General features: G+C 50.0%; 1 protein-coding gene and 1 non-coding gene across 2 annotated transcripts; one reads left to right on the top strand and one right to left on the bottom strand.

The window, feature by feature from the left end:
* Nucleotides 1-17,403: 17,403 nt before the first annotated feature.
* On the bottom strand, nucleotides 17,404-17,475 carry TRNAR-UCU (transfer RNA arginine (anticodon UCU)). The gene has a single exon. It is a non-coding gene; the product is annotated as a tRNA-Arg (tRNA).
* Nucleotides 17,476-53,077: 35,602 nt separating this feature from the next.
* LOC143961219 (uncharacterized) lies at nucleotides 53,078-66,678 on the top strand. The gene is made up of 7 exons (XM_077470450.1): nucleotides 53,078-54,102; nucleotides 54,668-54,802; nucleotides 54,891-55,014; nucleotides 55,129-55,226; nucleotides 55,316-55,507; nucleotides 58,274-58,415; nucleotides 63,314-66,678. The coding sequence occupies exons 1-7, from the start codon at nucleotides 53,878-53,880 to the stop codon at nucleotides 66,562-66,564; spliced, it is 4,167 nt and encodes a 1,388-aa protein (XP_077326576.1). The 5' UTR covers nucleotides 53,078-53,877; the 3' UTR covers nucleotides 66,565-66,678.
* The last annotated feature ends 5,411 nt before the right edge of the window (nucleotides 66,679-72,089 follow it).

Genomic DNA, 72,089 nt, shown 5'->3' with positions numbered 1-72,089 from the left:
AAAAGCAAAGATGACATTTCTCTCTCTGCTCAGAGGAAAGACTCATCGATTGTACAGACCAAATCTGTACAATCGATATCTGCTAAAGATGTCTCAGACAGTTCAAAACACACAAATATCTCTTCTGCTGGGAGGAATATGGGGAGTTATGCATCTGTTGTGGGGAGTCGCACCAAGGAGGGTGGGGGGAATACTGTAAATATTGGTGGTCACAATATAGGGGGGTTTGGTGGTGGGATTGGTGGTGGGTATAGGAGGAGGAATGTGGTTCAGTTCAAGTGGGAGGGGGAGGGGACCCCACCAGTGAGGGGGAGGGTGGCAGAGTTGATTTTGGAAATGGGGTTTAAAGCTGTGGATATTTTTGCTTTGATTTGCCCAGTGGGGAGTTATGAATTTGATTTATCTTTTGTAAAACCTGAGGGGTTGGATTTATTTTGGGAGCGACATAGGAGGTGCCAGGGCCTTTCGCAGTGGAGTGGTTTGGTGCCAAAGGTTATTTCCAGGCAGCCTCTGATAAAATCGGTGACCATCCTGGTGCGTAACGAATCCATACCAGAGGCTGATTTGATAGTATGGCTACGCCGATATGGTGAGGTCCTCACTCCACTGCGGAAGGTCCTGGATGAGCATGGGATATGGACAGGGGCCTGGACGGTGTCACTAAAACTGGGGGTGCTGGGCAATGTAGTCCAACATCTGCCCTGCTCAGCTTTTCTGGGAAGAGATCGGCTGACTATTTTCTACCAGGGACAGCCCAAAGTCTGCAATAAATGTGGTGAAAAGGGCCATTTTGCCTCTACCTGCACGCGTAAAAAGTGTTCGCTATGCCAGGGTCTGGACCACTTGGCGAAAGATTGTACCCAAATTCGGTGCAATCTGTGCCAACAGCTTGGCCATCCTTACAGTAAGTGTCCAGAGGCTTTACATAACCTGCAAGGATTGGAGGCTGAGCTGCAGAGGCTGGATAAGGAGGATGAGGCCGCTGTAACTGTTGTTGTCCCTCCTGTGTCAGTTCCATCTGTTTCCCCTGGTAATGTTGTCCCTGAGTCTGTCCCTCCTGTGTCTGTTCCATCTGTTTCAGGTTCTGTTCCCCCTGGTAATGTTGTCCCTGAGTCTGTCCCTCCTGTGTCAGTTCCTTCTGTTTCAGATTCTGTTCCCTCTAGTGATGTGGTCCCTAAGTCTGTCCCCCATGTGGTTGTCCCTATTCCTGCTGTACGTAGGTCCTCCAGACTAGCGGAGGCTGCTGGGGGGGCAGGTTTAGCGGATCTTCCTTCTCAGCCTCCAGTCCCTGTCCCTCGGCAGCGCAAACGTGGTCAGGGGAATGTGGGGGTGCTGGATGGGGGTGGGGCGGATGGAAGGGTGTCCATATCCCATGTCTCACCCTCTGTTGAGGGGGATTCAGATGATGAGGGGTGGGAGACGTTTAGGAGGAAGAAAAAGAAGAAGAGGAAGACAAATAAAGTAGTTATTTCTTCCTCAGAGTCGGACCCAGGAGGGGTTCCTCCTGGTAACCCTTTTTCAGTTTTGTCAGGTGATGGGATGTCTGATTTATCTTTTTCTTTATCATCCATGGATGAGGGGGAGTCACATAGTTTGAAGAGAGCTGTTTCTGGTGATGAGAGTGTGGCAAAGGTTAAGAAACGACTACCCCAATCATCCTGATGGCAGTTCCCACTCCGATAAAGGTGGCGACCATTAATGTCGCCAGCATGAAATCTGCAAGAGCTCGTGATATTGCCTTATTTTTGCTCAGCGAGTTTGATGCCGAGATTTTATTTTTGCAAGAGACCTGGCTCAATACTTTGGCCGATGTCCATCTAGCAAAAAGGGAGTGGAGATGCGGTCCCTCCTTTTGGTCTCTTGCGGCAGAGCCCTGCAGCGGAGTTGCGGTCCTTTTTAAAACCGATATGGTAACGTGCCGGCGGGTAATTGAGGTAGAGATTGGGAGATGCATGGTCTTGGACGTCTCTGTTAGGGGGCAGGACTTGCGTCTGATTAATATCTATGGACCGCAGTCAAGATGGGGAAGGAAATGCCTCCTCACAGAGATCAAGCCCTTCCTTTTTACATCCCAGCAGGTTGTCTTTGGAGGTGATTTTAACACCATAATTAGGCCTGAAGACAGGAGAGGCTCCATAGACAGGCTGGCGTATGATAGCGTTTTTCTTAGAGATATGGTGAGACAAGCAGGCCTGGTAGATGTGCATATTAAGCACTGCCCTGGCAGCACGGGATTCACATTTCAGAGAGGGAATAGTCAGAGTAGGATAGATAGGTTTTTTTTAAAGGAGAACTCTGCTTTCTCGGCTCCTGAGTTGAGGGCGGTGGAGTTCTCTGACCACTGTATGCTGTCTGTGACTCTGAATGCCTCGGACACTCCACCCAGGGGAAGGGGTACCTGGAAACTGAATTCGGCTCTCCTGGAAGACGTAGAGGTAAGACAATCCTTTGAGGTTTTTTTTCAGGCACAGGTTTCTATTCTGGACTTTTGCAGCACTAAGTCAGAGTGGTGGGAACTTGTGAAACAAAGGGCGATTGGACTTTTCAAGGCCATAAGTAAGAAGAAGCAGTTTGGTATGTACATTGCCTACCAGCATTTGCGGAGGAAGCTTGATCGTCTTGTCTCGTATAGAGGAGATCCAGGGGAGATCTCTGAGGTCAAGTTTCTTCTTAGAAAGTGCCAATACGACCGGCATGCCTCCTTGGTTCTGGAGAGGGATTATGGAAAATATCACTCGCCTGATCCTTACCAGAACTGTAAGCAAGGCATAGCAGTTAAGACGGTCATAGGCCTGAGGGATAGTACGGGTTCCCTGGTGAAGTCCAGATCAGGGATCCTGGAGATCTTCAGATCATATTATGCAGACCTTCTAGGAAGAAAGGACCTTTGTCGGGACAAGATGGAAAGCTTTCTGGATTCTACTCCAGGATTGGGAAATGGTACATTGCCTTTGATGGATTTGACAGAACCAATTTCAGTGGATGAGGTAGTCCATGTTATAGAGAAGCTGGCTACCAAAAAATCGCCTGGGCCAGATGGGTTGACAGCTGAATTCTACAAGTGTTTTAAGTCCATTCTGGCTCCCTTTTTAGCGGAGGTTTATAGCAGCTGTCTAGAAGAGGGTTCGCTCCCTCCCTCCATGAGGCAATCCGCTGTGATTCTTCTGTCAAAAGGTAAAGACCCCTCAATGATTGAGAACTGGCGCCCCATCAGTCTTCTCAATGTTGATAGAAAGATCTTGGCGAAGATTCTTTTTTGGCGCTTGTCGTCAGTGGCAGGCGATTTGTTGTCCAGTCATCAGCACTGCTCGGTCCAAGGTAGAAGTACCTTTTCAGCGGTTTTAGCTGTCCGGGAGGCTTTGGAACGATGCAGGGCTGCTGGATGGAGAAAGTACTTGCTGGCATTGGATCAGGCGAAGGCTTTTGATAGAGTCAATCACGAGTACCTGTATTTGCTACTTGGTAGATACGGCCTGCAGGGGAGGTTTATAGATTGGCTGAAGACATTATATAAAGGGGCTGAGAGCTTCCCACTGGTTAATGGTTGGGTTGGACGGCCTTTTGAGGTTGGCTCTGGTGTGCGCCAGGGATGTCCTCTGAGCCCCCTGTTATATGTATTCGCAATCGACCCCTTCATAAGAAGGCTAGAGAGTGGATCTTTGTGCGGGGTGCCTTTGGGCATTGCTGGTGTGCCACCTTTGAAGGTCGTGGCCTATGCCGATGATGTGTCTGTTATTGTCTCTGGAACGGAGGAGGCGCAGGAGGTGGTCTCTATGATAGAGCAGTACACGGAGGCTTCTGGTTCTAAAGTCAACCATGAAAAGAGTGAAGTTTTCTGGATGGGTGAGGAAGGTGAAAGCTTCGAACTTCCGGATGCCTTCCCAGAGCCCCAGCAGGAAATTAAAGTGTTGGGCATCAAATTTGGTCCTGGTGACTATGGTCATCGAAATTGGGAAAGCAGGTTGGTGTGTGCCAATGCCAAAGTAGCAAGCTGGAAGAAATGGAAGCTTTCATTGAGGGAGAGGGTTGACTTGATCAAAACGTACCTGGTCCCAATTTTTTTATATGTCAGCTTCGTCTGTATCTTGCCAGTATCTCTCTATGCAAGGGTGTACAGCTGCTTTTTCCAACTGTTATGGGGAAGTAGGCTGAACCTGATCAAACGCAATGTAACTTACCTGTCTAGGCGGGAGGGTGGCCTAGGAATGGTCAACCCAATAGTTTTCTTTTCTCTGCTGTTTTTAAAGTACAATCTTGGTAACATGCTAGCAGAGAACCCGCCGGGATGGGTGGGTATTTTTCAATCTTGTTTTAGGCCTTTTCTGCGATGCTGGGAAGATGGCGGGCCAGTGAAAAGTCTGAGAGTCCGACATGGCAAGCTCCCGGCTTATGTTGCCCCGTGTCTGAAAATACTTCGGCAGTGGCAGGTGACAGTGGAGGATATCAAGTCCCTCCCCAGGAAGCTTCTGGAGAAGAGGATTTTGGGCTCTGCTTTCAGTGTGTCACTGGCCTTAAGGGATTGCCCAGGCTCTGTAATGAGGGAAGGGTTGCGTTTAATCAATTTAGAAAGAATCCCCTTGAAGTTTAGGGATCAAGCCTGGCTCGCCTTCCATGGAAGGCTCTATGTGAGAGGGAACTTGAAGCATCGCCCTGTGGATGATCGGGATTGTCCTAGAGCGGAGTGTGTTGGTAAAGTGGAGTCTATGGACCACTTTTTGCTCCAGTGTCCCTTTAACATAGAGGTGTATAAAAGGGTGGGGAGGGCTCTAGGCATCCCCTTTTTCTATCGCATGAGTTATGCGGAGTGGGTGTATGGGGCATTCCCGACTCAATGGGATTTTGATTTGGATACACTGTTTTTAGTTAGTATAGTTGTCCGTTACTTCACATGGAATGCACGGTGCCAGATTACCCTGCGGAAGAAAGTCCTCTCTGTTGAGGTGGTGGTGCACGATATTCTGGGTGAGGTTGGGAAAATTCGGGGTCTTGAGAAGGGCAGGGAGCCTCGGGCAGTCTGGATAAGGGCGTGGAGGAATATCAGACCTGCCTTTGGTGAACTGCCCATCTCTGGGTGAGGAGCTCTTTTCTTTTTCTGGTTCTTTCACTCCCTTAGCTTTTGTTGGTTAATATCTTCTTTTTGAAGAAGGGCTGCATGCATAATGGGTACAGGTTTGTTTCTTAACCTCACAAGTTTGATGTCTGGTGTAATGGTGTGAGTCGTAATAGGATTTATGTTATTGCTGTAAAGTATTTTCTTTTTTTGGTTTGAGAGCAGTTTTGCTATATTTATTTTAATTTATGTAAATATGTATATATTTATGTATATTTATATATTGTGATTTTATGCTTAATGATGGCAAGACTTTTAATAAAGAAAAATTGGGAAGATTGTTCCTTACATTGGTGATCAGTGAGAAGAATGTAACTTACATTGGTGATCAGTGAGAAGAATGTAACTTACATTGGTGATCAGTGAGAAGAATGTTCCTTACATTGGTGATCAGTGGGAAGAATGTCCCTTACATTGGTGATCAGTGAGAAGAATGTTCCTTACATTGGTGATCAGTGGGAAGAATGTTCCTTACATTGGTGATCAGTGAGAAGAATGTTCCTTACATTGGTGATCAGTGAGAAGAATGATCCTTACATTGGTGATCAGTGAGAAGAATGTTCCTTACATTGGTGATCAGTGGGAAGAATGTTCCTTACATTGGTGATCAGTGAGAAGAATGTTCCTTACATTGGTGATCAGTGAGAAGAATGTTCCTTACATTGGTGATCAGTGAGAAGAATGTTCCTTACATTGGTGATCAGTGGGAAGAATGTTCCTTACATTGGTGATCAGTGAGAAGAATGTTCCTTACATTGGTGATCAGAGAGAAGAATGTTCCTTACATTGGTGATCGGTGAGAAGAATGTTCCTTACATTGGTGATCAGTGGGAAGAATGTTCCTTACATTGGTGATCGGTGAGAAGAATGTTCCTTACATTGGTGATCAGTGAGAAGAATGTTCCTTACATTGGTGATCAGAGAGAAGAATGTTCCTTACATTGGTGATCAGAGAGAAGAATGTTCCTTACATTGGTGATCGGTGAGAAGAATGTCCCTTACATTGGTGATCAGTGAGAAGAATGTTCCTTACATTGGTGATCAGTGAGAAGAATGTTCCTTACATTGGTGATCAGTGAGAAGAATGTTCCTTACATTGGTGATCAGAGAGAAGAATGTTCCTTACATTGGTGATCGGTGAGAAGAATGTTCCTTACATTGGTGATCAGTGAGAAGAATGTTCCTTACATTGGTGATCAGAGAGAAGAATGTTCCTTACATTGGTGATCAGTGAGAAGAATGTTCCTTACATTGGTGATCAGTGAGAAGAATGTTCCTTACATTGGTGATCAGTGGGAAGAATGTTCCTTACATTGGTGATCAGTGAGAAGAATGTTCCTTACATTGGTGATCAGTGAGAAGAATGTTCCTTACATTGGTGATCAGTGGGAAGAATGTTCCTTACATTGGTGATCAGTGAGAAGAATGTTCCTTACATTGGTGATCAGTGGGAAGAATGTTCCTTACATTGGTGATCAGTGAGAAGAATGTTCCTTACATTGGTGATCAGTAGGAAGAATGTTCCTTACATTGGTGATCAGTGGGAAGAATGTTCCTTACATTGGTGATCAGTGGGAAGAATGTTCCTTACATTGGTGATCAGTGAGAAGAATGTTCCTTACATTGGTGATCAGTGGGAAGAATGTTCCTTACATTGGTGATCAGTGGGAAGAATGTTCCTTACATTGGTGATCAGTGGGAAGAACGTTCCTTACATTGGTGATCAGTGGGAAGAATGTTCCTTACATTGGTGATCAGTGGGAAGAATGTTCCTTACATTGGTGATCAGTGAGAAGAATGTTCCTTACATTGGTGATCAGTGGGAAGAATGTTCCTTACATTGGTGATCAGTGAGAAGAATGTTCCTTACATTGGTGATCAGTGGGAAGAATGTTCCTTACATTGGTAATCAGTGAGAAGAATGTTCCTTACATTGGTGATCAGTGAGAAGAATGTTCCTTACATTGGTGATCAGTGGGAAGAATGTTCCTTACATTGGTGATCAGTGGGAAGAATGTTCCTTACATTGGTGATCAGTGAGAAGAATGTTCCTTACATTGGTGATCAGTGAGAAGAATGTTCCTTACATCGGTGATCAGTGAGAAGAATGTTCCTTACATTGGTGATCAGTGAGAAGAATGTTCCTTACATTGGTGATCAGTGGGAAGAATGTTCCTTACATTGGTAATCAGTGAGAAGAATGTTCCTTACATTGGTGATCAGTGAGAAGAATGTTCCTTACATTGGTAATCAGTGAGAAGAATGTTCCTTACATTGGTGATCAGTGAGAAGAATGTTCCTTACATTGGTGATCAGTGGGAAGAATGTTCCTTACATTGGTGATCAGTGAGAAGAATGTTCCTTACATTGGTGATCAGTGGGAAGAATGTTCCTTACATTGGTAATCAGTGAGAAGAATGTTCCTTACATTGGTGATCAGTGAGAAGAATGTTCCTTACATTGGTGATCAGTGGGAAGAATGTTCCTTACATTGGTGATCAGTGAGAAGAATGTTCCTTACATTGGTGATCGGTGAGAAGAATGTTCCTTACATTGGTGATCGGTGAGAAGAATGTTCCTTACATTGGTGATCGGTGAGAAGAATGTTCCTTACATTGGTGATCAGTGAGAAGAATGTTCCTTACATTGGTGATCGGTGAGAAGAATGTTCCTTACATTGGTGGTCAGTGAGAAGAATGTTCCTTACATTGGTGATCGGTGAGAAGAATGTTCCTTACATTGGTGATCAGTGAGAAGAATGTTCCTTACATTGGTGATCAGTGAGAAGAATGTTCCTTACATTGGTGATCAGTGGGAAGAATGTTCCTTACATTGGTGATCAGTGAGAAGAATGTCCCTTACATTGGTGATCAGTGAGAAGAATGTTCCTTACATTGGTGATCAGTGAGAAGAATGTTCCTTACATTGGTGGTCAGTGAGAAGAATGTTCCTTACATTGGTGATCAGTGAGAAGAATGTTCCTTACATTGGTGATCAGTGAGAAGAATGTTCCTTACATCGGTGATCAGTGAGAAGAATGTTCCTTACATTGGTGATCAGTGAGAAGAATGTCCCTTACATTGGTGATCAGTGGGAAGAATGTCCCTTACATTGGTGATCAGTGAGAAGAATGTTCCTTACATTGGTGATCAGTGAGAAGAATGTTCCTTACATTGGTGATCAGTGGGAAGAATGTCCCTTACATTGGTGATCAGTGAGAAGAATGTTCCTTACATTGGTGATCAGTGAGAAGAATGTTCCTTACATTGGTGATCAGTGAGAAGAATGTTCCTTACATTGGTGATCAGTGGGAAGAACGTTCCTTACATTGGTGATTAGAATGCCACCCTTACACACAGCTAAGAAGATTTTCAGTGTCCTGTATCTGGCTTTGCCAAGTGGCATGGACTCCAGAACTATAGCACCATCAGATGGGAGGTCAATCAGCCACCCCTAAGAGCCCCTAGCAACCTCTGGAGGAACCCCCTAGGGTTGTAAGGAACACTGGTTGGGAATGGCTTGGCTAGAGCTACACAGGAGATTTTGGTGATTCCAGCTACTACTAAAATCAATGAATCCATTTTTCTAGTAATAAATGTCGTGTCCCGGAGCAGATATCAGAAGGCGCCTCCTGTTGCCTTTATTACCCAAAAACCTTTCTTCATGTTCATATCTGAAACTGTTTTCACTACTCAACTTCCCATTCTTCTTCTTGGCTACATTCAGTTCACTTTCCATCTCTCTGGCCAATAAGAAGGCTGAAATTTGTCAAGGAGGCACTGATATGGAAGATATGACTGATAATGCCGACAAACTGTCCTTTATTTAAGGATAGTGAAGATATGAAGACCTTTATTATCACATTTTGTTTGGCTTCTTTATAAATCATAATGATAACAGAAATCCCCCAAATGGCCCTGATGAGAGACCCCCTCAGAATGTTTGGCTTTGATACAGACACACACAGGTTATAATAGCAATGAAAGGTTCATTTTCCACATCTGTGGCTTTTGAAAATTGCAATAAGTATCCGTGTGTAATTAATCCATGAGTTTGTTAGCTCTCACGTGGATGCACTGAGTAGGCTCGATACTGAGCCATGGGGAGCAGAAAAGAATTTTCAAAAGACCTGCGTAACAAGGTAAAAGAACGTTATTAAGATGGAAAAGGCTATAAAAAGATGACCAAAGCCTTGAATATGCCGGTCAGTACTGTTCAATCACTTATTGAGAAGTGAAAAATTCGGGGATCTTTTAATACTAAGCCAAGGTCAGGTAGAACAAGAAAGATTTCAGCCACAACTGCCAGAATTGTTTGGGATGCAAAGAAGATCCCCCACAGGTAACCTGAGGAGAAATACAGGCTGCACTGGAAGAAGATGGTCTGGTTGTTTTAAGGAGGACAATACGACAATACTTGTACACAAATTAGCTGCATGGTCGAGTTGCCAGACTGAAGCCTTTACTGCGCCAATGCCACCAAAAAGCCCGGTTACAATATGGTTAACAACACCTTGACACACCTCACAGCTTCTGGCACACTGTAATCTGGAGTGACAAGACCAACATAGAGCTTTATGGCCACAAGCATAAGCGCTATGTTTGGAGAGGGGACTACAGTGACAAGAATACCATCCCCACTGTGAAGCATGGTGGTGGCTCATTGATGTTTTGGTTGTATGTGAGCTCTAAAGGAACGGGGGGAATTTTGTGAAAATTGATTACAAGATGAATGCAGAATGTTATTATAAAATACTGGCAGACGATTTGCATTCTTCTGCAGGAAAGCTATCGCAATTGGAAACGACAGTGAGAGAGGGAAACGTCATCATAATGGGGGACTTTAATTACCCCGATATTGACTGGGCATAGGGGACAGCTCACTCATTTAAAGGCCCGTCATTTCACCAGTGGTCATCAACCCTGCCCTCAGGGCCCACTAACAGGCCAGGTTTGCAAAATAACTGAAATACATGACAGGTGATATCATTTGTTACTCAGTGATTGCCGTATTCTAGTCTGCATCTCCCCCAAGGTAATACTTAAAACCTGGCCTGTTGGTGGGCCCTGAGGACCGGGTTGATGACCACTGCCTTACACGACAACTTCATGTCACAGTTGGCAGATTCCCCAACTAGGAAGAACGCCCTGCTAGATATATTAATTTACGAACGATCCAAGTCTGATCTCAGATGTGGAAATATGGGACAACTTGGGATCAGAAGGCGTGTCCCCAGAGGTTAGGGTTGGGGTTGGGGTTGGGGTTAGGGTTTTCCCTTGAAGAACAAGATTAGGACTCAGGGATTGGAATAGGGACCTGCTCCAAAGGTCAAATGTCAGCAGGCGTGTCCCCAAAGGGTAAAGGTTCAAGAGGCGTGGCTGACCCACCCCCACCAAAGTGTTCCGCCTACCCCAACTAACTCGCTGAATGAACAAGTCGGGGGGAAAGGACGATCGCATGTAATGTAAAATATAGTAAAAGGAGGGTAGCACAAGAACACTACATTTCAAACTAGCCAATCTCTGGGAACTACAGGCCAGTCAGCCTAACATCAATCGTTGGTAAATTATTGGAGGGGGTGATAAGGGACTATAGCCAAGAATTTACGGGGTGAAAAAAAAATATCTTAAGCAGTCATCAGCATGGGCTTACGAAAGGTTGAGGAAGTGAGCGGCCATCTAGACAGGAGAAGGCCCGTGGATTTAGTCTACCTGGATCTTGCAAAGGCATTTGATACAGTCCCCCCAATCCTAATCTACTAGCTGAGGTCTGCAGGCGCGGGCCAGAAGATTTCTTTTTCTTGGGTTAAAAACTGGTTACAGGGGCATGTCCAAAGGGTTGTGCTAACTAATGTGTCCTCAGACTGGTCCGGAATGGTAAGTGGGGGTGCCCCAGGATCCTGTCTTGGGATCAATATATTTATAAATGATATAGAGGACAACATCAAATTTAAGCAGGGCAATAACTTCACATCAAGATATAGAAATTTTACAGCAAGACCTGAGCAAAATAATGGACAGTAGCATTGATAGGTGGGGGCTGGGGGCGCGGGCCGCACCCGGGTGACACCCGTGGATTGCGGCACCGCTAACACCGCCCGCTGCCCTGATGATCTGCGCCTCGCTTTCAGTGGAGCACACTAAAGCCGGCGCCGCCTCCTCTCTGTTTACATCCAGTGAGGAGGAGGAGTCAGAGGGACACACCGCTGTGTGTATACGTCCGCGGCCGCGCTGTTCTGAGGTCTGTACTGTACACTTCATTATAAGTAGATGGACATGTGCAGGGGGCGCTATGGGAGGGAAGAGGGGTGCCTATGCTGATGGGGGGTCTGCACTAAGGGGGGTAGTCTATACTGCAGGGGTCTGCACTAAATGGGGGGGTGTCTATACTGCAGGGGTTTGCACTAAGGGGGTGACTATACTGATGGGTGGGTCTGTATTAAGGGGGGTGTTTATACTGATGGGGGGTCTGCACTAAGGGGGTGTTTATACTGATGGGGGTCTGCACTAAGGAGGGGGATTCTATACTGATGGGGGGGTCTGCACTATATGGGGGGTGTCTATACTGCGGAGTTTGCACTAAGGTGGGTGTCTTTACTGATTTGGGGGTCTGTATTAAGGAGGGTGTCTTAAGGAGGGTGTCTATACTGATGGGGAGTCTGTTTTGGGGGGTGTCTATACTGATGAGGGATCTGCACTAAGGGGGTATCTATACTGTGGGGGTCTGCACTAAGGGGGATTCTATTCTGATGGGGGTGTCTGTACTGAGGGAAGGGGTCAGTACTTAGTGAGGGGGGTCTATACTAACGGATGGTGGTCTGTACTGAGGGAGGGTGGTCTGTACTTAGTGGGGGGGTCTGTACTGAGGGAGGGTGGACTGTACTGAGGAAGGGGGGTCTGTTCTTAGTGAGGGGGATCTATACTATGGGAGGGGGATCTGTACTGAGGGAGGGGGTCTGTACTCAGTGGGGGGGTCTGTACTGACGGAGGGTTGTCTGTACTTAGTGGGGGGGTCTGTACTGAGGAAGGGGGTCTGTTCTTAGTGAGGGGGATCTATACTATGGGAGGGGGATCTGTACTGAGGGAGGTGGTCTGTACTCAGTGGGGGGGGGTCTGTACTGAGGAAGGGGGGTCTGTTCTTAGTGAGGGGAATTTAAACTATGGGAGGGGGATCTTTACTGAGGGAGGGGATCTGTACTCAGTGGGGGGGGGTCTGTACTGACTGAGGGTGGTCTGTACTTAGTAGGGGGGTCTGTACTGATGGAGGTGGTCTGTACTGAGGGAGGGGTGGTCTGTACTGAGGGAGGGGTGGTCTGTACTTAGTGGGGGGTCTATACTGAGGGAGGGTGGACTGTACTGAGGAAGGGGGTCTGTTCTTAGTGAGGGGGATCTATACTATGGGAGGGGGATCTGTACTGAGGGAGGGGGTCTGTACTCAGTGGGGGGGTCTGTACTGACGGAGGGTTGTCTGTACTTAGTGGGGGGGTCTGTGCTGAGGAAGGGGGTCTGTTCTTAGTGAGGGGGGTCTATACAATGGGAGGGGGATCTGTACTTAGTGGGGGGGTCTGTGCTGAGGAAGGGGGTCTGTTCTTAGTGAGGGGGATCTATACAATGGGAGGGGGATCTGTACTGAGGAAGGTGGTCTATATTCAGTGGGGGGGTCTGTACTGAGGAAGGGGGGTCTGTTCTTAGTGAGGGGGATCTAAACTATGGGAGGGGGATCTATACTGAGGGAGGGGATCTGTACTCAGTGGGGGGGTCTGTACTGACGGAGGGTGGTCTGTACTTAGTGGGGGGGGGGTCTGTTCTTAGTGAGGGGGATCTATATTATGGGAGGGGGATCTGTACTGATGGAGGGGGTCTGTACTCAGTGGGGGGGTCTGTACTGAGGAAGGGAGGTCTGTTCTTAGTGAGGGGATCTATACAATGGGAGGGGGATCTGTACTGAGGGAGGTGGTCTGTACTTAGGGGGGTCTGTACTGACGGAGGGTGGTCTGTACTGAGGGAGGGTGGTCTGTACTGAGGAAGGGGGGGTCTGTTCTTAGTGAGGGGGATCTATACTATGGGAGGGGGATCTGTACTGAGGGACGGGGTCTGTACTCAGTGGGGGGGTCTATACTGACGGAGGGTGGTCTGTACTTAGTGGGGGGGTGTTTACTGAGGGAGGGTGGTCTGTACTGAGGAATGGGGGTCTGTTCTTAGTGAGGGGGATCTATACTATGGGAGGGGGATCTGTACTGAGGGAGGGGTGGTCTGTACTTAGTGGGGGGTCTGTACTGAGGAAGGGGGGTCTGTTCTTAGTGAGGGAGATCTATACTATGGGAGGGGGATCTGTACCGAGGGAGGGGATCTGTACTCAGTGGGGGGGGGTCTGTACTGACTGAGGGTGGTCTGTACTTAGTAGGGGGGTCTGTACTGATGGAGGTGGTCTGTACTGAGGGAGGGGTGGTCTGTACTGAGGGAGGGGTGGTCTGTACTTAGTGGGGGGTCTATACTGAGGGAGGGTGGACTGTACCGAGGAAGGGGGTCTGTTCTTAGTGAGGGGGATCTATACTATGGGAGGGGGATCTGTACTGAGGGAGGGGGTCTGTACTCAGTGGGGGGGTCTGTACTGACGGAGGGTTTTCTGTACTTAGTGGGGGGGTCTGTGCTGAGGAAGGGGGTCTGTTCTTAGTGAGGGGGGTCTATACAATGGGAGGGGGATCTGTACTTAGTGGGGGGGTCTGTGCTGAGGAAGGGGGTCTGTTCTTAGTGAGGGGGATCTATACAATGGGAGGGGGATCTGTACTGAGGAAGGTGGTCTATATTCAGTGGGGGGGTCTGTACTGAGGAAGGGGGGTCTGTTCTTAGTGAGGGGGATCTAAACTATGGGAGGGGGATCTGTACTGAGGGAGGGGATCTGTACTCAGTGGGGGGGTCTGTACTGACGGAGGGTGGTCTGTACTTAGTGGGGGGGGGGGTCTGTTCTTAGTGAGGGGATCTATATTATGGGAGGGGGGATCTGTACTGATGGAGGGGGTCTGTACTCAGTGGGGGGGTCTGTACTGAGGAAGGGAGGTCTGTTCTTAGTGAGGGGATCTATACAATGGGAGGGGGATCTGTACTGAGGGAGGTGGTCTGTACTTAGGGGGGTCTGTACTGACGGAGGGTGGTCTGTACTGAGGGAGGGTGGTCTGTACTGAGGAAGGGGGGGTCTGTTCTTAGTGAGGGGGATCTATACTATGGGAGGGGGATCTGTACTGAGGGACGGGGTCTGTACTCAGTGGGGGGGTCTATACTGACGGAGGGTGGTCTGTACTTAGTGGGGGGGTGTTTACTGAGGGAGGGTGGTCTGTACTGAGGAATGGGGGTCTGTTCTTAGTGAGGGGGATCTATACTATGGGAGGGGGATCTGTACTGAGGGAGGGGTGGTCTGTACTTAGTGGGGGGTCTGTACTGAGGAAGGGGGGTCTGTTCTTAGTGAGGGAGATCTATACTATGGGAGGGGGATCTGTACCGAGGGAGGGGATCTGTACTCAGTGGGGGGGTCTGTACTGACGGAGAGTGTTCTGTACTTAGTAGGGGGGTCTGTACTGACGGAGAGTGGTCTGTACTTAGTAGGGGGGTCTGTACTGACGGAGGGTGGTCTGTACTTAGTAGGGGGGTCTGTACTGACGGAGGGTGGTCTGTACTTAGTGGGGGGGTCTGTACTGAGGAAGGGGGGGTCTGTTCTTAGTGAGGGGGATCTATACTATGGGAGGGGGATCTGTACTGAGGGAGGGAGTCTGTACTTAGTGGGGGGTCGGTACTGAGGGGGGACTATAGTTGGGGAAGGGGGTGACACCAATGTTTTCCGCACCAGGTGACACCAACCCTAGTGACGCCACTGATAATGGAGCGGGCAAATACATGGCAAATTGGGTTTAATGTAAAGTAATGCACTTGGGGGGCAAAAAAACAAATGCAAACTACTCACTAGGGGGGGAACGGAGGGGGAACCAAGGATGGAGAAGGATCTGGGGGTTCTAGTAGATGACAGATTGAGCAATGGCGTGCAGTGCCAGGCTGCAGCTACCAAAGCCGGCAGAATATTGGCATGCATAAAAAAAGGAATATATTCCAGGGATGGATCAATAATCCTCCCGTTTTATAAAACTCTGGTTAGACCACATCTGGAGTTTCCGGCAGACGGTGCGATGGTCTTCCCGACAGACTTTCAGCGGAAGGTCCGAAGGACTTTCTGAATGAACGGACTTGGCCACACATGACCAGACTAAGTCCGCTCGTTTTGAACGTGATGACGTAAACTGGACTAACCAAGGAAGTTCAATAGCCAGTAGCCAATATCTGCCCTTGCGTTGTATTTGGTCCGTCAGACCAGCACACAGACGAACGGTTTTCCCGATTTTTAGTCCGTCGGATAGATTTGTATGTAGTTTTATTTCTAGGCCTGTCTGACTTTTGGGGAAGAAAAGTCTGCTGGAGCCCACACACGATCAATTTGTCTGATGGATTCCGGTCTGTCGGAAAGTCCGGTCGTGTGCACGCGGCATTAGATGTGCATCTTAACCAACGGGCACTTACACCCCCTTCCTGCCCAGGCCATTTTTCAGCTTTCAGCACTGTTGCACTTTGAATGACAATTACTCGGTCATACAACACTGTACCCAATCGACATTTTTATCATTTTCTTCCCACAAATAGAGATTTCTTTTGGTGGGATTTGATCACCCCGGGGGGGGGGGGGGGGGGGGGGGTTATTTTTTACTAAACAAACTAAAAAAAAGACCAACATTTTTGATAAAATAAGTTTTTCTTTGTTTTTGTTATAAAATATAGTTTTCTCCTTCACTGAGGAGGCGGCACTGATGGGCACTGATGAGTAGGCAATTGATGGGCACTGATAGGCGACACTCACATGCAGCATTGATGGGCACTGATAGGTGGCACTGATATGCAGCACTGATGGCCACTGACAGGCTGCACTGATGGGCACTGACTGGCGGCATTGATGGGCACAGACCGGCGGCACTGATGGGCACTGACCGGCGGCACTGATGGGCACTGACCGGCGGCACTGATGGGCACTGACCGGGGGCACTGATGGGCACTGACCGGCGGCACTGATGGGCACTGACCGGCAGCACTGATGGGCACTGACCGGCAGCACTGATTGGCGGATTTAATGGACACTAATAGATGGCACTGATGGGCAGGTACTGACAGGTGTTAATGCTGTGCACTAATTGGCACTGTGATTGACACTGATTGGCACTATAGTGGGCACTGATTTGCACTGTGGTGGGCACTGATTGGCACTTTATTGGGCACTGAAAGAGGTTATGATGGGCACTGACTGACAGCTACTGGGCACCGATTGGCAGCTGATGGGTACATTTTATGGGGGCTGTGCTGATAATCAATGTGCTGATTATCAGCACAGACCCCCGCCAATTGGCTCTCCCTGTCAGAGCGAACTGAGGAATGCCGTTTACCAGCACTTCCTGGTTCACGCGATGATCAGCTGTGTGATTGGTCACAGCTGATCACGTGGTAAGAAGCCTCTGTCAGATTAAGTGTTGAGTGTTGAGTATATATGAAAAAGGAAAGAGATTGTGGGACTTTATATGAAGCACACTACTAAATGAAACGAACCAATGAGGACAATAATTGTTTAATTACAAAGGGCCTATATACATATAAATTGGTAGAGAAGGTATATATAATGTAATATAATAAAAAAGGTCTCGACAGATATCATCAAAACAATTGATAGTCCTCAATTATTCCAACATGATACACATAATAATGGACCTTGGGTGTGTGGGCCCAAATTGTACCGCTAACATTTATACATGGATAAGAATCAGCTTCTTTCTCTACGAAACGCGTAGAGATTTCCTACAATGCTACATCACAGTAACTACATGCAATATTTGTATTTTATTATAACGAATCATTCTTATCCATGTATAAATGTTAGCGGTACAATTTGGGCCCACATACCCAAGGTTCATTATTGTATATGTGTATCATGTTGGAATAATTGAGGACTATCAATTGTTTTGATGATATCTGTCAAGACCCTTTTATTATATTACATTATATATACCTTCTCTACCAATTTATATGTATATAGGCCCTTTGTAATTAAACAATTATGGTCCTCATTGGTTTGTTTCATTTAGTAGTGTGCTTCATATAAAGTCCCACAATCTCTTTCCTTTTTCATAGATACTCAACACTTAATTTGTACAGCACTTTCCCACCTGGGGACTCAATACACCGAGAAGGTGAGGCAGACATCTTGGAGAGGGCGTTGGCCGGGAATCGAACCCGGGTCATCTGCTTAGAAAGCAGCTATGCTCACCACTGCACCACCAACGCAAAAAAGTTGCATGTCTTTCATAGTGTGAGAGGAAACCGGAGAACCCGGAGGAAACCCACGCAAGCACAGGGAGAACATGCAAACTCCATGCAGATAGTGTCCTGGTCAGGATTTGAACCAAGGACCCCATTGCTGCAAGACTCACCCCTAAGCCTCTGTGTTGCCCATAGACACTATACTAACACTGCACTACAATCACACACTATAATAACACTGCACTACAATCACACACTATAATAACACTGCACTACTAATAATATAATAACTAAATAACTGCGCACGCACAGCTTAACACACAGCGCCAGCAATGTCGAGACACTTGAACCCCCACGCCTGCACGCCATGTTGGCCCGGCCTATTAAATCACCGGAGATTGGTACCTGCTACTGTTTTCCGTTACCGACTTTGGCGTGTCTTGACTATCCTTGTTTGCCTGTGATCCTGACCTTTTGGCGTGTACCCGACTATTCTTGTCTGCTTGTGGCCCCGACCTTGGCTTTGTCCCTCACCATCCCTATCCTCCTGTTGCCTACTGTGGGTGTGAGCTGGGGGACCCTGGGGGTCGCGACCTGGAGCCAGTTGCAGCCAAATCCATCCTCACCACCAGAGGCGCTGGTGAACACCTGCTGGCTCTTAAGACTCTGCGCCCCAGGGAATCTTCCGCTCTAACCCCAGTAGGATCTGTCCCCCATCTGCAGCAGTCAGCCGTAGGGTCCACAACCTTGCGGTGCACTCCTGATCCCTACGGTGTGCACCTGTCACCTCGCCTCAAGGTGACCTGACAATCACCATTCTGTGGGATGATGTTGCTGTGATCCCGAGGAGGTGTGACACCGGGAATGGGAATGTCAGTCTTGTCCATAACTCTGTTCAGTTTTTCTTACAACATGCGGCACTGGGAACAGGAAAGGAAGTCTCCGTATCGCTCGCTGCATTTTTGCTTGGTGAAAAGATAACATCACTCGGGGGGGTGATGACACTGTCCTGGGGTGATATTCCCGTGCCTGTCCACCATTTCTGCTTTCAGCTTCTCTCTAAGCTGGCTTAGCCTAGCACTAAGGGAAGCTTGAGGAGGTGGGACTATGCAAACAGGAACATCAGTGTCTTCCATACAGCTGTCCACATTTTCTCTTGGTGGAATGATGACATCACTCGGGGGGCTGATGACATTCTGTCGTGGGAAGATATTCCCGTGCCTGTCCACCATTTCTGCTTTCAGCTTCTCTATACGCTGGCTTAGCCTAGCACTGAGGGAAGCTTGAGGAGGTGGGACTATGCAAACGGGAACATGAGTCTCTTCCTTAGAGCTGTCCACATTTCCTCTTGTTGGAACAATGTCATCGCTCGTTGGGAATATGCCATCCTTAAACACTTTGGTTGGCCTTTGTTTCTTCACTGGCCGGCATAAATCCCGTATGTGAGCACGGATGTGATCCCTAGGAGGTGCGACTCAGGGAATAGGAACGTCGGTCTCCTCCATGGTGCTCTCCACATTTTCACTTGATGGTGGAATGATGTCATCAGTTGCTGGTAGAATGACGTCCCTTGTTGATGGAATGGTGTCATCACTTGGTAGAAAGACGTCACTTGGTGGAATGGTGTCATCACCTGCTGGTAGAAAGACGTCACTTGGTGGAAAGGTGTCATCACTTGATGGTGGAATGACAGCACTTGATGGTGGAATGATGTCATCACTTGCTGATGGAATGACATCACTTGGTGGTGGAATGACATCACTTGGTGGTGAGGTGATGTTGCTACTTCTTGGTCGGAACAGTCGGTAGAATGGCTTGAAACATGTTAGGAGTAGTACCACCAGCATGGCGATAAGCCCCAGAAAGCATTCTGACCGGTGTTCAGTAGCAATATTTATAAGCAGGGGTGGGATTATGTTCTCAAAGAATGCCCCCCCCCGCTGTTCCAGATATCAATCAGTAGATAAAGGAATCTACAAAGCTCCAGCATCATCAAATAGCGTTCTAATACACTGGCCAGGTAATTTTGGTGCAGGATATACTTCAGAATGAGAACACATATGAGGACTGCCAAGCTAAACCAGAACGGAGGGCGGTTCTGGAATAAAAACCAGCTCAAGGGTTCTAGCATTAGGTTCTCAAAGGACGTTCCCCTGCTGTTCCAGATATCCATCAGTGGATAAATGAATGCAGTCAGATCCAGAAATGTCAAATAGTGTCCTAATATGGTGACCAGGTAATTTTGGTGCAGGATGTACTTCAGAATCTGGAAAATGATCAGGACTGCCACGCTAAACCAGAGTGGAGGACGGATCAGGTATAAAAACCAGCTGATGGGTCCTGAAGGGTCATTTTCAATTCTTAATGTTTCCTCCACTGGCTGCTCCGTCCTCTTCATGTTCTCCTCAATGCTGGACCCTGTGGTGACATTTCTTGGCTCCTCCATGCGGGTCTGTGGGGGTTGGGCATCTCTGGGCACAGCCCATGGATACAAGATTCTAAATATCAGCGGAATCTTCGCTGGTTGTTGGGTTGTGGTCACAATCCCCTCCACTGGGGACCCTGTGGTGACATTTCTGGGCTCCTCCATGCGGGTCTGTGGGGGTTGGGCATCTCTGGGCACAGCCTGTGATGTGAATCTCCGCTGGCTGCTGCTGTCTTTCTACAATCCCCTCCTCCTGATCCATGTGGACCTCTGGGGATTGCTTGATGGTATTTCTGTTTAGTCCCCAAGGGACCAACAGAACAAGAATCACAGCGAGGACTTCGGTCCTCATTTTTTTATTTTTATAGAAAACGACAAGAAATGCCAATTGCTATAAAAAGAAGACTAGACAATGCCAATCAATAAACTGACTCTCACTTCCAATAACTGGAGATAATATCAGCAATACAAATCACTCTGTCAGGAGCTCCTGCAAGAGAGATCTCTCTGCTGCAAAATTAAACATTCCCCTTAGGTGAATATATAGGACATATTATGTTATATACGGTAATTGGATGCTTTCCAGATCTGCTGTATATATTCACCTAAGGGGAATGTTTAATTTTAGGTGAATTATATATTATAAGAGGCTTCAGGAACAGAATTATGGGGGGGGGGGGGGGGGGCAATAAAAACTGTTTACAGACCGAGAAAATTAAATTGCCACATCAGATAGAAAAATATATATTTGTATTATTAGATCAGATCATAATTCATTATTTGTTTTATTATATATTTTAATTAATTATTGTTGTTAAAACATTATACTTTATGTTTTATATGTATAATAATTATTTATTTATTTTAATATAATATTATTAATGATATTATTATTTGTAATAATATTTACAATGATAATAATAATTATTATTATCATTGTAAACATGAATACACTTAATAATAATAATATCAGTAGAATGAAATGTCTCTCTGTATTCAGTCATTTCAGGGACTGCACTGATCTCCGGGCCCACTAGAGGCCAGCACTTCCCACACTGTGCCATCACTAGACCGTCCTTCCGGGGATCAGCATAGAGCTCCGCCCGGTACCGGAAGTGACACGGGATGAGCGGCGTACCCTCTATACAGCAGTCCCGGTAGGCGGGGTGATGATAGGGAAGCTCTGCCCCCGGGTGGATGGCGGAGAGGAGACCCGGGGATGGGGGAGGGGCTCGCATTACATCCGTTACCATGGCAACGTTGTTTATTATGATTCTTTCTTACCGCACACACTGCTCAGCCATAGAGGAGAACACCGGAGGACCTCCCATAGACACACATATATACATACATAGACACACATATATACATATATACATACATAGATACACATATATACATACATAGACACACATATATACATATATACATACATAGATACACATATATACATACATAGACACACATATATACATACATAGACACACATATATACATACATACATAGACACACATAGACACACATATATACATACATAGACACATATATACATATATACATACATAGACACACATACATACATACATAGACACACATATATAGACACACATATATACATACATAGACACACATATATACATATATACATACATAGACACACATATATACATACATAGACACACATATATACATAGACACACATATATACATACATACATAGACACACATATATACACACATAGACACACATATATACATATATACACACATAGACACACATATATACATACATAGACACATATATACATACATACATACATAGACACACATATATACATATATACATACATAGACACACATATATACATATATACATACATAGACACACATATATACATATATACATACATAGACACACATATATACATATATACATACATAGACACACATATATACATATATACATACATATATACACAGGGCCGGTGCTACCACTAGGCGGACTAGGCAGTCGCCTAGGGCGCACTTCCGCCTAGGGCGCCCGGCCACTGGTGACCCTCTTCCCTCTGTCTGCAGCCAGCAACTATGTCCGTCTGAACACAGCAGGCAGCCGCCCCCGAGGCCCTCCGTACAGTCTCAGAGGCGCAGTGTCGGCGGGTGGAGAACTCCGGTGCTGCCTGTGACCCATCTAAAGGGATGCCGGGGATGCTCTTCTCCGGTGTTCTCACTTCCTCCACAGTACATCAGAGAGGAGAACAGATATCCACTAACTCTGATCACTGGAGGGGGAGGGGACTGAGCGCACTCCACCTCTCCTTCCCGGTGTTCTGCCGTATAGTGTCCGCCCATCATATAGCGTCCGCCCCGTACTGTGCATGCGCAGTACGGAGCAGACGAAGCTTCGGAAAATCTCCGAAGCTGAACGGCGCGGTGAGTGGAGGTGGTGGCCCCACCATCCAAGCGGACACAGGGTTGTGAATATTAGAGGGCCCCTCGCTTCGCTCGCCACGCTTCGGGCTCCGCCTCGCTGCGCTCGGCTCTTTTTTATTCCTATTCTATGTCCGCTTGGATGGTGGGGAGAGAACCTGGACTCAGCGCAGGCGCCGTTCATCCTCGGATATTTTCGGAATATGTGTTGCTGTGTACTGCGCATGCGCAACACAGCGGACACTATCTGATGGGGGACCTTATATGATAGGACACCGGGATCATATTCAGTCTGGTGCCGGATGGAGCTCTGTGGGAATCCACTGATGAGAGCCCCATGTGTGATCTCCTGAGAGCTGGAGAGACACAGAGTCTGGTTGTCATCTGCAGCTGCCTGACTACCCAGGACACCCCCCCCCCCCCCACCTGTATATGGTTCAGTCCTCCCACTATCACCTCTATGCAACTTTCTCTACTTTTGGTCACCGATGTGTAATAATGGGGGGGGGGTCACCCTGTGTGGTAATAATGGGGTTCCTCCTGTGTAGTGATGGAGGGGTCTACCCTGTGTATTAATGTGGGGTTATCTGTAATAATGGGGGCAAGTCTGTGCAGTAATTAAGGGGTCACCCCCGTGTAATAATGTGGGGTCACCCCTGTGTAGCGATGTGTAATAATGGGGGTCAACTATTGTGTAGTGATGAGGGTTACCCCTGTATATTAATGTGGGGTCACCGCTATGTATAAATGTAGGGTCACCCCATGTGTAGTGATATGTAATAATGGGGTCACCCCGTGTGTAGTGATATGTAATAATGGGGTCACCCCATGTGTAGTGATATGTAATAATGGGGTCACCCCATGTGTAGTGATATGTAATAATGGGGTCACCCCGTGTGTAGTGATATGTAATAATGGGGTCACCCCGTGTGTAGTGATATGTAATAATGGGGTCACCCCGTGTGTAGTGATATGTAATAATGGGGTCACCCCGTGTGTAGTGATATGTAATAATGGGGTCACCCCATGTGTAGTGATATGTAATAATGGGGTCACCCCGTGTGTAGTGATATGTAATAATGGGGTCACCCCGTGTGTAGTGATATGTAATAATGGGGTCACCCCATGTGTAGTGATATGTAATAATGGGGTCACCCCGTGTGTAGTGATATGTAATAATGGGGTCACCCCGTGTGTAGTGATATGTAATAATGGGGTCACCCCGTGTGTAGTGATATGTAATAATGGGGTCACCCCGTGTGTAGTGATATGTAATAATGGGGTCACCCCGTGTGTAGTGATATGTAATAATGGGGTCACCCCGTGTGTAGTGATATGTAATAATGGGGTCACCCTGTGTGTAGTGATATGTAATAATGGGGTCACCCCGTGTGTAGTGATATGTAATAATGGGGTCACCCCGTGTGTAGTGATATATAATAATGGGAATAGAAAAGAATATCACAGAAAATAAAAGAATAGAATAGAATAGAGTGAAACAGAAGAAAATAAAATAGAAAATAAAAGGGAATAGAACTGAATAGAATAAAACAGGATATAACCAACACTGTTGGAAAACGATTCAAATCTGAATTTTTTTTATGACATTTTTTTCATTATTTCGGATTGGTTTTAGATTCGGTAATATTGTAATTGGGATAGATCCGAATTTCCGAAAAACAAAATGTCATTCGAATTTCAATTGGGAGCGAACGAAGCGCGCCTGTCTAGGAATCGTCTCATTTCACTTTTTATACCTCACTGTGTTTATTGCAATATGTTTCCATTTCAGATCCGGATTATTCTTTATTTCATTACATTATTTTGTTTTGGATTTGTGGAAATTCGCTACTATTGTGATTTGGGAATTTGGATACATCCGAATCTTTGAAAAACAAATTATTTTATTTTTTTCGGAACTTCAATTCATAACGAAACGAATGTCACACGTCTAAATCCAACCCCCTGTTCCGAGGTCTGGAGGTCCTCCATGGGAGGGAAGGATTCTCGGAGTCTCCGACCTCCGAAATCCCCGCAGACTCCCTCCAACATCTTCTAGAAATCCTTCCTACCAGACTGGAGGGTGTCGGAACCACAAAGTGGGGACAACTCCATACTGACGACCCCACAACGCCATTATACGGCGGTGAAGTGGCTCTCCTGCAGAGGGGGGGAGGGGAGGCTGCCCTGGGCACTGTTGTGTCATGTGATGTGGGGGAGGCACTGCAAGGTGGTGTGGGGGGGGGGGGGATTGTGTGGCGGCAGGGAATAAGAATTGTTCTAGGAGGGGGGAAATTTGGGGAGGTGTGCTAGGAGTGGTGATTTGAGGGGATTAATGTTGGGGGGAGGGAGGGGGGGAGAAAAGATAATTTGTGCTAGGAGGGGGGATTTGGGGGGGGGTTGTACTAGAAAAGGCAGTATAGAAGGGATTTTTTTTTCTTGGAGGGGATTTGTGCTAGCAGGGATGATTGATGGTATTTGAGCTAGGAGGGGAAATTTGGGAGGGGGGGGGGGCTGGGATTTGTATTGGGGAGAATTTGTGCTGGGAATCCACCCCCAGCAATTTTTGTTGGGGGTGGATTTGTGCTGGGAAGGGGGGATTTGTGCTCAGAGGGGAAATTAGAGGTTTGAAGAAGATGATTTGTACTAAAAAGGGGGCATTTTTTGTTGGGGGGGGGGGGGGTTGTGCTAGAAAAGGCAATATAGAAGGGTTTTTTTTCTTGGAGGGGATTTGTGCTAGCAGGGAGGATTGATGGTATTTGAGATAGGAGGGGAAATTTGGGGGGGCTAGGATGGGGATTGGGGAGAATTTGTGCTGAGAAGGGGGGGGGGATTTGGAGTGGGGGGGAAAAGATTTGTGCTCAGAGGGGAAATTAGAAGGGAAGAGTATATGTACTAGGAGGGGGCAATTTTTGTTGTGGAGGGGTGGATTTGTGCTGGGGTAATATGGGGAAAAAGAGGATTTGAGTTGGAGGGGGGAGCAAAGATTTGTGCTGGAAAGGGGATTTTAGCAGCGGGTGCCTGCTGATCGGTGAGGACAAAGACACGACAGAGCCCCGTCCTGTCAGCAGGGGGTGTACTGCAAAGCAGGAAATAAAATCCATCACATACCTTAGTAAAAGCACCTCCCCCACACACACAGTACACATAAACACTGGCTAGGCACTCATTTAACCCCTCGATTGCTTTGTTTAACCCCTTCACAGCCAGTGCCATTAGTACAGTGACAGTGTATATGTTTAGCACTGATCACTATTAGTGTCACTGGTCCCCGCGAAGCGTCAGTGTCTGATTGGATACCGCAGTCCCGCTATAAGTTGCTGATCCCCGCTATAACTAGTGATAAATAAAATAATGAAAATTCCAGTATATATCCCGTAGTTTGCAGATGTGATAACCAATAAATATATAAATAGACGCTTATTGGGATTTTTTTTTCTTTAACGGAAGACATGTAGCGGAATATATATTAGTCTTAATTCCTGAAGAAATTATTTTTATTTTATTTTTATTTTTTTGGATATATTTAACCACTTCAGCCCCGGACCAATTTGCAGCCAAAGGACCCAGGCCCCTTTTTGCGATTCGGCACTGCGTCGCTTTAACTGACAATTGCGCGGTCGTGCGACGTGGCTCCCAAACAAAATTGATGTTCCTTTTTTCCCCCACAAATAGCGCTTTCTTTTGGTGGTATTTGATCACCTCTGCGGGTTTTATTTTTTTGCGCTATAAACAAAAATAGAGAGGCAGTTTTGAAAAAAAAAACGCATTATTTTTTACTTTTTGTTATAATAAATATCCCCAAAAAATATATAAAAAAACATTTTTTCCTCAGTTTAGGCCGATACGTATTCTTCTACATATTTTTGGTTAAAAAAATCGCAATAAGCGATTATTGATTTGTTTGCGCAAAAGTTAGAGCGTTTACAAAATAGGGGATAGTTTTATGGCATTTTTATTAATATTTTTTTTTTTTTTTACTAGTAATGGCGGCGATCAGCGATTTTTATTGTGACTGCGACATTATGGCGGACACATCGGACATTTTTGGGACCATTGTCATTAAGGCCGGGTTCACACCGCTGCGCTGCGGGAACGCCGCAAATCCGCGGCGTTTTCCCGCATCGCACACCTCCCGCCGGCAGTTCACACTGCCCTATGCGGACGGCTGGGAGTGTCAATGTTATGTTAATGACACCCCCAGATCCGTCCGCATATCACAGTGCGATCTGCCGACTCACACAGGAATCGGATCGCATGGTGTGAACCCCCATGCGATCCGATTCTGTTGCGGACCCAAAAAAAGGGTCCCGTGCGAGTTTGCTGCGGGAGCGCTGCGAATTCAGCCATACTATCTGTATACTATCTGTATACTATCTGTATGGCTGAACTCGCATCGCTACGGAGATCGGATGTGATTTGCGGTGCGAATCACATCCGGATCTCCCCCCGCAGCAGTGTGAACCCAGCCTTATACAGCAATCAGTGCTATTTAACTGCACTGATTCCTGTGTAAATGACACTGGAAGTGAAGGAGTTAACCACTAGGGGGCAGTGTAGTGTTATGTATGACGGTATGTGTTTTTTTTATTGTAGGGGGGCGTGGCCTGGCATGTGACGTCACTGATCGGCCTTCCCTATAACAGGGAAGAGACGATCGGTGACAGCCACACAGGGAAGAGGTTTGTTTACACAGACCTCTCCTCGTTCTTCAGCTCTGTGACACCAGCGGCGATCGGGTTCCGCTGGTTTCCGCGGTCACGGAGCTCAGGACCGGGTCGGGACCGCGCAATTGTCAGTTAAAGTGGCGGCGCTGCGGCGGCTCCATTTTTCTCGGAGATGGCGGGTCGGGAACCCGCGATCCGGGCTGGCTGACCCGCCATCTCAGAGCAAGACATGGCGGGTCACATCGGGCGACCCTGTGATAGAGTAAAATAGAACAGAAAATAAAAGGGAATAGAATTGAATAGAATAAAAAAGGATATAGCCAAAAGAATTCATTTTCAAATCCGAATCATTTTGTGACGTTCATTTCATTTTTTTATTTTGGGTTTGTTGAAATTCGCTATGATTTGGATACATCCGAATCTCTGAAAAACAAAAAAACTGGCCTGGGCATGAAGTGGGGGGGGGTAAATCTTCCAGAGGTCAAGTGGTTAATGGCCATGGAGAAGTGGGCAAATATGGAATGGGATGTCCACGTTCATAGAGATGTGATGGTCAGGTAAACGTCGGTCATCACTGATCTTCCATCCTTCCAGGCGATACCTCCAGCTGCCACTAGATGGCGTGTGTAGCGCATGCATGGCGCACAGGAAGGATTGCAGGGCTCTGATGTCATTGCGGTTGTATTGAAGAGACAGGGAAATGTGCACATCACTAGAGCGCTGCACCGCATTCTCTTCTCTGATGGGGGGAGGGGGGGGGTTTGTAGACCTGAGCAACTGTTTTCATTATTTCTTTATTTTTAATTGTTTCTAAAACCAAAACTTTTGTTTTTTATTTTTTTCTTCTAGTTTTGTATAGTGTGTGCGCAAGTGTTAGAACCCCTGTTGACGTTTAAGATGTGTTATAAATGTAAAGTGTGGTGGGAGATTTGTGTGCGGGGGGGGGGGGGGGGGGTTGTAGGGTTAGTAGGTTGTTACTGTAGATAACTGGATAACAAGTGACATAAAAGTCAGTTTAGAGAATATGTACAAGCAAAACTTTTTATTTTTTTATTTTGCAAAGACTAGGAAGAGTTAAAGTACAACTAAATGTAACACTTATTCTTATGAAGTTGAGTGGTATTAGAGCCCCTGTCCTTTTTTTCTACTTCTGACTTTGTCCCTGTCCCTCCCCTGGTGATGTGTGATGGAATATGACGGGGGATGGTGTATTTGGAGGGACTCTGTGATGGGGGGTGGTGTGAATGGGGGCTCTATGACGGGGGATGGTGTAATTGGAGGGACTCTGTGATGGGGGATGGTGTGATTGGGGGCTCTGTGATGGGGGATGGTGTGACTGGGGGGCTCTGTGACGGGGGATGGTGTAATTGGAGGGACTCTGTGATGGGGGGTGGTGTGAATGGGGGCTCTATGACGGGGGATGGTGTAATTGGAGGGACTCTGTGATGGGGGATGGTGTGATTGGGGGCTCTGTGATGGGGGATGGTGTGACTGGGGGGCTCTGTGACGGGGGATGGTGTAATTGGAGGGACTCTGTGATGGGGGTGGTGTGATTGGGGGCTCTGTGACGGGGGATGGTGTAATTGGAGGGACTCTGTGATGGGGGATGGTGTGATTGGGGGCTCTGTGATGGGGGACTGTGGGATTGGGGGATGGTGTGATTGGGGGGCTCTGTGATGGGGGATGGTGTGACTGGGGGGCTCTGTGACGGGGATGGTGTAATTGGAGGGACTCTGTGATGGGGGATGGTATGATTGGGGTTTCTGTGATGGAGGGATGGTGTGACTGGGGGGCTCTGTGATGGAGGATGGTGTGATTGGGGGGACTCTGTGATGGGGGATGGTGTAATTGGAGGGACTCTGTGATGGGGGATGGTGTGATTGGAGGGACTCTGTGATGGGGGATGGTGTGATTTGGGGGCTCTGTGATGGGGGATGGTGTGACTGGGGGGCTCTGTGACGGGGGATGGTGTAATTGGAGGGACTCTGTGATGGGGGTGGTGTGATTGGGGGCTCTGTGATGGGGGATGGTGTAAGTGGAGGGACTCTGTGATGGGGGGATGGTGTGACTGGGGGGCTCTGTGATGGGGGATGGTGTAATTGGAGGGACTCTGTGACGGGGGATGGTGTGATTGGAGGGACTCTGTGATGGGGGGTGGTGTGACTGGGGGGCTCTGTGACGGGGGATGGTGTAAGTGGAGGGACTCTGTGATGGGGGATGGTGTGACTGGGGGGCTCTGTGACGGGGGATGGTGTAATTGGAGGGACTCTGTGATGGGGGGATGGTGTGATTGGGGGGCTCTGTGATGGGGGATGGTGTGACTGGGGGGCTCTGTGACGGGGGATGGTGTAACTGGAGGGACTCTGTGATGGGGGTGGTGTGATTGGGGGCTCTGTGATGGGGGATGGTGTAAGTGGAGGGACTCTGTGATGGGGGGATGGTGTGACTGGGGGGCTCTGTGATGGGGGATGGTGTAATTGGAGGGACTCTGTGATGGGGGGATGGTGTGATTGGGGGGCTCTGTGATGGGGGATGGTGTAATTGGAGGGACTCTGTGATGGGGGATGGTGTGATTGGGGGCTCTGTGATGGGGGATGGTGTGATTGGAGGGACTCTGTGATGGGGGATGGTGTGATTGGGGGCTCTGTGATGGGGGATGGTGTAATGGGAGGGACTATGTGATGGGGGATGGTGTGATTGGGGGGACTCTGTGATGGAGGGATGGTGTGGCTGGGGGGCTCTGTGATGGGGGATGGTGTAATTGGAGGGACTCTGTGAAGGGGGATGGTGTAATTGGAGGGACTCTGTGATGGGGGATGGTGTGATTGGAGGGACTCTGTGATGGGGGGATGGTGTGATTGGGGGGCTCTGTGATGGGGGATGGCGTGACTGGGGGGCTCTGTGACGGGGGATGGTGTAATTGGAGGGACTCTGTGATGGGGGGTGGTGTGATTGGGGGCTCTGTGATGGGGGATGGTGTAATTGGAGGGACTCTGAGATAAGGGGTTGGTGTGATTGGGGGGCTCTGTGATGGGGGATGGTGTGATTGGGGGGGCTCTGTGATGGGGGATGGTTTGATTGGGGGGGACTCTGTGATGGAGGGATGGTGTGACTGGGGGGCTCTGTGATGGGGGATGGTGTAATTGGAGGGACTCTGTGATGGGGGATGGTGTGATTGGGGGCTCTGTGATGGGGGATGGTGTGATTGGAGGGACTCTGTAATGGGGGATGGTGTGATTGGGGGCTCTGTGATGGGGGATGGTGTGACTGGGGGGCTCTGTGACGGGGATGGTGTAATTGGAGGGACTCTGTGATGGGGGGTGGTATGATTGGGGTTTCTGTGATGGGGGGATGGTGTGATTGGGGGGCTCTGTGATGGGGGATGGTGTGACTGGGGGGCTCTGTGACGGGGGATGGTGTAACTGGAGGGACTCTGTGATGGGGGTGGTGTGATTGGGGGCTCTGTGATGGGGGATGGTGTAAGTGGAGGGACTCTGTGATGGGGGGATGGTGTGACTGGGGGGCTCTGTGATGGGGGATGGTGTAATTGGAGGGACTCTGTGATGGGGGGATGGTGTGATTGGGGGGCTCTGTGATGGGGGATGGTGTAATTGGAGGGACTCTGTGATGGGGGATGGTGTGATTGGGGGCTCTGTGATGGGGGATGGTGTGATTGGAGGGACTCTGTGATGGGGGATGGTGTGATTGGGGGCTCTGTGATGGGGGATGGTGTAATGGGAGGGACTATGTGATGGGGGATGGTGTGATTGGGGGGACTCTGTGATGGAGGGATGGTGTGGCTGGGGGGCTCTGTGATGGGGGATGGTGTAATTGGAGGGACTCTGTGAAGGGGGATGGTGTAATTGGAGGGACTCTGTGATGGGGGATGGTGTGATTGGAGGGACTCTGTGATGGGGGGATGGTGTGATTGGGGGGCTCTGTGATGGGGGATGGCGTGACTGGGGGGCTCTGTGACGGGGGATGGTGTAATTGGAGGGACTCTGTGATGGGGGGTGGTGTGATTGGGGGCTCTGTGATGGGGGATGGTGTAATTGGAGGGACTCTGTGATAAGGGGTTGGTGTGATTGGGGGGCTCTGTGATGGGGGATGGTGTGATTGGGGGGGCTCTGTGATGGGGGATGGTTTGATTGGGGGGGACTCTGTGATGGAGGGATGGTGTGACTGGGGGGCTCTGTGATGGGGGATGGTGTAATTGGAGGGACTCTGTGATGGGGGATGGTGTGATTGGGGGCTCTGTGATGGGGGATGGTGTGATTGGAGGGACTCTGTAATGGGGGATGGTGTGATTGGGGGCTCTGTGATGGGGGATGGTGTGACTGGGGGGCTCTGTGACGGGGATGGTGTAATTGGAGGGACTCTGTGATGGGGGGTGGTATGATTGGGGTTTCTGTGATGGGGGATGGTGTAATTGGAGGGACTCTGTGATGGGGGATGGTGTGACTGGAGGGACTCTGTAATGGGGGATGGTGTGATTGGGGGCTCTGTGATGGGGGATGGTGTGACTGGGGGGCTCTGTGACGGGGATGGTGTAATTGGAGGGACTCTGTGATGGGGGGGTGGTATGATTGGGGTTTCTGTGATGGGGGATGGTGTAATTGGAGGGACTCTGTGATGGGGGATGGTGTGATTGGAGGGACTCTGTGATGGGGGATGGTGTGATTGGAGGGACTCTGTGATGGGGGATGGTGTGATTGGGGGGCTCTATGACAGGGGATGGTGTAATTGGAGGGACTCTGTGATGGGGGATGGTGTGATTGGGGGCTCTATGACGGGGGATGGTGTAATTGGAGGGACTCTGTGATGGGGGATAGTGTGATTGGGGGGCTCTATGACGGGGGATGGTGTAATTGGAGGGACTCTGTGATGGGGGATGGTGTGATTGGGGGCTCTGTGATGGGGGATGGTGTGATTGGAGGGACTCTGTGATGGGGGATGGTGTGATTGGAGGGACTCTGTAATGGGGGATGGTGTGATTGGGGGCTCTGTGATGGGGGATGGTGTGATTGGGGGGGCTCTGTGATGGGGGATGGTTTGATTGGGGGGGCTCTGTGATGGGGGATGGTTTGATTGGGGGGGCTCTGTGATGGGGGATGGTGTGATTGGAGGGACTCTGTAATGGAGGGATGGTGTGACTGGGGGGCTCTGTGACGGGGATGGTGTAATTGGAGGGACTCTGTGATGGGGGGGTGGTATGATTGGGGTTTCTGTGATGGGGGATGGTGTAATTGGAGGAACTCTGTGATGGGGGGATGGTGTGATTGGAGGGACTCTGTGATGGGGGATGGTGTGATTGGGGGGCTCTGTGATGGGGGATGGTGTGACTGGGGGGCTCTGTGACGGGGGATGGTGTAATTGGAGGGACTCTGTGATGGGGGGTGGTGTGATTGGGGGGACTCTGTGATGGGGGATGGTGTGATTGGAGGGACTCTGTGATGGGGGGATGGTGTGATTGGGGGGCTCTGTGATGGGGGATGGCGTGACTGGGGGGCTCTGTGACGGGGGATGGTGTAATTGGAGGGACTCTGTGATGGGGGGTGGTGTGATTGGGGGCTCTGTGATGGGGGATGGTGTAATTGGAGGGACTCTGTGATAAGGGGTTGGTGTGATTGGGGGGCTCTGTGATGGGGGATGGTGTGATTGGGGGGGCTCTGTGATGGGGGATGGTTTGATTGGGGGGGACTCTGTGATGGAGGGATGGTGTGACTGGGGGGCTCTGTGATGGGGGATGGTGTAATTGGAGGGACTCTGTGATGGGGGATGGTGTGATTGGGGGCTCTGTGATGGGGGATGGTGTGATTGGAGGGACTCTGTAATGGGGGATGGTGTGATTGGGGGCTCTGTGATGGGGGATGGTGTGACTGGGGGGCTCTGTGACGGGGATGGTGTAATTGGAGGGACTCTGTGATGGGGGGTGGTATGATTGGGGTTTCTGTGATGGGGGATGGTGTGACTGGGGGGCTCTGTAATGGGGGATGGTGTGATTGGGGGCTCTGTGATGGGGGATGGTGTGACTGGGGGGCTCTGTGACGGGGATGGTGTAATTGGAGGGACTCTGTGATGGGGGGGTGGTATGATTGGGGTTTCTGTGATGGGGGATGGTGTAATTGGAGGGACTCTGTGATGGGGGATGGTGTGATTGGAGGGACTCTGTGATGGGGGATGGTGTGATTGGAGGGACTCTGTGATGGGGGATGGTGTGATTGGGGGGCTCTATGACAGGGGATGGTGTAATTGGAGGGACTCTGTGATGGGGGATAGTGTGATTGGGGGGCTCTATGACGGGGGATGGTGTAATTGGAGGGACTCTGTGATGGGGGATGGTGTGATTGGGGGCTCTGTGATGGGGGATGGTGTGATTGGAGGGACTCTGTGATGGGGGATGGTGTGATTGGAGGGACTCTGTAATGGGGGATGGTGTGATTGGGGGCTCTGTGATGGGGGATGGTGTGATTGGGGGGGCTCTGTGATGGGGGATGGTTTGATTGGGGGGGCTCTGTGATGGGGGATGGTTTGATTGGGGGGGCTCTGTGATGGGGGATGGTGTGATTGGAGGGACTCTGTAATGGAGGGATGGTGTGACTGGGGGGCTCTGTGACGGGGATGGTGTAATTGGAGGGACTCTGTGATGGGGGGATGGTGTGATTGGAGGGACTCTGTGATGGGGGATGGTGTGATTGGGGGGCTCTGTGATGGGGGATGGTGTGACTGGGGGGCTCTGTGACGGGGGATGGTGTAATTGGAGGGACTCTGTGATGGGGGGTGGTGTGATTGGGGGCTCTGTGATGGGGGATGGTGTAAGTGGAGGGACTCTGTGATGGGGGGATGGTGTGACTGGGGGGCTCTGTGATGGGGGATGGTGTAATTGGAGGGACTCTGTGACGGGGGATGGTGTAATTGGAGGGACTCTGTGATGGGGGATGGTGTGATTGGAGGGACTCTGTGATGGGGGATGGTGTGATTGGGGGGCTCTGTGATGGGGGGATGGTGTGACTGGGGGGCTCTGTGACGGGGGATGGTGTAAGTGGAGGGACTCTGTGATGGGGGATGGTGTGACTGGGGGGCTCTGTGACGGGGGATGGTGTAATTGGAGGGACTCTGTGATGGGGGGATGGTGTGATTGTGGGGCTCTGTGACGGGGGATGGTGTAACTGGAGGGACTCTGTGATGGGGGTGGTGTGATTGGGGGCTCTGTGATGGGGGATGGTGTGACTGGGGGGCTCTGTGACGGGGGATGGTGTGATTGGGGGCTCTGTGATGGGGGATGGTGTGACTGGGGGGCTCTGTGACGGGGGATGGTGTAACTGGAGGGACTCTGTGATGGGGGTGGTGTGATTGGGGGCTCTGTGATGGGGGATGGTGTAAGTGGAGGGACTCTGTGATGGGGGGATGGTGTGACTGGGGGGCTCTGTGATGGGGGATGGTGTAATTGGAGGGACTCTGTGATGGGGGATGGTGTGATTGGGGGGCTCTGTGATGGGGGATGGTGTAATTGGAGGGACTCTGTGATGGGGGATGGTGTGATTGGGGGCTCTGTGATGGGGGATGGTGTGATTGGGGGGGCTCTGTGATGGGGGATGGTTTGATTGGGGGGGCTCTGTGATGGGGGATGGTTTGATTGGGGGGGCTCTGTGATGGGGGATGGTGTGATTGGAGGGACTCTGTGATGGAGGGATGGTGTGATTGGAGGGACTCTGTGATGGGGGATGGTGTGATTGGGGGGCTCTGTGATGGGGGATGGTGTGACTGGGGGGCTCTGTGACGGGGGATGGTGTAATTGGAGGGACTCTGTGATGGGGGGTGGTGTGATTGGGGGCTCTGTGATGGGGGATGGTGTAATTGGAGGGACTCTGTGATGGGGGGATGGTGTGATTGGGGGGAGTCTGTGATGGGGGATGGTGTAAGTGGAGGGACTCTGTGATGGGGGGATGGTGTGACTGGGGGGCTCTGTGATGGGGGATGGTGTAATTGGAGGGACTCTGTGACGGGGGATGGTGTAATTGGAGGGACTCTGTGATGGGGGATGGTGTGATTGGAGGGACTCTGTGATGGGGGATGGTGTGATTGGGGGGCTCTGTGATGGGGGGATGGTGTGACTGGGGGGCTCTGTGACGGGGGATGGTGTAAGTGGAGGGACTCTGTGATGGGGGATGGTGTGACTGGGGGGCTCTGTGACGGGGGATGGTGTAATTGGAGGGACTCTGTGATGGGGGGATGGTGTGATTGGGGGGCTCTGTGACGGGGGATGGTGTAACTGGAGGGACTCTGTGATGGGGGTGGTGTGATTGGGGGCTCTGTGATGGGGGATGGTGTGACTGGGGGGCTCTGTGACGGGGGATGGTGTGATTGGGGGCTCTGTGATGGGGGATAGTGTAATTGGAGGGACTCTGTGATGGGGGGATGGTGTGATTGGGGGGCTCTGTGATGGGGGATGGTGTGACTGGGGGGCTCTGTGACGGGGGATGGTGTAATTGGAGGGACTCTGTGATGGGGGGATGGTGTGATTGGGGGGCTCTGTGATGGGGGATGGTGTGACTGGGGGGCTCTGTGACGGGGGATGGTGTAACTGGAGGGACTCTGTGATGGGGGTGGTGTGATTGGGGGCTCTGTGATGGGGGATGGTGTAAGTGGAGGGACTCTGTGATGGGGGGATGGTGTGACTGGGGGGCTCTGTGATGGGGGATGGTGTAATTGGAGGGACTCTGTGATGGGGGATGGTGTGATTGGGGGGCTCTGTGATGGGGGATGGTGTAATTGGAGGGACTCTGTGATGGGGGATGGTGTGATTGGGGGCTCTGTGATGGGGGATGGTGTGATTGGAGGGACTCTGTGATGGGGGATGGTGTGATTGGGGGCTCTGTGATGGGGGATGGTGTAATGGGAGGGACTATGTGATGGGGGATGGTGTGATTGGGGGGACTCTGTGATGGAGGGATGGTGTGGCTGGGGGGCTCTGTGATGGGGGATGGTGTAATTGGAGGGACTCTGTGACGGGGGATGGTGTAATTGGAGGGACTCTGTGATGGGGGATGGTGTGATTGGAGGGACTCTGTGATGGGGGGTGGTGTGACTGGGGGGCTCTGTGACGGGGGATGGTGTAAGTGGAGGGACTCTGTGATGGGGGATGGTGTGACTGGGGGGCTCTGTGATGGGGGATGGTGTAATTGGAGGGACTCTGTGATGGGGGGATGGTGTGATTGGGGGGCTCTGTGATGGGGGATGGTGTAAGTGGAGGGACTCTGTGATGGGGGGATGGTGTGACTGGGGGGCTCTGTGATGGGGGATGGTGTAATTGGAGGGACTCTGTGATGGGGGGATGGTGTGATTGGGGGGCTCTGTGATGGGGGATGGTGTAATTGGAGGGACTCTGTGATGGGGGGATGGTGTGATTGGGGGACTCTGTGATGGGGATGGTGTGATTGGGGGCTCTGTGATGGGGGATGGTGTAATGGGAGGGACTATGTGATGGGGGATGGTGTGATTGGGGGGACTCTGTGATGGAGGGATGGTGTGATTGGGGGCTCTGTGATGGGGGATGGTGTGATTGGGGGGAGTCTGTGATGGGGGATGGTGTGACTGGGGGGCTCTGTGATGGGGGATGGTGTAATGGGAGGGACTATGTGATGGGGGATGGTGTGATTGGGGGGACTCTGTGATGGAGGGATGGTGTGATTGGGGGCTCTGTGATGGGGGATGGTGTGATTGGGGGGCTCTGTGATGGGGGATGGTGTAATTGGAGGGACTCTGTGATGGGGGATGGTGTGATTGGGGGCTCTGTGATGGGGGATGGTGTGATTGGGGGGAGTCTGTGATGGGGGATGGTGTGATTGGGGGGCTCTATGACGGGGGATGGTGTAATTGGAGGGACTCTGTGATGGGGGGTGGTGTGATTGGGGGGAGTCTGTGACGGGGATGGTGTGATTGGGGGGCTCTGTGACAGGGATGGTGTGATTGGGGGGCTCTGTGACAGGGGATGGTGTGATTGGGGGGGCTCTGTGATGGGGGATAGTGTGATTGGGGGGCTCTATGACGGGGGATGGTGTTATTGGGGGGCCCTGTGATGGGGGATGGTGTGATTGGGGGCTCTGTGATGGGGGATGGTGTGATTGGGGGGCTCTGTGATGGGGGATGGTGTGATTGGGGGGCTCTGTGAAGAGGACAGTGCGATTAGGAGACTGTGTGATTGGGGGGGCTCTGTGATTGGAGGGACTCTGTGATGGGCGATGGTGTGATTGGGGGGGCTCTGTGATTGGAGGGACTCTGTGATTGACAGGCAGTGTGCTGGTGAAAATAAAGGAAAAAACCCTGTCGGGGGGGAGGGGGTAACAATTGTCGGAATGTATGATTACACGCTGCACCAAGGGGAGGGGACATTGTTATATCATATGGGGGGGAGGGGACGTTGTTATATCATATGGGGGGGAGGAGGGGGACATTGTTATATCATATGGGGGAGGAGGGGACATTGTTATATCATATGGGGGGGAGGAGGGGGGACATTGTTATATCATATGGGGGGGAGGGGGACATTGTTATATCATATGGGGGGGAGGAGGGGGACATTGTTATATCATATGGGGGGAGGAGGGGACATTGTTATATCATATGGGGGGAAGGGGGACATTGTTATATCATATGGGGGGAGGAGGGGACATTGTTATATCATATGGGGGGGAGGAGGGGACATTGTTATATCATATGGGGGGAGGAGGGGACATTGTTATATCATATGGGGGGAGGAGGGGACATTGTTATATCATATGGGGGGGTAGGAGGGGACATTGTTATATCATATGGGGGGGAGGAGGGGACATTGTTATATCATATGGGGGGGAGGAGGGGACATTGTTATATCATATGGGGGGAGGAGGGGGACATTGTTATATCATATGGGGGGGGAGGAGGGGACATTGTTATATCATATGGGGGGAGGAGGGGACATTGTTATATCATATGGGGGGGAGGAGGGGGACATTGTAATATCATATGGGGGGAGGAGGGGACATTGTTATATCATATGGGGGGAAGGGGGACATTGTTATATCATATGGGGGGAGGAGGGGACATTGTTATATCATATGGGGGGGGGGGAGGGGACATTGTTATATCATATGGGGGGAGGAGGGGACATTGTTATATCATATGGGGGGAGGAGGGGACATTGTTATATCATATGGGGGGGTAGGAGGGGACATTGTTATATCATATGGGGGGGAGGAGGGGACATTGTTATATCATATGGGGGGGAGGAGGGGACATTGTTATATCATATGGGGGGAGGAGGGAACATTGTTATATCATATGGGGGGGAGGAGGGGACATTGTTATATCATATGGGGGGGAGGAGGGGACATTGTTATATCATATGGGGGGAGGAGGGGGACATTGTTATATCATATGGGGGGAGGAGGGAACATTGTTATATCATATGGGGGGAGGAGGGGACATTGTTATATCATATGGGGGGAGGAGGGGACATTGTTATATCATATGGGTGGGAGGAGGGGACATTGTTATATCATATGGGGGGAAGGGGGACATTGTTATATCATATGGGGGGAGGAGGGGACATGGTTATATCATATGGGGGGGGAGGAGGGGACATTGTTATATCATATGGGGGGAGGAGGGGACATTGTTATATCATATGGGGGGGTAGGAGGGGACATTGTTATATCATATGGGGGGGAGGAGGGGACATTGTTATATCATATGGGGGGGAGGAGGGGACATTGTTATATCATATGGGGGGGAGGAGGGAACATTGTTATATCATATGGGGGGAGGAGGGGACATTGTTATATCATATGGGGGGGAGGAGGGGACATTGTTATATCATATGGGGGGGAGGAGGGGACATTGTTATATCATATGGGGGGAGGAGGGGGACATTGTTATATCATATGGGGGGAGGAGGGAACATTGTTATATCATATGGGGGGAGGAGGGGACATTGTTATATCATATGGGGGGAGGAGGGGACATTGTTATATCATATGGGGGGAGGAGGGGACATTGTTATATCATATGGGTGGGAGGAGGGGACATTGTTATATCATATGGGGGGGAGGAGGGGACATTGTTATATCATATGGGGGGAGGAGGGGGACATTGTTATATCATATGGGGGGAGGAGGGAACATTGTTATATCATATGGGGGGAGGAGGGGACATTGTTATATCATATGGGGGGAGGAGGGGACATTGTTATATCATATGGGGGGAGGAGGGGACATTGTTATATCATATGGGTGGGAGGAGGGGACATTGTTATATCATATGGGTGGGAGGAGGGGACATTGTTATATCATATGGGGGGAGGAGGGAACATTGTTATATCATATGGGGGGAGGAGGGAACATTGTTATATCATATGGGGGGAGGAGGGGACATTGTTATATCATATGGGGGGAGGAGGGAACATTGTTATATCATATGGGGGGAGGAGGGGACATTGTTATATCATATGGGGGGGGAGGAGGGGGACATTGTTATATAATATGGGGGGGAGGGGGACATTGTTATATCATATGGGGGGAGGAGGGGGACATTGTTATATCATATGGGGGGGAGGAGGGGGACATTGTTATATCATATGGGGGGAAGAGGGGGACATTGTTATATCATATGGGGGGGAGGAGGGGGACATTGTTATATCATATGGGGGGGAGGAGGGGGACATTGTTATATCATATGGGGGGAGGAGGGGGACATTGTTATATCATATGGGGGAAGGAGGGGGACATTGTTATATCATATGGGGGGGAGGAGGGGGACATTGTTATATCATATGGGGGGAGGAGGGGGACATTGTTATATCATATGGGGGGAGGGGGACATTGTTATATCATATGGGGGGGAGGGGGACATTGTTATATCATACGGGGGAGGAGGGGACATTGTTATATCATATGGGGGGGGGGAGGGGGACATTGTTATATCATATGGGGGGAGGGGGACATTGTTATATCATATGGGGGGGGAGGGGGACATTGTTATATCATACGGGGGGAGGAGGGGACATTGTTATATCATATGGGGGGGAGGAGGGGACATATCATATGGGGGAGGAGGGGGACATTGTTATATCATATGGGGGGAGGAGGGGGACATTGTTATATCATATGGGGGGGGAGGAGGGGACATTGTTATATCATATGGGGGGGAGGAGGGGACATATCATATGGGGGAGGAGGGGGACATTGTTATATCATATGGGGGGGAGGAGGGGGACATTGTTATATCATATGGGGGGGAGGAGGGGGACATTGTTATATCATATGGGGGGGAGGGGGACATTTTTATATCATATGGGGGAGGAGGGGGACATTGTTATATCATATGGGGGGGTAGGAGGGGACATTGTTATATCATATGGGGGGGAGGAGGGGACATTGTTATATCATATGGGGGGGAGGAGGGGACATTGTTATATCATATGGGGGGAGGAGGGGGACATTGTTATATCATATGGGGGGGGAGGAGGGGACATTGTTATATCATATGGGGGGAGGAGGGGACATTGTTATATCATATGGGGGGGAGGAGGGGGACATTGTAATATCATATGGGGGGAGGAGGGGACATTGTTATATCATATGGGGGGAAGGGGGACATTGTTATATCATATGGGGGGAGGAGGGGACATTGTTATATCATATGGGGGGGGGGGAGGGGACATTGTTATATCATATGGGGGGAGGAGGGGACATTGTTATATCATATGGGGGGAGGAGGGGACATTGTTATATCATATGGGGGGGTAGGAGGGGACATTGTTATATCATATGGGGGGGAGGAGGGGACATTGTTATATCATATGGGGGGGAGGAGGGGACATTGTTATATCATATGGGGGGAGGAGGGAACATTGTTATATCATATGGGGGGGAGGAGGGGACATTGTTATATCATATGGGGGGGAGGAGGGGACATTGTTATATCATATGGGGGGAGGAGGGGGACATTGTTATATCATATGGGGGGAGGAGGGAACATTGTTATATCATATGGGGGGAGGAGGGGACATTGTTATATCATATGGGGGGAGGAGGGGACATTGTTATATCATATGGGTGGGAGGAGGGGACATTGTTATATCATATGGGGGGAAGGGGGACATTGTTATATCATATGGGGGGAGGAGGGGACATGGTTATATCATATGGGGGGGGAGGAGGGGACATTGTTATATCATATGGGGGGAGGAGGGGACATTGTTATATCATATGGGGGGGTAGGAGGGGACATTGTTATATCATATGGGGGGGAGGAGGGGACATTGTTATATCATATGGGGGGGAGGAGGGGACATTGTTATATCATATGGGGGGGAGGAGGGAACATTGTTATATCATATGGGGGGAGGAGGGGACATTGTTATATCATATGGGGGGGAGGAGGGGACATTGTTATATCATATGGGGGGGAGGAGGGGACATTGTTATATCATATGGGGGGAGGAGGGGGACATTGTTATATCATATGGGGGGAGGAGGGAACATTGTTATATCATATGGGGGGAGGAGGGGACATTGTTATATCATATGGGGGGAGGAGGGGACATTGTTATATCATATGGGGGGAGGAGGGGACATTGTTATATCATATGGGTGGGAGGAGGGGACATTGTTATATCATATGGGGGGGAGGAGGGGACATTGTTATATCATATGGGGGGAGGAGGGGGACATTGTTATATCATATGGGGGGAGGAGGGAACATTGTTATATCATATGGGGGGAGGAGGGGACATTGTTATATCATATGGGGGGAGGAGGGGACATTGTTATATCATATGGGGGGAGGAGGGGACATTGTTATATCATATGGGTGGGAGGAGGGGACATTGTTATATCATATGGGTGGGAGGAGGGGACATTGTTATATCATATGGGGGGAGGAGGGAACATTGTTATATCATATGGGGGGAGGAGGGAACATTGTTATATCATATGGGGGGAGGAGGGGACATTGTTATATCATATGGGGGGAGGAGGGAACATTGTTATATCATATGGGGGGAGGAGGGGACATTGTTATATCATATGGGGGGGGAGGAGGGGGACATTGTTATATAATATGGGGGGGAGGGGGACATTGTTATATCATATGGGGGGAGGAGGGGGACATTGTTATATCATATGGGGGGGAGGAGGGGGACATTGTTATATCATATGGGGGGAAGAGGGGGACATTGTTATATCATATGGGGGGGAGGAGGGGGACATTGTTATATCATATGGGGGGGAGGAGGGGGACATTGTTATATCATATGGGGGGAGGAGGGGGACATTGTTATATCATATGGGGGAAGGAGGGGGACATTGTTATATCATATGGGGGGGAGGAGGGGGACATTGTTATATCATATGGGGGGAGGAGGGGGACATTGTTATATCATATGGGGGGAGGGGGACATTGTTATATCATATGGGGGGGAGGGGGACATTGTTATATCATACGGGGGAGGAGGGGACATTGTTATATCATATGGGGGGGGGGAGGGGGACATTGTTATATCATATGGGGGGAGGGGGACATTGTTATATCATATGGGGGGGGAGGGGGACATTGTTATATCATACGGGGGGAGGAGGGGACATTGTTATATCATATGGGGGGGAGGAGGGGACATATCATATGGGGGAGGAGGGGGACATTGTTATATCATATGGGGGGAGGAGGGGGACATTGTTATATCATATGGGGGGGGAGGAGGGGACATTGTTATATCATATGGGGGGGAGGAGGGGACATATCATATGGGGGAGGAGGGGGACATTGTTATATCATATGGGGGGGAGGAGGGGGACATTGTTATATCATATGGGGGGGAGGAGGGGGACATTGTTATATCATATGGGGGGGAGGGGGACATTTTTATATCATATGGGGGAGGAGGGGGACATTGTTATATCATACGGGGGGAGGAGGGGGACATTGTTATATCATATGGGGGGAGGAGGGGGACATTGTTATATCATACGGGGGGAGGAGGGGGACATTGTTATATCATACGGGGGGAGGAGGGGGACATTGTTATATCATATGGGGGGGAGGAGGGGGACATTGTTATATCATATGGGGGGGGAGGAGGGGGACATTGTTATATCATATGGGGGGGAGGAGGGGGACATTGTTATATCATATGGGGGGGAGGAGGGGGACATTGTTATATCATATGGGGGGGAGGGGGACATTTTTATATCATATGGGGGAGGAGGGGGACATTGTTATATCATACGGGGGGAGGAGGGGGACATTGTTATATCATATGGGGGGAGGAGGGGGACATTGTTATATCATACGGGGGGAGGAGGGGGACATTGTTATATCATACGGGGGGGGGAGGGGGACATTGTTATATCATATGGGGGGGAGGAGGGGGACATTGTTATATCATATGGGGGGGGAGGAGGGGGACATTGTCCCCTCCCGACAGGGGAGGTCAGAGGCTGCAAAGGAGGGGGTACAGGGGAGGTCAGAGGCTGCGGAGGAGGTGAAAAGGGAGGTCAGAGGCGACAGGGGAGGACAGAGGCTGCAGGAAGGACAGGGGAGGACAGAGACTGCAGAGGGGGAAACAGAGGAGGTCAGAGGCGGCAGCAGGGGGGGAAAAGGGGATGCCAGAGGCGGCAGCAGGGGGGGAAAGGGGATGCCAGAGGCGGCAGCAGGGGGGGAAAAGGGGATGCCAGAGGTGGCAGCAGGGGGGGAAAGGGGATGCCAGAGGCGGCAGCAGGGGGGGGGAAAGGGGAGGCCAGAGGCGGCAGCAGGGGGGAAAAGGGAGGCCAGAGGCGGCAGCAGGGGGGGAAAGGGAAGGCCAGAGGCGGCAGCAGGGGGGAACAGGGGAGGCCAGAGGCGGCAGCAGGAGGGGGAACAGGGGAGGCCAGAGGCGGCAGCAGGAGGGGGAACAGGGGAGGACCGAGGCGGCAGCAGGAGGGGGAACAGGGGAGGACCGAGGCGCAGCAGGAGGGGGAACAGGGGAGGACCGAGGAGGCAGCAGGAGGGGGAACAGGGGAGGACCGAGGAGGCAGCAGGAGGGGGAACAGGGGAGGACCGAGGAGGCAGCAGGAGGGGGAACAGGGGAGGACCGAGGCGGCAGCAGGGGGGGAACAGGGGAAGCCAGAGGCAGCAGCAGGGGGGGAACAGGGGAGGCCAGAGGCGGGAGGGGACAGGAGGTCAGAGGCTGCGGAGGGGACAGGAGGTCAGAGGCTGCGGAGGGGACAGGAGGTCAGTGGCTGCGGAGGGGACAGGAGGTCAGAGGCTGCGGAGGGGACGACGGGAGGTCAGAGGCTGCGGAGGGGACGACGGGAAGTCAGAGGCTGCGGAGGTGACAACGGGAGGTCAGAGGCTGCGGGGTAGATAGGAGGTCAGAGAGGGGGGCATTCGGGAGGTCAGAGGCTGCGGGGGAGGGGGCAGACAGGAGGTCAGAGGCTGCAGGGGGGAGGGGGCGGACAGGAGGTCAGAGGCTGCAGGGGGGAGGGGACGTTCGGGAGGTCAGAGGCTGCAGGGGGGTGGAAAGGAGGTCAGAGGCTGCATGGGGGCGTTCGGGAGGTCAGAGGCTGCAGGGGGGTGTTCGGGAGGTCAGAGGCTGCAGGGGGGCGTTCGGGAGGTCAGAGGCTGCAGGGGGGCGTTCGGGAGGTCAGAGGCTGCAGGGGGGCGTTCTAGAGGTCAGAGGCTGCAGGGGGAGGGGGGCGAACAGGAGGTCAGAGGCTGCAGGGGGGAAGGGGCGGACAGGAGGTCAGAGGCTGCGGGGTGGGGCAGACAGGAGGTCAGAGGCTGCAGGGGGGAGGAGGCGGACAGGAGGTCAGAGGCTGCAGGGGGAGGGGGTGTTCGGGAGGTCAGAGGCTGCAGGGGGGTGGACAGGAGGTCAGAGGCTGCAGAGGGGCGTTCGGGAGGTCAGAGGCTGCAGGGGGGCAGACAGGAGGTCAGAGGCTGCAGGGGGGTGTTCTGGAGGTCAGAGGCTGCAGGGGAAGGGGGGCGAACAGGAGGTCAGAGGCTGCAGGGGGGAGGGGGCGGACAGGAGGTCAGAGGCTGCGGGGGGCAGACAGGAGGTCAGAGGCTGCAGGGGGGAGGGGGCGGACAGGAGGTCAGAGGCTGCAGGGGGGAGGAGGCGGACAGGAGGTCAGAGGCTGCAGGGGGGAGGGGGCGTTCGGGAGGTCAGAGGCTGCAGGGGGGCGTTCGGGAGGTCAGAGGCTGCAGGGGGGCGTTCGGGAGGTCAGAGGCTGCAGGGGGGCGGACAGGAGGTCAGAGGCTGCAGGGGGGCGTTCTGGAGGTCAGAGGCTGCAGGGGGAGGGGGGCGAACAGGAGGTCAGAGGCTGCAGGGGGGAGGGGGCAGACAGGAGGTCAGAGGCTGCGGGGGGGCAGACAGGAGGTCAGAGGCTGCATGGGGGTGTACAGGTGGTCAGATGCTGCAGGGGAGGGGGGCGTTAGGGAGGTCAGAGGCTGCGGGGGGGTGAACAAGAGGTCAGAGGCTGCAGGGGAGGGGGGGCGGACAGGAGGTCAGAGGCTGCAGGGGGGAGGGGGGGCGGACAGGTGGTCAGATGCTGCAGGGAGGGGGCGTTCGGGAGGTCAGAGGCTGCGGGGGGGTGAACAAGAGGTCAGAGGCTGCAGGGGGAGGGGAGGGGGCGCACAGGAGGTCAGAGGCTGCAGGGGGGAGGGGGGCGGACAGGTGGTCAAATGCTGCAGGGGAGGGGGGCGTTCAGGAGGTCAGAGGCTGCTGGGGGGACGTAAGAAGAGGCACACGCCACCAGACAAGACTTCACTGAGCGCTGCCTTACTTTTAAAAATGGCGCCATTGTGGCACTGCGCATGCGCCCGCCTTTCCGAAAATTGCTGAGCGTGTACGGACTCGGCCCGAGCACGGCCAGCTCTGGAACAGCGCTGGCGCTTGCGCAGTTTTGTGTTGGCCCGGCCCCACAGCCATATTTTTTTCAGGCACCGCTGCCCTCACAGCGGCCCCAGGGACAGCCAGGCAGCCGGCCCACCGGGAAATTTCCCGGTATCCCGGTAGGCCAGTCCTGCCCTGACAGCAACCCACCCATAGCAACCCATCTACAGCAACCTACCCATAGCAACCAGTCCACAGCAACCCACCCATAGTAACCCATCCACAGCAACCCTCCCCTAGCAACCTTTCCCTAGCAACACAATCACAACAACCCTTCCATAGCAACCCATCCATAGCAACCCATCCATAGCAACCCACCACTAGCAACCCATCCACAGCAACCCACCCATAGCAACCCGTCCATATCAACCGTCCATAGCAACCCACCCATAGCAACCCTCCCCTAGCAACCTTTCTATAGCAACCCATCCACAGCAACCCTCCCATAGCAAACCCATCCACAGTAACCCTCCCCTAGCAACCTTTCCATACCAACCCATCCATACCAATCCTTCCACGGCAACCCACCCATAGCAACCCTTCCACAGCAACCCACCCATATCAAGCCTTCCACAGCAACCTTTCCATAGCAACCCATCCATATCAATCGTCCATAGCATGGATGTGGCAATTAGAATCCACAGAAACCACCCTGTGATAGATACACACTGCCCTTACAACCGTCCATAGCAACCCTTCCACAGGAACCCACCCATAGCAACTCATCCACAGCAACCCACCCATAGCAACCCATCCATAACAACTCTTCCATAGCAACCCATCCACAACAACTGTTCCATCGCAACCCTTCCATAGCAACCCATCCCTACCAATTGTCAAAAAGGTTACCTGGTCCCACGATGTGCTGGCCGCTCTGGTGTACCCTTCATAGCAACCTGTCAATAGCAACCCATCCATAGCAACCCATCCATATCAACCATCCATAGCAACCCTTCCACAGGAACCCACCCATAGCAACCCATCCACAGCAACCCACCCATAGCAACCTATCCACAGTAACCCTCCCCTAGCAACCTTTCCATAGCAACCCATCCATATCAACCCTTCCACAGCAACCCACCCATAGCAACCTTTCCATAGCAACCCATCCATATCAACCCTCCATAGAAACCCTTCCACAGGAACACACCCATAGCAATCCATCCATAGCAACCCACCCATAGCAACCCATCCACAGTAACCCTCCCCTAGCAACCTTTCCATAGCAACCTACCCATAGACACCCTTCCACAGCAAACCACCCATAGCAACCTTTTCATAGCAACCCATCCATATAAACTGTCCATAGCAACCTGTAAATAGCAACCCCTCTATAGAAACCCTTCAATAGCAACACATTCACAGCAACCCTTCCATGGTAACACACTCATATAAACCATCCATAGCAACCCTTCATAGCAACCTGTCAATAGCATCCCATCCATAGCAACCCTTCCATAGCAACCCATCCATATCAACTGTCCATAGTAACCCATCCATAACAACCCTTCCATAGCAACCCCTCCATAGCAACCCACCCATAGTAGCCCTTCCATAGCATCCCATCCATAGTAACCCATCCATATCAACCGTCCATAGCACCCCTTCCATAGCAACCTGCCTATAGCAATCTGTCCATAGCAACCCATCCATACCAACCCATGCATAGCAACCCTTCCATAGCAACCCACCCACAGCAACCCATCCATAGCAACCCATCTGTAACAACACCCGAGTATGAAAGGGGTTAAAGTTGTTTAGGACATTCCCTTCCCAAACACCAAGGCAGCTACCGAACACTCCAATCAGCCGAACAAGAAACCCATATGAATAACTCTCCCTGCAAGTACAAGACGAGGCCCTGTCTTGAGGGTCAAACAGGAATGAATCTTTATTTTGAGCTCTCACACAAATATATACAGCAGGATGAAAATACAACCTCTCACCAGAAACCTAATTAACATGAGCTAATTATCTAATCCTTTAGACAGCCTAGGTGACTCAGAGACATGACCTTTAGGACAGACTTTACGTCTCCTAGCTCACTGACTATACAATACACTTTATCATACATCTCCTTCATACAATTGCAGGGTTATTTAGCACACTAGATGAAAAGACTCTTTAGAAGCTGTGACAAGTCATACTAGACTAATTTACATTATAGCACACACAGAGACAGGTGGCTTGAATTGACATCAGCATCTCCTAACAGTATTTGTCCCAGTATTATGAATCAGCCACTATTTCGAAAATGGCAGATGCAGGGCTCATTATTTTCTTGGTCACCCTGCGCCCAAAAGTGACTCCCGTCACATGGCTCCCTCCTTGTGGGACACTCTGGCAGACCCAGGTTGATCCTTCTCGGGTCAACTTGGGGATGTCCACAACTAGGAGGCCGGAGTGACGTCTGTTTGCCGGGACAACCCATCAGCATTGCCATTTTGCTTACCGGGTTAGTAGCTGATGGTGAAGTTGTACGGTTGCAGGGCCTACGTGAACCAGGTGCTCCTCCCAAGACCCAGTGTAGATCGCAATGTCATAAAGGTATGCACATGCAAAATCCTGAAAGCCATCGAGGAGCCTATCCACCATATGTTGGAAGGTAGCCAGGGCATTTTTCATCCCGAATGGCATGACCTTAGACTGGTACAGGCCAAACGGAGTAACAAATGCCAACTTGAGGATAGCATCCTCGCAGCAACCTGCCATTGTCTCCTGAGACCCGGTTAAGCCAGACCAATGGGTTGTGGTCGGTAACTAATGAAAATTCCCTTCCATACAAATAAGGGTTCAACTTTTTAAGGGCTCAGACCAGGGCCAAGCACTCCTTCTCCACTGCCCCATAGCTCACATCTCGGGGTAATAGCTTTCTGCTCAAGTATGCGACAGCGTGTTCTCCTCCATCCTCCCCAATTTGGCTCAGCACAGCCCCCAGTCCAAACATGGAAGCGTCTGTGTGGACAATGAAACGTTTGTTAGGTACTGGGGCAGCCAAGACAGGGGCATTTACAAGTGCTTGCTTGATGGCTAGAAACACGGCTTCACAAGCTGGAGACCACAGGACCTGCCTAGGTAAACTATTTTTCGTCAGGTCAGTCAGGGGCTTGGCAAAAGCACTATAATCAGGGATAAAACGTCAGTAGTACCCTGCAGTCCCCAAGAAGGCTAAACCTGGGTCTTAGTACGGGGTGTGGGCCAGTTAGCTACTGTCTCTACCTTGGCTGTCTCTGGTCTCTGATTCCCACACCCTACTCTGCGTCCCAGGTACTGCTCCTTCGCCATACCTAGATGCATTTGTCTGGTGTCAAGGCCAGGCCTGCGGCCCGAATCTTGTCCAGAACCACCCCTACGTGAACCAGGTTTTCCTCCCAAGACCCACTGTAGATCGCAATGTCATCCATGTATGCACATGCAAAATCCTGAAAGCCATCGAGGAGCCTATCTACCATACGTTGGAAGGTAGCCGGGGCATTTTTCCTCCCAAATGGCATGACCTTAGACTGGTACAGGCCTAACGGGGTAACAAATGCCAACTTGAGGATAGCATCCTCAGCCAGGGGAATCTGCCAATAGACCTTATACAGGTCTATTGTAGTTAAATAACGTCCCCTGGCTATACGATCTAGCAGTTCGTCTACCCTGGGCATTGGGTAGGCGTCAGTGGTGGTCTTCTCATTGAGTCGCCTGTAGTCCACGCAGAACCGAGTAGTTCCGTATTTCTTAGGCACCAGGACTACAGGCGAGGCCCAAGGGCTATCAGAGGGCTCAATGTCTCCTAACTGAATCATCTCTTGTATCTCCTTCTGCATTCCTTCTCAGACTGCTTTAGGGATATGGTAGGGGGCTGTCAAAGGGATGCTTGTCCAGGGGTCTCTACCTTATGCACAGACAGGGTCATGTAGCCTGTTTTTTTGGGAGAAAGTCGCCTGTTTCTCCCACAGAAGCTGATTAGCCTGTTCCTTCTTTGTGGGGCTTAACCATCCCCTAGCTGTACGAGGCTAATGAGGTCAGTCTGGGGGTCTCTTTCTAGTAAGTCTGGGAGGGGTAAACTTTCTCAGTCATCCTCAGCAGGGGCACATACTGCAGCAACATCCTCCTGCCGTTCCTGATACTCCATCAGCATGTTCACATGAAAGGTTTGCTGGATTCTTTCATCTGCACAGCTGTCAATAACATAGGTAGTATCACATACCTGGGCTACACTGTTCCACAACACTCCAGGCTAGGACACATTGTAGTTTGAGAGTTTAACAATGGATTGCACAATCAAGTCAATCAACCTGCACGAATCGATCCTATTAGTATAAGTATATGAGGATAGAGTTAGAGACTAGTATGACCAAAAAATAAGAGAAGAAGAATGGACGGTGTGGACAGTCCAAGCTCTAATCATCCAACTTACTTTAACTCGCGGTGTCCAAACTAAAGTGTCCTGCAGAGCCGACAGACCCCTGCATCGTGGGTCTGCCTATTATCTCCCACTCACTTGGCGTCGCGTCACGTACGCCAAGTGAGAGCGGACAGAAAAGCAGAACTGCGCATGCTTCCAGGGTATTGGAGCCTACAAGCCCCATGATGCCCTGCAGCGGCGGTTCCGTAACCACGGTAACTTAAACGCCGCTACGGGCATTCATAGGAGCTGCAGGGACAGCAGCTTAAAAGGTTTGCTGTAAAACAGCAACCAGCTGCAAATCGCCAACCGGTCGGGACACATAGATCGTATCGAGCAGCCTCCATATTAACGGGTCGGGCTTCCACACAGCCCGACCCGTGCGTCCATACAGGCACCAGTCATGGGGAGGAGAGGTCCGCTTCCCAAAGGGGTCCCCGTCGAGAGGATGGGCACAAGGGGGAGAAGATATGAAACTGATAGAAAAATAAGAAATAATAATGCACAAATAAGTAATCGTTAATGGGTTAGACCAGCGGGCAGGTAGTGGGCTGGACTTATTAGCCAAAATCCACACAGTTGCAAGACAATAAATGGAAAATTATTGATGAAATGAACACTAAAAAAAAAGGAAATTTTTTTTTTTTTTTTTTTGTATAGACTAAACACAATTAATATGCAATGGGGACAATTAATTAAGCAATTTATGACTTTCAACAATATACCACAAATGTAAACCCCATGTCGGCATAGTCATTGAAGACAAAAATTAAAACACATGTTGGAATCTTAAACGACCCTTGACATCAAAGTGGTACTGTATAATACTGTTTAAATGACTAAGCATTGGTACAAAAAATACTTATACACAAAGGAAAAATTGTATAACTATAATAACAAGATAATTATACTATATGCGGAACGGGGAAAACAGAGGAAGGAAGAAAAAACAAAAAAAGGGAAAAAGGGCCTAGTGACGATATAGGATATAGAAAGTAATAGAAATGTATAGCGGTTAATAAGGAAGACAGGTTCCAGAGGCACTGGAGTATGGATCTTAATTCGAGTTGTATTAAAAAATTTATATTTATAATTTGTATAGATGGATAAATACTGCTGAATACAAATCAAAAATTAAGTATCAGGATTAGTTTAAAGAAAATGTTTGTAAGTTATATATTCATTTAATCCCAGATTTTTAGTGGCCTCCAGAGTATATATCCATCTGGTTTCCAGTTGCAAAAGGCGGGTATCAATTTCACCCCCTCGAGCATGGAGAGGTACATGCTCAAGGGCAGAAAAATGTACAACATTGGGGTCAAAGTTATGAAACTGACCTATATGTCTGTTCAATGCTGTAGTGCAAAGTCGTTTAAATAATGGTAACATGTGGCCCCTAATCCTTTTAAAAAACGGATGCTTAGTTTTTCCGATATAGAAACATCCGCAGGAACAGCTAGCAAGATAGACTATTCCTACGGTTTTACATGTTACATTATATCTGATGGTATGACGAGACCCATCAGGTAATGTAGTGTATGATGAATTGGAAATGAAACGACAAACATCGCAGTGGCCAGAACCCACTAGATTCCTGGGGTTCCTCTCTGTACTCAAAAAACAGGTGAGGCAGGAATCTCTCTTAGTCTCTGCAGGCATCCAAAAAGGTCCTCAGAATTTTCTTGAGGGTCCCGTTAAAGTGCTTGCATAGACCATTAGTCTGGGGGTGGCAAGGTGAGCTCAGCAAGGACTTAATATTGTACACCTTCCATAACTGCTGGGTGAGCACAGCAGCAAACTGGGTTCCCAGGTCAAAGAGAATCTCCTTAGGGAACCCCACTCTAATAAATATCTTAACCAGGGCATCAGCTACTGTCTCTGCTTCAATGTTGGACATAGCTACTGCCTCTGGGTAACGGGTGGCGTAGTCCACCACGGTGAGAATATACTTCTTCCCAGATGGACTAGGCCTGGCCAAGGGACCCACAATGTCAATGGCTGTGCGGTAAAATGGCTCCCCAATAATAGGCATGGACATAAGTCTGGCCTTAGGGTGGTCCCCCCGCTTACTTACCCATTGACATGTGTCACACGTTTTGCAGTACTGTCGTACATCCTGGTTAAAATTGGGCCAGAAGAAATTCTGTGTAATTCTATGGGCTGTGCGACAGGATCCTAGATGTCCTGCTAGTGGTACATCATGCCCGATTCGCAGAATCTCCAGCTGGTATTTCTTAGGTACCACCAGCTGTCGTTTCTGCGAAGGGGCTTTACTTCTCGGGGATGGCTTAGGGATCCTATACAGTCTATCCCCCACCCATTCATAAAGCTCCCCATCTATTCCCCTTTTCTGAGTATCTGCCTTAGCCCTATCCTTGTGTAAGGATGGGTCCTCCCGGGTTTCCCTCCCGAATGCCTCTGGGGTATCCCAGCCTAGGGGAGCCTGATCTAAGGTACATGTCGGGGAAGATAGTCTTACTTGGGTCTCAGCAGCAAGCGGGCCAGTTCCAACAGCACAAGTCTGGGCATGGGAAGTCACTGGGTTGGCTTCACCGGGGCATTGGGGCATAAGCAGAAATGAGGGGGGCCCAAATCATTCCCTAGTAGTACATCTGCTGGCAAATCCTTCATCACCCCCACATTCACGTGTCCCAAACCAACCCTCCAATCCAGGTGAACAATGGGTAGTTGGAAAACAGTGCCTCCTGCTACCCTTACAGCTACAGTGTCTCCTCTGTGTTGGCTCTCTGGGATGAGGTTCTTCTGTAGTAGGGTCATGGTGGCACCAGTATCACGTAGGCCATTGGCTACCTTTTCATTAACCCGGAAGAGTCTGCCTGTGTTGCTGCTGGTTGTTCTGGTTAGCTGCTTGTACTGGATCAGCCTCGAGCAAGACGCCCCAATGTTCTTCCTCCTCAACGCAGTGAGCCGCAGGCATGGATGTGCAGGGATTCCCCCCTGCTGGCTTTCTCCATGACTGGGACTGCCTGGCTGGATTCAATGGACAGACTGGCTTTTTGTGCCCTAGCTGTTTACACCCAAAACACCTGATAGGTTGTGAGTAGTCCTGGGAGTTGAACCTGGGCTGCTGAGAATAAGTGGTCACTGGAGGTGCTGCTGTATGGCGGTGACTGTGGTTGGTAGGCGCCAGCTGGTGGGGGTCCCGCTGATCAATAATCCACCCAAGCTGTTGTCTTGACCACAGGGTTATCCAGTTTGTGGGAGTCTGTGTATTCGTCCTCCAGGCGAGCTGCTTTGAAGAAGTGCTCCAGCAGGAACCGGAAGGAAGCACCCCTTCCCCGGATATTGCTTGCCATCCAGCAACCCAGTGGGATGCCGTGCGGTGTAGGTGGCATGCCCACTTGGTATATGAGTCTCCAGTCTGCTTGCTCATCTCTCAGAACCGCCTCCTGTATGTCTCTTCTTGTTCTGCCATATCAGAAATTCTCTTTTCTCTGTTGGGTTTGTTTGGTTTCTGAACTGGTTTTGATTAGTTTTAGATCTGCAGACAAGGAATGATAAATACGATCCTTCCTTTGAACAAGAACAAGAAGGTCCCAGGAGCCCAAAAAAAATAAATCAGATGCTAGATGGAGTAGTTCTTGTATGTATAGAAACCCTCCTATTACCCCCCTCACATCCACATCTTATTATTGTGTGACCAACACCATCCAAATAATTCTTACTTTCATTTCCCAAAGTTATCCGACTACAATGGAGACCTGTATAGATCAGGTGATGACACCAATGAGGATGGAGGAGGACCGGAGTCACATGACTGAGGAGATACTAAACCTCACCCTGGAGATCATCTACCTACTGACCGGAGAGGTGAGGAGGATTCTGGGAGGTCACATGACATCATTCTTATCTCTATTAATAAAACACAGACCTGACCGGAGAGGTGAGGAGGATTCTGGGAGGTCACATGACATCATTCTTATCTCTATTAATAAAACACAGACCTGACCGGAGAGGTGAGGGGGATTCTGGGAGGTCACATGACATCACTCTTATCTCTATTAATAAAACACAGACCTGACCGGAGAGGTGAGGGGGATTCTGGGAGGTCACATGACATCATTCTTATCTCTATTAATAAAACACAGACCTGACCGGAGAGGTGAGGGGGATTCTGGGAGGTCACATGACATCACTCTTATCTCTATTAATAAAACACAGACCTGACCGGAGAGGTGAGGGGGATTCTGGGAGGTCACATGACATCACTCTTATCTCTATTAATAAAACACAGACCTGACCGGAGAGGTGAGGAGGATTCTGGGAGGTCACATGACATCACTCTCATCTCTATTAATAAAACACAGACCTGACCGGAGAGGTGAGGAGGATTCTGGGATTCTAACATGATATTACTATTGGTTCCCCAATACAGAGATTTCCTCTTGTGAAGTCCGGTGATCATATGACCATCACAGTGCCTCCATGTGACTCCCTAAAACCTGAGAGACACAACATGGAGAAGATTCTAGAAGTCACCAAGAAGATGATGGAGCTGCTGACAGGAGAGGTGAGGAGGATTCTGGGAATTCTGGGACATTATCCAGTAACAGACAAGGGATGTGTCTGGATGGTGACTGTATCATTGTGTGTGTCAGGTTCCTATAAGGTGTCAGGATGTCACTGTCTATTTCTCCATGGAGGAGTGGGAGTATTTAGAAGGACACAAGGATCTCTACAAGGACGTCATGATGGACAATCAGCCGCCCCTCACATCACCGGGTAAGAGGAGACTTTATTGTAAAGGAGAGAGCAGTACGGAGGCTCCACCCATCCCCCATCATCTGATAAACACATAGAAACAATGTATTCAGTCAGTGTGTGTGTTTCCTACAGATGGATCCAGTAATGGGAACCCACTAGAGAGATGTCCCCGTCCTCTGTATTCCCGGGATTCCACACAGGAAGGTCACACCATCCCCCACCATCATCAGGTAGATGAGGAACAGTCACTGATAGTATCATTAGGATCTGTACATTATCTGCATTGTTACCACTGATGTCATTTTTATTCTATATTAAGAGTGGAAACCTGAGAGATCCTAAAGTTGAGGTTAAAGAAGAGGTAAAAGAGGAGGATGATGAGGAAGAACACAGAGATCTGTACCAGGACACCATGGTGGAGTCATCCAGATACAGGAACCCACCAGAGCAATGTCCTCTGTATTCCCGGAATTCCACACAGGAAGGTCACACCATCCCTCCATATTGCAAGGTTGGTGGGATGGAGGTTATCAAACTCACTTATAGAGACAATGGGGCTGATTTACAAAGCATTTGCGCCATGAGTTGCGGCGCACGCCGACACGCAACAGGCGTTTTCGTATTCACAAAGCATTTGTGCCCTTTTCGTATTCACAAAGCATTTGTGCCTGTAACAGTGCAATTCCCCATTTACTATGAGCATGCCGGCGCACGGGCGGCCGCGATCTGTGCGCCGCTATAGACCTGGCGAATGGCATCTTCAACTCAGAATTAAAAGAAGCTGGAAGTGCGAATATGATGGGGGTGATGTGAGGAAGTATAGATATGACTGTCCAAGTAACAAATATGCCCAAAATAGAACGGAAAAGTAACTTCCTCTGAACAAGCTTGCTGCGCCTGCAAATACACTTGGAACTGCGCTAGGTCAATTTATGCACTGCGCATGCGCAAGCGGCATTTGCACCCGTTCAAGTGCTCAGGTTCACTGCACTGGCAAAATCTTAGTAAATGTCAAGCCATGTAGGTTCATTTGCATAAGTTGAACAGGCGCACCTCCCAACTTGACTTTTTTTTTTTTTTTTCGCTGGTTCACTTCTACAGGTTTTTTTAAGGCTATTTGCACACAGGTCATGTTAGGATTAAGAGAAAAAAAAATGCATGGGGGTCCCCTAAAATTCCATACCAGGCCCTTCAGGTCTGGTATGGATATTAAGGAGAATCCACGTGCCCCAAAAAAATGGCGTGGGGGTCCCCCCTTATCTGAGCACGCAACCTGGCAGGCCGCAGGAAAAGTGGGGGGGCGAGAGAGCACCCCCCCTCCTTAACCGTACCAGGCCACATGCCCTCAACATTGGGAGGATTCTTTGGGGCCCCCCCCAAATCACCTTGTCCCCATGTTGATGAGGACAAGGGCCTCATCCCCACAACCCTGGCCGGTGGTTGTGGGGGTCTGCAGGCTGGGGGCTTATTGGAATCTGGAAGCCCCCTTTAACAAGGAGACCCCCAGATCCTGGTTTCCCCCCTGTGTGAAATGGTAAGGGATACAAAAATACCCCTACCATTTCACCAAAAAAGTGACAAAAGTGTAAAAAATGACAAGAGACAGTTTTTGACAATTCCTTTATTAAAGTCTTCTTTCATCTTCTTTCTTCTGGTCTTCCTTCTTCCTTTCTTCATCCTTCGGGTTCTTCTTCCGATCCTTTTCTTCTTGCTCTGGTGTTCTCGTCCGGCATCTTCCTCCACAGCGCCTCTCTTCGTTCTCGGGCCGCTCCGTGCAATGGGAGGCTCCCGCTGTGTGATGCTTCTCTTCTTCTGACAGGTCTTATATAACGGAGGGCGGTGCCACCTGGTGACTCCACCTCCCTCTTCTGAAAGAAGACTTTAAAAAAGGAATTGTCAAAAACTGTCTCTTGTCATTTATAACACTTTTGTCACTTTTTTGGTGAAATGGTAGGGTACTGTGAGGGGTTCGCTCGGCAGCGGGTGTGTGTGACCCCCTGGATGGGTTTACAACACAAAATCAGGCACAGCAGACAGCGTTGTAGGTGGAAAATACAAAAGGTGCAGTTTATTTATGCTCCATGCAGTGAAAAATATAACAGCCAAACAAAAATAAAACATGAAAATAAATCCTGGTCAGCTTGACCTCTAATCACACACATGGATTCCCTGTCTAACAACTGAGTGCAGCCTTGTGCCGCACCAGTCCCTGTCTCTGTTGTAGAGGTTTGCCACACAGGCGTTACCTCACCGCACAGAACAGGTGTCACACTCCCCAGTCTATACAAACACAAAACTGGTTCCAGAATGGAGCATCTCCCTAAGCATGCTGGGGTTTTTTGTAGAGGTCTTAATGAGCCCACTTACTTCAGCTGGGCTCATTAACTCTTCCCCTGTAGGACTCCCAGCACTCCCCTCTAGTTGTACAAGTCCGCATAAAGCCTGAATCTAGGGCAAACATATTTTCCATCCTGGATACAACCAGGTGATTTTTACCTGCGTGCTGCCACAGGTACCCTTACCATTTCACAGGGGGGAGGCCGGGATCTGGAGGTCTCCTTGTTAAAGGGGGCTTCCAGATTCCGATAAGCCCCCCGCCCACAGACCCCCACAACCACCGGCCAGGGTTGTGGGGATGAGGCCCTTGTCCTCATCAACATGGGGACAAGATGCTTTGGGGAGGACCCCAAAGTATCCTCCCAATGTTGAGGGCATGTGGCCTGGTACGGTTCAGGAGGGGGGGCGCTCTCTCGCCCCCCCCCTTTTCCTGCGGCCTGCCAGGTTGCATGCTCGGATAAGGGTCTGGTATGGATTTTGAGGCGGACCCCCATGCCATTTTTTTTTAGGGTGTGGGGTCCCCCTTAATATCCATACCAGACCTGAAGTGCCTGGTATGCTCTTGGAGGGGAACCTGTGCTGTTTTTTTTTATTTCATTAAAGTCGCCTGGCCTGGGGGGCGACTTAAAGTTGTGTTGTAAGTCACCCCAAGTCGCCCTGTGGTTCACACTCATGTCGTGTCCAAGTTGCCTCCCAAAGTCGCTCTGGAAGTCGTGTTGCCCCTCTGTGAATGGACTGTTAATGATACGGGCGTGCGCTATTATGAATTGCGCCGGCATATTATGTGCTTATGCGTGCGCCGCTTCATACGCTCAGTTGATAATTTATCTGGTGCATTCATCTTAGTAAATCAGCCCCAATGTGTGTATTTTCTATGTGATGTCACAATCATAAATCTTCTATCTTACAGATGATATTCTCTCTCATTTTCTTGGTTTAGAGTGGAGATCCAATCGATATAGAATTTGAGGTGAAATCAGAAGAAGAAGAGAGGTATGTGAGGGATGATCAGCAGTCTATGGAGGAGGATGGAATAACGGGGACACTTATAGAGGAGGACACTCCTACAGAGATCAGCACAGGTGGGTCATTAACACTAAATACCTCCCTCCACCCATACTGCTCACTGATTGGTCCAGAGTAGGGCGGGGGCTGGGTGATATCAGCCTGTAATCCCCTGGTCACTTTCCTGAGCTGTGTTCCCCGTCCTGTATTCCTGGATTTCTCTCCGATAATCTTCCTTCTCTGTGCTGCCGACACAATTTATGTATCTAGACTGGATTTATGGAGATTCTGGGGATCAGCTGGCTGCAAAATGTTCATTTTCCCCATAGATGTTACTAGATCTAGGCACCTGGGGTATGTGATTTGGCTCTTCTGCCCCATACCCGGGTATGACAAGAACTCTGACAGAACAATCCCCCCAGGATTACTTGCTCTGTTGTCTGCTGGCTGTGCCGGGTGGAGGGATATGTCTGTATAGTCTCAGACCCAAGTCAGGAGATGGGAGGCAGCGGTGTGGGACCTCTGCAACTTGTCTCATGTAATCATTTCATCTTCCACTGATTACTGAATACCAATATTATGAGTCCTGACCCTTAGGCGGCGTACACACGGGCGGACTGTCTGCCCAACTAAGTTCGTCAGACAATCCGACAGACAGTCCGCTCAAACTTTTGAATGAACGGACTTGCCCACACACGGCACTTTTTAAGCGGACTAGGTTCGCCGTACTAAGTCCGCAACTTTTGAAATGAACGAACTCGCCCACACACGTGGAGGAAAGTCCGCTCATTTCGAGCGCGTGTCAAGGTAGGCGGGGCACGCGACGGAGATGTCGCGGGCCCCGCCGCCTGGTATGGACTTAAAGGGGAACCCCAACGCCGAAAAAAATCGGCGTGGGGGTCCCCCCAAAGTCCACAACAGACCCTTGTCCGAGCACGCTACCTGGCCGGCCAGGAAAGGGGGGCGAGCGAGCGCGCCCCCCCTCCTGAGCCGTACCAGGCCGCGTGCCCTCAACATGGGGGGTGCCTTGGGGAAGGGGGGGCCGCGCGGCCCCCCCACCCCAAAGCACCTTGTCCCCATGTTGATGAGGACAAGGGCCTCTTCCCGACAACCCTGGCCATTGGTTGTCGGGGTCTGCGGGCGGGGGGCTTATCGGAATCCGGGAGCCCCCTTTAATAAGGGGGCCCCCGGATACCGTCCCCCCACCCTATGTGAATGAGTATGGGGTACAATGTACCCCTACCCATTCACCTGTGAAAAAAAGTACAAAAAAAAACACAACACAGGGTTAAAATATTTTATTGCACAGCTCCAGGGGTCTTCCGTCTTCGGGGATCTTCTCGCCGGACTCCTCCGCTATCTTCTTGTAGCTCTTTTGCTAGCGGAGGAGCCCGGCTTTCTTCCTCCGCGCCGCCGGCCTCTTCTCCCGACTTCGGGGGTCTTGTCCCCCTCTTCGGTTCTTCTGCCGGGCCACTGCGCCTTCTTATAGCTCTTTTAGAGGCGGTGGCCCGGTCTTCTGTCGCCGCTGTCTCTGTCGCCGCCGCCTTCCGTTCTTCTTCTTCTTCTTCTTCTTCTCCAGGAGATGTTGACACGACGATCTCTCCGGCCGGAATGCCAGAGCCGCGCTGCGCGGCCACTTATATAGTGACAATGGGGCGGTGTCACATAGTATATGTCACATGGGTTGGTCACATGGTGACCCCGCCCCTTACGATGTCATAGTCCCCATGTGACATCAACCCATGTGACCAACCCATGTGACATATACCATGTGACACCGCCCCATTGTCACTATATAAGTGGCCGCGCAGCGCGGCTCTGGCATTCCGGCCGGAGAGAGCGTCGTGTCAACATCTCCTGGAGAAGAAGAAGAAGAACGGAAGGCGGCGGCGACAGCGACAGCGGCGACAGAAGACCGGGCCACCGTCTCTAAAAGAGCTATAAGAAGGCGCGGTGGCCCGGCAGAAGAACCGAAGAGGGGGACAAGACCCCCGAAGTCGGGAGAAGAGGCCGGCGGCGGGGAGGAAGAAAGCCGGACTCCTCCGCTAGCAAAAGAGCTACAAGAAGATAGCGGAGGAGTCCGGCGAGAAGACCCCCGAAGACGGAAGACCCCCGGAGCTGTGCAATAAAATATTTTAACCCTGTGTTGTGTTTTTTTTTGTACTTTTTTTCACAGGTGAATGGGTAGGGGTACATTGTACCCCATACTCATTCACATAGGGTGGGGGGCCGGTATCTGGGGGCCCCCTTATTAAAGGGGGCTCCCGGATTCTGATAAGCCCCCCGCCTGCAGACCCCGACAACCAACGGCCAGGGTTGTCGGGAAGAGGCCCTTGTCCTCATCAACATGGGGACAAGGTGCTTTGAGGTGGGGGGGGGCGCGGCCCCCCCTTCCCCAAGGCACCCCCCATGTTGAGGGCACGCGGCCTGGTACGGCTCAGGAGGGGGGGCACTCTCGCTCGCCCCCCTTTCCTGGCCGGCCGGGTAGCGTGCTCGGACAAGGGTCTGTTGTGGACTTTGGGGGGACCCCCACGCCGATTTTTTTCAGCGTTGGGGTTCCCCTTTAAGTCCATACCAGGCGGCGGGGCCCGCAACGTCTCCTTCGCGGGCCCCGCCTACCTGGAGACGCGCTCGAAATGAGCAGACTTTTCTCCGGGCGGGAACAGTTTGCTCATTTCGAAAGTACAGCGGACTGGCCCACACACGGGCGGACTGTCCGCTCAAACCAAGTTTGGACGAACAGTTTTACGGAAATTCCGTAAGACTTTGTTCGTCAGACAGTCCGCTGAAACTGTCCGCTGAAGCCCATACACGAGCGGACTGTCCGCTGAAACACTGTTCAGCGGACAAAGTTGGGCGAACAGTCCGCCCGTGTGTACGCGGCCTTACACTGCATACTTTATATTCTACATTACATACTCCTGACCCTTACACTGTATACTTTATATTCTACATTACATACTCCTGACCCTTACACTGTATACTTTATATTCTACATTACATACTCCTGACCCTTACACTGTATACTTTATATTCTACATTACATACTCCTGACCCTTACACTGTATACTTTATATTCTACATTACATACTCCTGACCCTTACACTGTATACTTTATATTGTACATTACATACTCCTGACCCTTACACTGTATACTTTATATTGTACATTACATACTCCTGACCCTTACACTGTATACTCTATATTGTACATTACATACTCCTGACCCCTGCACTATATACGCTATATTGTACATTACATACTCCTGACCCTTACACTGTATACTTTATATTCTACATTACATAAGGGTTACTCGCCAGCAGTTGCTCCACCCAACCCAACCATTCCCCGCCCCTAAACACACCTTTATGAATTATCTCATGAAATTACACCAAAATGTTTTATGCAGAATTAAGTTACAAAATAAATATTAACTATAACTTTATGAGTGCCCCTCAATGCAGCGAAACCAGTGCCCATCAGTACAGCCTCAACTATGCCACTCAATACAGTCTCACCTGTGCAGAGGAAGAGTCAAGCTGGCCGATCATCAGAGAGCGGGGATTTCCTGCTGTAACAGCTTTCATTTGAATTGCTGGGTTCCCGGCACCGCTCACCATCACACAGTCCTGCCTCCTCACCGCTCACATCACACAGTCCCACCTCCTCACCCGGCGCCTCCTGGTATTGGACCGATGTTCTGTCTATCAAATATGCCAGACGAGGAGGCTGGGACTGTGTGACATGAGCGGTGCTGGGTGAGGAGGCGGGCTGTATGTGACGGTGAGTAGTGTGCAGGCGGGACTGTGTGATGTGAGCGGTGCTGGGTGAGGAGGCGGGACAGTGTGATGTGAGCGGTGCCGGGAACCTAGCAATTCCAATGAAAGCTGTTAAATTGGGTAATCCCCGCTCTCTTATGTTAGGCCAGCTTGACTCGTCCTCTCCTCTCTTCCCCCTGGCTAATATAACAGCTCCTGTTCAACCTCCGCCTGCTGGTGGTGCTCGCCCCCCTCCTCCGAGGCAGCCATCATTTTCCACTGGCAAAATGCGAGTAGGCGAGTGAAAAATTTGAGGGCCACCTTACACTATACACACTATATTGTACATTACATATTCCTGACCCCTGCACTATATAATTTATATTATACATTACATATTCCTGACCCCTGCACTATATAATTTATATTGTACATTACATATTCCTGACCCCTGCACTATATAATTTATATTGTACATTACATACTCCTGACCCCTGCACTATATACTCTATCTTGTACATTACATACTCCTGACCCCTGCACTATATACTCTATATTGTACATTACATCACTCTGATACTATATAGTCCTATCTATTCTATCCTATATAATAAGTTGTACATTACATTGTCCTGTTTTGTTACACCCATTTCCTACCAGCTGGACATTTTATATCGGATGATGTGATTGGAGCACAGACTTTTACATGGTGATAATAATGTGATAACATCCTCAGACTTTGGACCCTTAAACAGAAAGTGATAATGGGGGAGGAGTCAATAACCCAATGATGGGGGTCTTCAGGATCAGTCCAGTCTTCATCTTGGTGGTTCTCCCCCCATCCTCACTCTCTGACCTCTGGTGGGGCTCAGCCCCGCTGTTATTCATGACTAAATCATGGACTAAATAAGGAAGGTCAGGACTTCTTGTGTTGGGAAGATGGCAATGAGTGATAGAGGGGGAGGGGACACTCATCCTATAATCCCCTCATCACTGTCACTCCTATAGAAGACAGTTCTCGTTGTTTCCTCCCTCTCTGACTAAGGTCCATGAATAAAGAAATGATCTGGTAGGAGATCAGAGGACCCATTTACTCGTTACCTTGGGAGGGGAATTGTAAGATCCTCAGAGACAAAGCTGCCTGATGTGGGCGGAGTCCTGGTTTAGGGGAACCAATCAGCTGATGTCTAGTAATAATCTTTGTATTTCTATTTTAGTAGATGGACGGGAGACGAGGAAAACCTCAGAGGATCGTCTCACTTTGTCTCCGGACTGTAAAGTAGAAGATGAGGACATCACACAGTATAGTCCAGGAGAAAACCCGACTACCTCAAATGTCCATCCGGCACCACACAGTGTAGATGGACCATCGTCTTCCTCTTATCCCGAGGAACCTCAGACTGTGCGGGACGGTGCCGGACCATCGTCTTCCTCTTATCCTGAGGAACCTCAGACTGTGCGGGACGGTGCCGGACCATCGTATTCCTCTTATCCTGAGGAACCTCAGACTGTGCGGGACGGTGCCGGACCATCGTATTCCTCTTATCCTGAGGAACCTCAGACTGTGCGGGACGGTGCTGGACCATCGTATTCCTCTTATCCTGAGGAACCTCAGACTGTGCGGGACGGTGCCGGACCATCGTATTCCTCTTATCCCGAGGAACCTCAGACTGTGCGGGACGGTGCCGGACCATCGTATTCCTCTTATCCTGAGGAACCTCAGACTGTGCGGGACGGTGCCGGACCATCGTATTCCTCTTATCCCGAGGAACCTCAGACTGTGCGGGACGGTGCCGGACCATCGTATTCCTCTTATCCCGAGGAACCTCAGACTGTGCGGGACGGTGCCGGACCATCGTATTCCTCTTATCCCGAGGAACCTCAGACTGTGCGGGACAGTGCCGGACCATCGTATTCCTCTTATCCCGAGGAACCTCAGACTGTGCGGGACGGTGCCCGACCATCGTATTCCTCTTATCCCGAGGAACCTCAGACTGTGCGGGACGGTGCCGGACCATCGTATTCCTCTTATCCCGAGGAACCTCAGACTGTGCGGGACGGTGCCGGACCATCGTATTCCTCTTATCCTGAGGAACCTCAGACTGTGCGGGACGGTGCCGGACCATCGTATTCCTCTTATCCTGAGGAACCTCAGACTGTGCGGGACGGTACCGGACCATCGTATTCCTCTTATCCCGAGGAACCTCAGACTGGGCGGGACGGTGCCGGACCATCGTATTCCTCTTATCCCGAGGAACCTCAGACTGTGCGGGACGGTGCCGGACCATCGTATTCCTCTTATCCCGAGGAACCTCAGACTGTGCGGGACGGTGCCCGACCATCGTATTCCTCTTATCCTGAGGAACCTCAGACTGTGCGGGACGGTGCCGGACCATCGTATTCCTCTTATCCCGAGGAACCTCAGACTGTGCGGGACGGTGCCGGACCATCATATTCCTCTTATCCCGAGGAACCTCAGACTGTGCGGGACGGTGCCGGACCATCGTATTCCTCTTATCCCGAGGAACCTCAGACTGTGAGGGACGGTGCCGGACCATCGTATTCCTCTTATTCCGAGGAACCTCAGACTGTGCGGGAAAGTGCCGGACCATCGTATTCCTCTTATCCCGAGGAACCTCAGACTGTGCGGGACGGTGCCGGACCATCGTATTCCTCTTATTCCGAGGAACCTCAGACTGTGCGGGAAAGTGCCGGACCATCGTATTCCTCTTATTCCGAGGAACCTCAGACTGTGCGGGAAAGTGCCGGACCATCGTATTCCTCTTATCCTGAGGAACCTCAGACTGTGCGGGAAAGTGCCGGACCATCGTATTCCTCTTATCCTGAGGAACCTCAGACTGTGCGGGAAAGTGCCGGACCATCGTATTCCTCTTATTCCGAGGAACCTCAGACTGTGCGGGAAAGTGCCGGACCATCGTATTCCTCTTATTCCGAGGAACCTCAGACTGTGCGGGAAAGTGCCGGATCATCGTATTCCTCTTATCCCGAGGAACCTCAGACTGTGCGGGGCGGTGCCAGACCATCGTATTCCTCTTATCCTGAGGAACCTCAGACTGTGCGGGACGGTGCCGGACCATCGTATTCCTCTTATCCCGAGGAACCTCAGACTGTGCGGGACGGTGCCGGACCATCGCATTCCTCTTATCCCGAGGAACCTCAGACTGTGCGGGACGGGGCCGGACCATCGTATTCCTCTTATCCTGAGGGACCTCAGACTGTGCGGGACGGGGCCATCCTTCCAACAGAGAAGAGCTTTTCCTGTACTGAGTGCGGGAAGTGTTTCCGTTATGAATCCAAACTTAATAGGCATAACAGATCTCACACAGGGGAGAAGCCGTATTCCTGTCCTGAGTGTGGGAAATGTTTTTCAGAGAAGTCCAGTCTTTCCATACATGAGAGATCTCACACAGGGGAGAAGCCGTATTCCTGTCCTGAGTGTGGGAAATGTTTTTCAGAGAAGTCCCATCTTTCCAGACATCAGAGATCTCACACAGGGGAGAAGCCATATTCCTGTCCTGAGTGTGGGAAATGTTTTTCAGAGAAGTCCCATCTTTCCATACATCAGAGATCTCACACAGGGGAGAAGCTGTATTCCTGTCCTGAGTGTGGGAAATGTTTTTCAAAGAAGTCCAGTCTTTCCATACATGAGAGATCTCACACAGGGGAGAAGCCGTATTCCTGTCCTGAGTGCGGGAAATGTTTTTCAATGAAGTCCAGTCTTTCCATACATGAGAGATCTCACACAGGGGAGAAGCCGTATTCCTGTCCTGAGTGCGGGAAATGTTTTTCAATGAAGTCCAGTCTTTCCATACATGAGAGATCTCACACAGGGGAGAAGCCGTATTCCTGTCCTGAGTGCGGGAAATGTTTTTCAATGAAGTCCGATCTTTCCAAACATCAGAGATCTCACACAGGGGAGAAGCCGTATTCCTGTCCTGAGTGTGGGAAATGTTTTTCAATGAAGTCCCGTCTTTCCAAACATCAGAGATCTCACACAGGGGAGAAGCCGTATTCCTGTCCTGAGTGTGGGAAATGTTTTTCACAGAAGTCCCATCTTTCCATACATGAGAGATCTCACACCGGGGAGAAGCCGTATTCCTGTCCTGAGTGCGGGAAATGTTTTTCAGATAAGTCCCATCTTTCCATACATGAGAGATCTCACACCGGGGAGAAGCTGTATTCCTGTCCTGAGTGTGGGAAATGTTTTTCAGATAAGTCCAATTTTTCCACACATCAGAGATCTCACACCGGGGAGAAGCCGTATTCCTGTCCTGAGTGCGGGAAATGTTTTTCACAGAAGTCCAATCTTTCCACACATCAGAGATCTCACACCGGGGAGAAGCCGTATTCCTGTCCTGAGTGTGGGAAATGTTTTTCACAGAAGTCCCATCTTTCCATACATCAGAGATCTCACACCGGGGAGAAGCCGTATTCCTGTCCTGAGTGAGGGAATTGTCCCTCACTGAAGTCCTGTCTTCCTGTACATCAGGGGTCCCACACAACCCTCGAGGTGTATTAGTGCCTTGAGTGTGGGAAATGTTTGTATATGAATGTTGCTGGACTAGACAAGGGTTTTCTCAATAAATTTGTTTTGTTCTGTTCCGTTTAGATTTGTAAAAATTCATTCGTACTTCGTATTTCGTTACATAGTTAGTCAGGTTGAAAAAAAGTCCATCCAGTTCAACCAAAAAATAATAATATATATATATATAATAAATATCATACCAGCCCATATACCCAATTCTATACCCACAGTTGATCCAGAGGAAGGCAAAAAACCTCAGCAGAGCCATGATCCAATTTGCTAAAGCAGGGGAAAAAATTCCTTCCTGATCCCCCGAGAAGCAATCGGATTTTCCCCGGATCAACTTTACCTATAAATGTCATCCAGATATATTCTGTACACTTAGGAAATAATCCCGACCTTTCTTATAGCAATCCACTGATTGGGCCATAACCACCTCTGTAGGGAGTCTATTCCACATTTTCACAGCTCTTACTGTGAAGAAACCTTTCCGTATCTGGAGATGAAATCTCTTTTCCTCTAGATGTAAAGAGCGCCCCCCTTGTCCTCTTTGTTGACTGTAAAGTGAATAACTCAACACCAAGTTCACTATGTGGACCCCTTATATATTATACATGGTGATCATATCCCCCCTTAATCTCCTCTTATCAAGAGAATAAATTCAGTTCCTCTAATCTTTCCTCATAGCTGAGCTCCTCCATGCCTCTTATCAGTTTGGTTGCCCTTCTCTGCACTTTCTCCAGTTCCCCGATATCCTTTCTGAGAACTGGAGCCCAAAACTGAACGGCATATTCCAGATGAGGTGTTACTAATGATTTGTACAGATGATATCTCTCTCTCTGGAGTCCATACCTCTCTTATACAGGAAAGGACTTTGCTCACTTTGCAAACCGCAGCTTGGCATTGCATGTTATTATTGAGCTTATGATCTACCAAAACCCCCAGATCCTTGTTCACTATGGATCCCCCAGATCCTTGTTCACTATGGATCCCCCCAGATCCTTCTCCACTATGGATCCCCCCAGATCCTTCTCTACTATGGATCCCCCCAGATCCTTCTCCACTATGGATCCCCCATATCCTTCTCCACTATGGATCCCCCCAGATCCTTCTTCACTATGGATCCCCAGATCCTTCTCCACTATGGATCCCCCCAGATCCTTCTCTACTATGGATCCCCCCAGATCCTTCTCCACTATGGATCCCCCATATCCTTCTCCACTATGGATCCCCAGATCCTTCTCCACTATGGATCCCCCCCAGATCCTTCTCCACTATGGATCCCCCAGATCCTTCTCCACCATGGATCCCCCCAGATCCTTCTCCACTATGGATCCCCCCAGATCCTTTTCCACCATGGATCCCCCCAGATCCTTCTCCACTATGGATCCCCCCAGATCCTTCTCCACTATGGATCCCCCCAGATCCTTCTCCACTATGGATCCCCCCAGATCCTTCTCCACTATGGATCCCCCCAGATCCTTTTCCACCATGGATCCCCCCAGATCCTTCTCCACCATGGATCCCCCAGATCCTTCTCCACCATGGATCCCCCCAGATCCTTCTCCTCCATGGATCCCCCCAGATCCTTCTCCACTATGGATCCCCCCAGATCCTTCTCCACTATGGATTCCCCAGATCCTTCTCCACTATGGATCCCCCCAGATCCTTCTTCACTCTGGATCCCCCAGATCCTTCTCCACTATGGATCCCCTAGATCCTTCTCCACTATGGATCCCCCCAGACCCTTCTCCACTATGGATCCCCCCAGACCCTTCTCCACCATGGATCCCCCCAGATCCTTCTTCACTATGGATCCCCCCAGATCCTTCTCCACTATGGACCCCCCCAGATCCTTCTCCACTATGGATCCCCCCAGATCCTTCTCCACTATGGACCCCCCCAGATCCTTCTTCACTATGGACCCCCCCAGATCCTTCTTCACTATGGATCCCCCAGATCCTTCTCCACTATGGATCCCCCAGATCCTTCTCCACTATGGATCCCCTAGATCCTTCTCCACTATGGATCCCCCCAGACCCTTCTCCACCATGGATCCCCCCAGATCCTTCTCCACTATGGATCCCCCAGACCCTTCTCCACTATGAATCCCCCAGATCCTTCTTCACTATGGATCCCCCCAGATCCTTCTCCACTATGGATCCCCCCAGATCCTTCTTCACTCTGGATCCCCCAGATCCTTCTCCACTATGGATCCCCCAGATCCTCCACTATGGATCCCCCAGATCCTTCTCCACTATGGATCCCTCCAGATCCTTCTCCACTATGGATCCCCCCAGATCCTTCTCCACTATGGATCCCCCCAGATCCTTCTCCACCATGGATCCCCCCGGATCCTTCTCCACTATGGATCCCCAGATCCTTCTCCACTATGGACCCCCCAGATCCTTCTCCACTATGGATCCCCCAGATCCTTCTCCACCATGGATCCCCCCAGATCCTTCTCCACTATGGATTCCCCCAGATCCTTCTCCACTATGTATCCCCCCAGATCCTTCTCCACTATGGACCCCCCAGATCCTTCTCCACTATGGATCCCCCAGATCCTTCTCCACCATGGATCCCCCCAGATCCTTCTCCACTATGGATTCCCCCAGATCCTTCTCCACTATGAATCCCCCCAGATCCTTCTCCACTATGGATCCCCCAGATCCTTCTCCACTATGAATTCCCCCAGATCCTTCTCCACTATGGATCCCCCCAGATCCTTCTCCACTATGGATCCCCCAGATCCTTCTCCAACATGGATCCCCCCAGTTGTACTCCCCCTAGTATGTATGATGTATATTCTTAGCCCCTCAAGTGCAGAACTTTAGATTTCTCAACATTAAACCTCATCTGCCACATAGTCGCCCAATTAGACAGAGCATTGAGGTTGGCTTGTAAATTGGAGACATCCTGTAAGGACGTTATTCCACTGCATAGCTCGGTGTCATCTGCAAAGACGGAAATGTTACTTTTGATCCCAGACTCCATATCATTTATAAAGATATTAAAAATTAAGGGTCCCAGCACTGAACCTTTGGGTACACCACTGATAACCTTACACCATTCAGAGTAAGAATCATTAACCACGACTCTCTGAATTCTGTCTTTTAGCCAATTTTCGTGTCCGAAATTCCGTTCTGTTTCGTACGAAATACGAATTGTCGTTGGGTTCGTTAACATGTACGAACATTCTTCACGATGAATTTAAAGGCAAAAACATTGCTCATTATGCTTATTATGACTTGCAAAAGACTTCTGTGATAGAAGTCAATGTAAGTTGCCTGAAGACATCAGTGAAGGACTTTCCTCCTCTCTGGGCTGCCAAGAAAAGATCAAAGAGATACAATGGTTCTTCTTCAATGGGCTAAACTCCCTGTGTAGAAGTTCTCAGTTTAACCATTTAAAGACTAAATCTTTTCTGACACTTGTTACTTACAAGTAAAAATCCTGTATTTTCTGCCAGAAAATCACTCAGAAGCCCCAAAAATTATATATATTTTTTTAGCAGAGACCCTAGGGAATAAAATAGCGGTTGTTGCAATATTTTATGTGACGCGGTATTTGCGCAGAGGTCTTTCAAATGCAAGTTAGCCCTTTTTTTTCGGTCGACCTCTAGAGAGCACTGACATTAGCAGCGTGACATAAAGCAATGACACCTGCACCGTGATAGAGTGATCTGACATCAGCACCGTGATAGAGAGCACTGACATCAGCAGTGTGACATAAAGCACTCACACCAACACCGTGATATACAGCACTGACACCTGCACCGTAAGCAGCCCCAGGAGGAAGTCAGCATAGCACAGGGATGGTGGGAGCCCCTCATAATAAGCAGCCCCAGGAGGAAGTTAGCACATCACAGGGATGGTGAACTTTGCAAACCTACAGGTCATATTTGCAGCCACAAAATAATTACTAGCTGTGCACACATAGTCCCACCACATGGCGAATGACATAACACAGGTATGAGGTGAATCTGGGATCAACAACTACAAGCATTCTTTTTTTATATGTGAAATTCAGAAAATTCAGGAATCTTGAGACAATGGAGGAGAGGGAAGGTCAGGGTAGGCAAAGAAGAGGGTGCAGAAGATGATCACCAGCACCGTGATATAGAGCACTGACACCTGCACCGTGATAGAGTGATCTGACACCAGCACCGTGACATAACATATGTATGAGGTGAATCTGGGATCGACAACTACAAGCATTCTTTTTTTATATGTGAAATTGTGAAAATTCAGGAATCTTGAGACAATGGAGGCGAGGGAAGGTGAGGGTAGGCAAAGAAGAGAATGCAGGAGATGAGCACCAGCACTGTGATATAGAGCACTGACACCTGCACCGTGATAGAGTGATCTGACACCAGCACCGTGATAGAGAGCACTGACATCAGCAGCGTGACATACAGCAATGACACCTGCACCATGATAGAGTGATCTGACACCAGCACCGTGATATAGAGCACTGACACCTGCACCGTGATAGAGTGATCTGACACCAGCACTGTGACATAACACATGTATGAGGTGAATCTGGGATCGACAACTACAAGCATTCTTTTTTTATATGTGAAATTGTGAAAATTCAGGAATCTTGAGACAATGGAGGCGAGGGAAGGTGAAGGTAGGCAAAGAAGAGAATGCAGGAGATGAGCACCAGCACCGTGATATAGAGCACTGTCACCTACACTGTGATAGAGTGATCTGACACCAGCACCGTGATAGAGAGCACTGACATAAAGCACTGAAACCTGCACCGTAAGCAGCCCCAAGAGGAAGTCAGCATAGCACAGGGATGGTGGGAGCCCCTCATAATAAGCAGCACTAGGAGGAAGTCAGCACAGGGATGGTGGGAGCCCCTCATAATGAGCATGATCACGGTGCAGGTGTCAGTGCTCTATATCATGGTGCTGGTGATCATCTCCTACACCCTCTTCTTTGCCTCCCCTCACCTCCATTGTCTCCATTCCTGAATTTTCAGAATTTCACATATAAAAAAAGAATGCTTGTAGTTGTCGATCCCAGATTCACCTCATACATGTGTTATGTCATTGGCCATGTGGTGGGACTATGTGTGCACAACTAGTATTTATTTTGTGGCTGCAAATATGACCTGTAGGTTTGTAAAGTTCACCATCCCTGTGATGTGCTTACTTCCTCCTGGGGCTGCTTATGGTGCAGGTGTCAGTGCTGTATATCACGGTGCTGGTGTCAGTGCTCTCTATCACGGTGCTGGTGTCAGATCACTCTATCACGGTGCAGGTGCCATAACTGTATGTCACGCTGCTAATGTCAGTGCTCTCTATCACGGTGCTGGTGTCAGATCACTCTATCACGGTGCAGGTGTCATTGCTGTATGTCATGCTGCTAATGTCAGTGCTCTCTATCACAGTGCTGGTGTCAGATCACTCTATGATGGTGCAGGTGTCATTGCTG

This window comes from Lithobates pipiens, unplaced genomic scaffold (assembly GCF_037356315.1).
Source record: "Lithobates pipiens isolate NorthernLeopardFrog02 unplaced genomic scaffold, aLitPip1_a1.2 Scaffold_110, whole genome shotgun sequence".
Classification (NCBI taxonomy): domain Eukaryota; kingdom Metazoa; phylum Chordata; class Amphibia; order Anura; family Ranidae; genus Lithobates; species Lithobates pipiens.
The sequence above is the reverse complement of the archived record's forward strand: the minus strand, read 5'-3'. Positions and strand labels throughout refer to the sequence as shown.

Excerpts from the sequence above, each read along its gene's own strand:
- LOC143961219 (XM_077470450.1), top strand. The coding sequence starts at position 53,878 with ATGTATAGAAACCCTCCTATTACCCCCCTCACATCCACATCTTATTAT. Across the intron at positions 55,015-55,128 it reads GCCGCCCCTCACATCACCGG|ATGGATCCAGTAATGGGAAC; the intron begins GTAAGAGGAGAC and ends TGTTTCCTACAG. Across the intron at positions 55,227-55,315 it reads CCATCCCCCACCATCATCAG|AGTGGAAACCTGAGAGATCC; the intron begins GTAGATGAGGAA and ends TTCTATATTAAG.